Source organism: Notolabrus celidotus, chromosome 21, assembly GCF_009762535.1.
Source record: "Notolabrus celidotus isolate fNotCel1 chromosome 21, fNotCel1.pri, whole genome shotgun sequence".
NCBI lineage: Eukaryota > Metazoa > Chordata > Actinopteri > Labriformes > Labridae > Notolabrus > Notolabrus celidotus.
The window spans coordinates 6,295,731-6,367,819 of record NC_048292.1 but is presented as its reverse complement, the minus strand read 5'-3'; the positions used below and the strand labels follow the sequence as shown (position 1 = coordinate 6,367,819).

General features: G+C 41.0%; 2 long non-coding RNA genes across 2 annotated transcripts; both read right to left on the bottom strand.

Moving 5' to 3' along the window:
- Positions 1-29,944: 29,944 nt before the first annotated feature.
- Positions 29,945-31,749, bottom strand: LOC117805256. The gene is made up of 2 exons (XR_004629388.1): positions 31,469-31,749; positions 29,945-30,138 (listed from the first exon to the last, which is right to left on the bottom strand). It is a non-coding gene; the product is annotated as an uncharacterized LOC117805256 (long non-coding RNA).
- A 22,531-nt stretch (positions 31,750-54,280) lies between these two features.
- On the bottom strand, positions 54,281-58,837 carry LOC117805240. Its single transcript, XR_004629383.1, has 4 exons — positions 58,628-58,837; positions 57,665-57,824; positions 57,215-57,336; positions 54,281-54,678 (listed from the first exon to the last, which is right to left on the bottom strand). It is a non-coding gene; the product is annotated as an uncharacterized LOC117805240 (long non-coding RNA).
- Between the last annotated feature and the right edge of the window lie 13,252 nt (positions 58,838-72,089).

Sequence of the window (72,089 nt, the reverse complement as noted above, 5' to 3'; positions counted from 1 at the left end):
ACTGTGTTGGAGTTGGAAAAAGGGTTTGCCTGTTTCCTGCGTATCTACAAACAGGCAAAGAAATAGAGCTGAAGCAATAGCCCAGTCATTGGGCTCATGGCTACAATCAATCAATCAATCTTTATTTGTATCTCGCCAAATCACAACAAACGTTATCTCAAGACGCTTTTAAAAACATAGGAGGTCTAGACCATTCTATGTCAAATTATGAACAGAGACCCAACTTCAAGACAGGGTAAGACTCAGTCTGATTGTCGCATTGCACATCGCAATATTTAGCTCATTACAGTGGTGAGGAAAAACTTCATTTAACAGGCAGAAACCTTGAGCAGAACCAGACTCATGTTAGACACATATCTGTTTGGAAAGAGGGATAGAGGAGAATAAGAGACAGAGGGAGCGGTGATAGTGATGAGACTATTAGTAGAAGCTGTTGCCGCTGGAGTCCAGCACGTCCGTATCAGCTGGAGTCCGGAACGTTCACAGCAGGAGGACGTCTACGGCAGCTCAGAGGAACCTATGAGACAAGGGAGCTCAGGGACTCCAGAAAGGTCTATGGTTAGTAACTCTCAATGGGACAGGTAGAGCTAAAGTAAGTGATGGAGGGGTTGGGGGGAAGGGGGTGAGATAGGATCCCAGTGTGCCAGTGCGCCAGTTCTAAGCCTATAGCAGCATAACTAAGAGCTGGTCCAAGCCTGAGCCAGCTCTAACTATAAGCTTTATCAAGAAGGAAAGTTTGAAGCCTACTCTTAAAAGTACAGAGGGTGTCTGCCTCTCTACCCTGACTGGTAGATGATTCCAAAGGAGAGGGGCCTGATAACTGAAGGCTCTACCTCCCATACTACTTTTAGAGACAACACATCCACCTGTCAATATAGCCCCTAAGAATGCAGAACTGTAATCCTTAATATGATGTAAATGCCTAGAGAAATGAGCTGTAAAGACCCAAACTGTTTTTTGTACCAGGCTGTAAACATGTTTATATCTGCTGTAAAGTTGGACACTTTAACATGGGGCTCTATGGGATTTGACTCACTTTAGGGGGCAGCCTCTAGTGGACACTCTAGGAACTGCAGTTTTTGGGGCTTCCACATTGCCCTCAGTTTTTTTTATCACCAGAGGTTGCAGCTTCACATAAAAACATGAAAGCAGCAATGTGACATCACATTTCTCCATCTTCTGCTCCATAGTGACACTGTTGGCTCGGCAGGTCCTGCTTCACCGTCTGTAAACCTGCTTGATGTCATTCAGTCTCACACAGTTAATAAAGTATTATTGCTTATTGAAATGACTGTATTAAACGGATGCATATTAGCCTGCAGAGACTTTAGGTTGATTCAGTCGATCACACACGGTGCAGGTGAGTCAGTCTGACTCTCAGCAACATGACGTCGCCCCCCGAGACAGACCACACAGGCTGAGAGACGGTTAAAGAGAGCAGAGAAGAAGAAGAATGTCAGACATCTTTCATCCACTGATGGAAAATCAGGTCAGTCAGAGGAAGAGTGTTAGAAAATAAAAAGTATGAAGGAGACTCTCAGAGCAGACTGCAGTCCATCCCAGGGGATATACAGTGTGAGTGAGTGAGTGTGTGTGTGTGTGTGTGTGTGTGTGCGTGCCTTGGTGTGAGTCAGTTAAGATGTCATTCAGACGAATCAGAAGAAGAAAAACCAGACAGACTATTTCTAATGAAAACACCCAAAAACTGGCAACTAAAGTTTTATTCTAACAGTAAAACTAGACTCTACTGCACACTACATACCTTTTATTTAATGATTTACTTATTCTGCCGCCATGTTTAATGCCGTAAAAGCAGGAATGTCTGCATTTATATATAAAAGAATGCAGGATTTTGACCGTTTTCTACCCATCAAAGCTGCTTCATACCACATAAAACAATTGTCTAGCCTTTGGGAAACCTCAAAAATAGTTCAAGTCTAAAAGAGTATTAAATAACTTCACTAGTATGAGACATTAGCATGTGGAGATAAAAAACTCCAAGGAAAGAAGCTCATCACCTCGGTTTGCAGGCGAAAGTCAAAATCTGTTAGCATGACACAATCAACTGTTAGCTTTAGCTTGGTCTGTGTCACAACCCGGCTCTGATTGTGACAGTTTTCATGAGCTGTGACTGAGAGTAGCAGAATCTAAGTTTGTTTGCATAATGATTATATTGCCTGGGACTTGTACTCTCTTTTAGTACTATAATGTGATCTGTGTGTCAGATCTGTTTGATCTGTCCCTTCTTTTTGGTTTACCAGACAAATCCATCCATAAACTTCAACTGGTTCAAAAGTCCACTGCCTGCATCATCACAAGAACCCTCTCCACCAGCCACATCACACCTGTCCTGCAGCAGCTCCACTGGCTTACCATCCAATACCGTATCACTTTCAAGTTTCTGTTCCTCACCTACAAGGCCATCAACAACTTAGCTCCTCTGTACCTCATTGAGCTCCTCCATACCAAAACACCCACCCTACCGTAGTCTGAGGTCCTCCTCTTCCATCCAACTCACCCTCCCACCCGCTCGCTTCACCACCATGGGGTTGAGAGCCTTCAGCCGCTCGGCCTTTGCCTCTGGACTTATACAATTCTACCCCTCCCACCACCTTCAAATCCCGCCTCAAAACTCACCTTTCCACCAAGAATACTCACTCTAATCTGTCTCTTTGGGACTGGAAGACTTCCCCTCCCCCCTTTCATTTTTCTAGTATTGTATTCTTTATTCTAATGTATGTATTTATTTACTGTTGAGTGTTGCTTTTATTATTGCTATGTTGTAAGGTGACCTTGAGTGTCCAGAAAGGCGCCTATAAATAAAATGAATTATTATTATTATTAGAATGATAATAAAATCTGAGAACTGTTCGCCTTAGCCTTTGTCTTTTGCAATAATAGCATGATCAAGGACCTGTCATGGGGCCTGTTAGCTTAAAGCAAAGTCTGGTAGCATGATATAGAGACACAAAATGTCTTAGCTTTAGCCAAAATGTCTTGATGTGTTAGCTTGTCTGTTAGAATGACATCATGACCTGGCCCCTGTTAGCTTCAGCCTCTGTCTGTAAGCATGGAAAATCAACCTAGGATCTGTTAGCTTTAGTCCAGTCTGCTTGCATACCATACCCATGACCGTGTTAAAGTGAGCCTCAGTAAGTTAGCATGATTATCCAACACAGAACCTGCAAGCTTTAACTATATGTGTTAGCATTCTAGGAAAAGCAGTAACCTGTACACTGCATCTGCAGACTGTTAGCATCTCAAATGTTTCCTTTATAAGAAACAGACTAAGATTCAGCTTTCATCGAGGAGTGTAGGGTTAATGTCTGGTCAACTGTTTGCTTATAAACACATAATGGCGCTGATGTTGTCATGTCTTGAAGTTGGAGAAGAAGCTGCTTTTATTGACTCGTGTGTGAAATCAGAGACTCATTGTTCTCTTGTACATTGTGTCCTCATCCATTGGATTGTAAATATATCCCTGTTATTGTGAACTAGATGTGAAACATGAAATTTCAACATTGATGGATTAGCTAATTCGGTTTTGTGTTTGTTGATACATGATTAAATCAGAACATTTAGCAGTCCTGCTCATGACAGATGTCCTCAGTTCAAACCCAAACTCTTGATCCTTTCATCACGCTGTGTGAGAACCAGTAGAAAGAAGCTCTGTGTTGTTTGAAACAGTCTTTTAAAGTCTCATCTTTGAAGCAGATGTGACCCTGCAAACATTGAACACTTTTCCATCCTTTTCCACCTGAATGTTCCCCTGAGGTAAACGCAGCTCTGGGGGATATTGAGGTGTATGGAAAAGAACATTCTTGGTAATCACAAACTGAAAAGGTGTTGGAGCAAAAGCCGCTGCAGTGGCATTGTGGGTAACCCAGGTTTATTTAGACTGGGTTTGCAGGCCATTACATACCAACAGAGCCTCCTGGCGTGGACGCTTTCATCCGGGACCGCCAGGCTGCACTCCACATTGATTTTAATGTTTTATTCAACACTGGGTACATTAGCTGTTTGATCATAACTTTAAACCACTATAACAGATAATTGTGCTGTTCTCCTGAGGACTGTGTTACGTTGGATAGGATAGTTTGAAGCTGACAGCTGCTTGTTAAGTCTCATGATGAGGATGTTTGGTGGGAAAAATGAAGATATACTGAATATTTTCAAAGACTGGAAGAGGCTCAGGGACTGAAAGCATGTGTCTTGTACTGATGCAGTGTATTAATGGATCCCAGTGGAGAGAACATAATGCAGTCTACTTCTATAATGTCTTTCTAGAGGCTTTAATGTGATACAGTTCTAGGGTGTACCTCTCCTGCCCAAATTTCACCAAATCAGTGTCCTGTCTGTGTCCGATCCGGTCCAGCATGGCACTGGATCTGCTAGGTTTCTATTCAATGTGTTAACTTCCACTCGATCTGCTCTGTTGCGTTCCGGCTCTGTCTCTTATCCGGCAGGTCAGAGCCCTCCAGATCAGATAAGCAAGACTTCAATTTTTGTCAGATGCTGGAACATGATGCATCAATCTCAACAGAGCAGATGGAGCTGGACAGGAAGTCAGGCACCAAAACAAAAAATAAACATCCGGTTAATTTTCAGAATAATAATCTAGTTTGTATTTCACTTAACTAAAATGACGAACCATCATAATAAGCGGAGCAAGGCCTGGAGTCAACAGGCCAGAGGTTTTCAGAAGACGATAAAGACAACATGGATGAGGAGAGGAGTTACAACCTTGGTCACATGACTCCAGCTGACCGGCGGTCCTGGTGGGTGTTGACAGACGGGAGAGCACAGAGCCAGACCACAGCGGATCGGAGACGGAACAGACACAGATCTGGTGGAAGTCCAATGTAATAGAAAACGCTTGATGTGGTGTTGTAGAGTGGATCAGTGGTTGTCCTTGAAAAACAAACAAACAAGATGATGATATTCTCTTCTATTGGAGAAAATGAAACACAGTGCTCCCTCAGGTGCCCTCTGAGTTTGCAGAAGACTAATGCAGTGCACCAACAGAAAAAAACTGTAGTGCCCTTTAGGTGCTATACCACTGGAGAAAATGCACTGGAGATAATGCTATGCTAAGCCTTCTTAGATAAATGCATGAAGAGAAAATGCACTCATAAGTAACCTCCTATTGGGGAATGTTCAATGCAACAATATCTTTGGTAGATTGTGTTTTGTGTTGAAAACAAGGTTGAAAAAATATATAGGAGAAAAATCAATGATTTTAGGGGTTAAATGTTTAAAGTGCATAATGTGTTTGCACCTGTTATTTCACCTCTTTTAAAGGAGGAATGCAGTCTAACTGACTAATGGTGAGTTTTCTTTTACTTTTAAAGGAGAGGTGTGACATCCACCTGGATATACATCTGAGCTCTGTGGAGCCTTTCAAGTTTATGATTACTCCCACAATATCCTTCAAATTAGCAGTCAAAGAAAAATTACCATTGTAACATAATATAGGAATGAAACATCAAGTTTGGAATGATTCAAACCTTGACATCTTTGGACTTATTTAAAAACAATGAGAGTAGAATAAAATGTGGCAGCTGCAGCCGGTCTTTTGAAGTAGTGGAAATAATACTCAGCGGTGCATTTACATCTTCCACGGCCGGTCGATTGTTTGTCTTTTCGTCGCATTAATCCAGAGCCTTTCTTCATCTCTGATCCTTACAACAACACTGGCTCTGAGAACTAATAAATGGAAGGGTTTGATTTCCGTCGGTGCTGCCAAACACCACAGGCTCACCTTCACGGTGCAGGGGTCACGACGGAGCGCCCGGGCCCCTGAAGGCTGAGGGTCCGAGCCGGGAGCCTGGGGAATGTTTACCCACTGGGCGTTCCCTTATTGATCTTATATATCGGCTCCGGGCGGGGAACCATAACAGATAAGCACAGGGCGAGTGTTAAAACAGGGATCATGCTGCTCGCTCGCTCTTCTTTTATTTCTAAACCGCGAGTCGGTGGGAAACTCATTTTTCACCCTCTGAAGTCATGCTGCTTATTCTTCAAATATTTATGAATGAGTCATCACTCATAACAAACAAATAAAACGGCCAAACCTACACAAGAGCGGATTCTGACCTATTTCCCATTAGAGATGAAACCCTGGGGATGATTACTCGACTGTACTGCAGTTATTTGGAAGAATTTAAGGCTGTTATGCCTCTATGATTGTATGCATTGATGTTTATAAAGACTGTCATAGGGTCAAATGAAGAATTTAAACCCTGACTGCATTACTTATAATTTAAGATTAGCATCACCATCCACCTTTACTGTTCGCCTGCAGAGGGGTGTCCAGATTATTTGACTAGGGTGGCACAACTTGGGCTCTGGCTTGTGCAAGGTGTGCTCACACACACAAATGAAAGCATTGATTTACTATCTCTGTCTCGCCTGATAATGTCTACCTCAACTAGCAACTTTAAAGCTAGGGTGGGTAGTCACGGAAAACTAGCATGAATTTGAATGTAGCATTTCCTCAGGACTCCGTCTAACCCCTCCCCTCCTCCCTCGGAGCTCCTCCAAAACGACGCCCCCCCCCCCCCCGCTCACATGCACGAGTGCCACTGACTTGCGACCATATGATGGCGACTGATTCACAACCGGTCGTCACCAAAACATTCTCATAGTGAAAGTTAAAAACACAAACAAACATGGCTGCTGTTAGTACTCACAACTAGGGTCAAAAGCATTATCCAGTTGTACTGGTGACACGATATCAGGAGAAAAGTTATAACACATATATAACACTGTAACAGCTCTACTGTTTGTTAAACATGTTCAGTGTAGATGTTCTTAATTCCTACAGTGTTGACAGTCAGTGAAGGCATCAGGAGAGGTGTAGCATATGCAAGCTGGAGAGAGGAGAGACAAGAAAAGTTCTTCATTCATTCAAACATTGATTGTTGCTTTGTTGGTTGGCATTACCACGGCTCACAGTGACCGGTTATTAAAGATCAACGTGTTCACGAATTGGCTCGTCATCCCTACAGCGTCCGGATGCTACAATACATATACATTTTCTGTAGGACTTACTGAATGTCATTCATTCTTTTGCTTGTCAGAGACCCGTGGTGAGAGCTTTGATCTGGACTACAGTCCTGAGCAAAGCACCTAATCGGGTTAGAGGGGACAGGCCCGAGGTCGAGCGAGAGGGGCAGTCAGTAGAGGCAGGGGAAGTAGAGGCAGGAGACGGGGACGAGGAGTACAAGCCGGGGAAATGTACGCGCAGGAGGCGGGCAGAACGGCAGGACGGGATTTGATTGGTTTAAAATTTTGAACCCTAAAGGCAGGGATTGGTTGGTGTTTTGCCAGGTTAACTCCGGCTGTAGATAACAGCTTTTTCCCGCTCTTTTTTAAGAACACATTACATATTGATTGCCATCAGGACATAAAGATCATTTTAACCAGTATAACAAAAAGTGTATCTAAATCTGATTACCAACCCCAGCTTTAAAGTATTATACAGATTGGGGGTGGTTTCACTTTTCTGAATCAAGGATCTTAGGATGTGTGAAAAAGGGAAGATGTCTCCCCCATTTTTCATCCTCACTACACAGTGTTACTTTCAAATTATGCTTCATGTTTTCAAAGCATTTCTGAACATTCGCATCAGTCACGACCCTGAGAACACAGAGGCGATTGGTTGTTTAATGGGCAGGTCCATCAAACATGACCTCACGGCTGAGCCAAGGATTTCAGAGACGTTTCTCTGAATCCATGAAATCGTCTTTCAGTCCGAAGCCAAAATGTGTGCTTTGTGTTAAAAGGAAGGACTAAAATCCTCTATCCTCCTCTCCGAGAGACGTTCCCACGCGCCATAACTTGTCGAACGTCAACAAGATTTCATGAGCAGCTGGAGAGAAATCAGAAAAACAAACGTTCATCTCCATCTTTCCTGAGGAGATTTTTCCTCAAACAGGTGGAGCGCTATCACTCTCCCATCTCTCTGAAAACCTTCCTGCCGGCCTGTTTGCCTTTCATTGAAGCAGCTTTGTTTTTTTCCAGAGGAACGTCAACATAGTTTCACACTCTGGCATCAGCACCATTACATAACGTTTTCCTGTGAAAGGAACCATGAGAACGGACGCTGCAAACACAAACATGTAAATCAAACTCATTTATTTGTTTGTCATTGAGTCCCGACAGCTCATCAATAACATCCTCATTTGGTTCCAATATTCCACAAAATGACAATAACAAGTTGACAATAAAATAAATCACCACCCCTGAGGAAAAAGAATGTCAGCATGACCCCCACGCCCAAAACTATTCATAAATATTTGAGTTTTTACTCATTTTAAGATTAATTAAACGGGCTGTGGAGGGTTTTATGTTGCGTTGTGAGGCAGAAAAAACATCTGAAAGTGCCAGAGAAAGGAAAGATGAACCTGAAAAGAAGATGAAATGATGAAATAGCTAAGAGAATGTGAGTTTTAGCTGGACAGATATCTCCTGAGCTGCTTGAGAAAGAAATACAATGCAGGAGTGACAAAACTGCAGTTCCCGGAGTGTCCACTAGAGGCTGTGTCCAAAGGTTAGTCAGTCCCAATAGAGCCTCATGTTAAAATGTCAAACCTTGAGGCAGAATTTTCTATATTTTGAAATATTATTAATAACTTGTTTTCATCATATTAATTGAGTATTGAGTATATGTGAATAAGAATGTGAGAAAAGCAAATGAAGTCTAGAAATTTGTCCCCGTAAATATCAGACAAACAATCTGTATCGCTGTGCTCTTTATTGGACTAACAGACCGTCCAAGAAGTCTGAAAACATGTATCAAAGATGTTGAACTTAGGAATGAAGACCTTCCAGTCCTGATCCAGTCTGTGTCCTCCAACTCAAAGATATTTGAAGGGACACAGTTTTCCTTTTTTAAAGTCTAGACTTCAGGTTTTCCAGCATAACATAAACACGTCCATTTAGACACAAGAAGAATGAAAAACACTCCTCCTTTCGTCTATCTCACATCTGTAGACTGTTTTGTTTAAAGTGAACATCTGAAAGGTTTTTTGGTTTTCAGAGGGGGACGGAAACTTTGGTGGTTTTTCAGCTGATGAATGAAGTTGAGTTAGTGTCAGATACATCTTTATTTGTTGATGACATCCTGAAATGCAACCAGAAGTAAACGTCCATTTTTTTCTCCCCCCTTTCTTGAAAGGTGCACCATGCCTCTCTTAATGGGAAGACGCGCTCACTGATTCTGCTGCGGTGCGATCACTGCAGGTGTCTCATTAACTTGAAAATATCTGCAACCCACCTGCTTTTTATCAGAACTTTAACTAACCAGTCCTGATCCTGGACTGGAGTACTACAACTCTGGACTTGGGAGGATTTACCTGCTGACATGTCGACCTAAAGTATGCAGTTTATTTCCTTCTCCTGCAGTATTTTCTCCCTGTGGTATTCCCTCCACCACAGAGAACAGGTTCTCCATCTTCATCCACATCTGCTGAAAACTGATAAATACCGCTCACACCGTCTCCTGTCTGAAGAATTTTCCGGTCTATACGGGCGTCCTGAGCTGCTTTCCAGAGAATCCGTTTATTTGGAAAAGTCACATCAGGAAGTGAGAGTCCAAACAAAGTCCAGTGATTGTAAATCTAAATGTGGCTCCATCCTGCAGCTCTGTGGGCTACCTGCCCCGTCCGACCAGACGGAGGCGTGGGTGGAGGTCCGTGTCAGACGGAGGTCTACTTAAGGTCAAAAACAGACTCTTCAAAGCTCTCAGACACACAAGATGGTGTGTCACTGTTTATTATGCCACCCAGAAGACACATACACACACTCAAACACACACATGCTGCAGACCAGTTGTGGAAAAAGTACTCGGATTATTGACTTAAGTAAGAGCAGAAATACCACAGTTTCCACATTTAGCATTTTCTAATTAGCACCAACTCATAGCAGATACAGGTGTTTTAAGCCTGTTCTCCATTAGTGTCCAGAAGGGGGCGGCTCCACAGGTTTTGAAGAAGTTTGTTCAGAAATCTATCAGAAAATGGTTCTACTTCTCAGGTGAGTTATTCCTTCAGTAAACATTTTCCTAACAAATTAATAGTCACAATCTCTAGTTTCAAGTCTTCTTCAATACAGCATGATATTCAATTTTTAAATGATGGTCCCGTTTAAAGTCAAAGAGACCAGGAAGCAGGGGAGGATTTAGACTGGGGATACCTGCAGTGGCGGTTCTAGATCAATTGTACTGGGGGGGCCAGGCTGGGGCCAAGGGTGTTGTCAGAGGGACACATTCAACCCTGGCAAAAGAGACTGAGAAGGGTGAGGACCGGCTGAGACCAAACTGGCAAAACATCAGTGCATCCCTATATACTAGACATATATGCTACTGTGTGCTAGATCGACATGCAGACTGACAGCAGCTGTTTGGCTGTTTACACTCAACATGAGTCCCTTAGCGCTCTAAGGGACTGGAACCAAGTGCCACACGCATGTGTTGCACCTGTAACATTGGCGCGATACCAAAGCTTTTATTTAATGTGCAATATTATTTTGTGTGGAAGGGGGGGGCCACAGGGGGGGTCCAGGTTCAGTTTTACAGGGGCACTGGCCCCCGTAGGCCCCTCCCCAGAACCGCCACTGGATACCTGGAATTGAAAAGTGGCCACTTGAAAAATGTCTTATTAAATGTTAGAATGTTCTAAAATACACCCTGAGGAGTCCATGATTCATTTCTTCAACAGGTACATTTTGTTCAGAGCCTTTAATTGGTTAGTCAAAGACGGCTTCCCAATTAGGAGACCAATTATCGTGAATTAAAGATGAACTAGTACAGTTGTCCATGTTCTGGTTCAAAAATAATCCAAGGTGTCTTCTGCGGTTACACACTATTTATCCCATAGTGCAATGTAATAATGATATAGAGTAGCAGCTAACAAAGGTGACCTTTGATATGCTTATGGATATTGATAAAAGCAGCGTAGTGAAAGCCAGAGAGAACAATGTGTGACTTTTTTGTTAAAGTTTCATCTGGTGATATCTGTTACTGCTGATTTAAAAAGGTCAGTGTAAGAGCCCTGGAGGTCACCGACTACCTCCATCTGAAACAAAACACACAGCCTTAACAGACCTTAATAAAACACCGTCTTTGTCAATCGTCCTGAAAAGCAGTTCATATTTAGGGTGAAGATAATCATGATTTCCCTGAGGATGAATTAGACGTTCTTATGGACTTAAAAGTGGATTTAACATAAGAAGTTAGAAATTAAATTGACTTTAATTGAACACTATCTTTGTCAAACACCTTGGAAAACTGGTCAATTTTTGAGATAAAGATTATCAGTAACACTTTATATTAACTACACACTTTTAAGCATTAATTAAGACCAGCAGCACCTTAAAACACAGAAGTCACAGATATTGATTCAACAGAATAAGGAAACAGACACAACACATGGACTTAAACTTGTTTTTATTAAAAGGAAACAACCTCTGTATAAAACCACGTTTATCAAAATAACTCTTCATATGAACTTTAAATACTCTGCAACTGAAAAAGAAAATCTCTCAAACTTAAAGTGCTCACAGTGGAAAAACTCAAATAAAATATGACATATACAATATATAAAAAGACACAGTAACATTTAAACTCTGGCTGTATAAAACCATTTGTAAACTCAAGTTAAAACGCAGCTGCAAAACTGAACAATGACTTGGATTCTGTGTTTTAAGGTGCTGCTGGTCTTCAATTTCATTAATGAATGCTTTGTAAAGCATAAAAAGTCCTCACTTTAGATCAGCTCAAAAAAACATGAACAAGCATCTTATAAGTCCTTTGTGACTACCTTAATTAATCATAATTTGCTATGTAATAAGGTGTTCACTAACCCTTACTAAATGTTAGAATCATAACCTGTAAATGTGTTTATAACTGCTTTATAACCATAATAGCTCATTTGTATTTGGTGAATCCATCATATATAAAGTATGAAAAAAGAGTTAGTTTACACATTATAGAGTCATATTCATGAATAATAAAACATTTATAACTGTGTTTGTACATGATATATAAATGAGTATTAATGTATGAACAATGCATTACAGATGATGAGTTAAGCATTAACTAATGCTTAATTAATGCTTCAAAGTGTGTAGTTAATATAAAGTGTTACCAGATTATCATGGACTGTTTACAGTAGATTTAAACAAGAAAAAGGATATTTCATGGACCTTAACTGAGCGCCTTACTATTCAAAAGCCCATAAACCAGTAAATAATTGAGATAAGGATATCATGATCCCCTGAGGATTGTCCGGGAGTTTTTATTGGCCGTTTAAAGTGGATTTAACATGAGAAATAAGCAAGGTTTAAGTCATTTCATGCTGCAGAGTAGACAGGAAATGAGACAGCGAGGTCCTGTTAGTGATATTTTCCTGCTGTACTTTTTAAAAACGTCACGTCCACTCGTTGGTCGCCTTGGGTTACTTTGAGAATCTGCAGAAAGTTTCCTGCTCTGATGACGTAGTGACCTTTTCATTGTGTCTCGCGTTAACGTCACAGCAGACGGAAATGAGCCGACGTGCAGCAGAACAAGGGCTCTAACATTTGCTTTTGGCAACAGCTGGCATTCGGCTGCAGTTTGAGTGACATCCTGAGAGTCCTGAACGCGACACAGAAACCTGAGTGATGAATTCAGACATGACACGGAGAAAAACTTTAGTACACAGATCGGATGTTTGGATTCAAAGAACAGATTCTTTCTGTCATTTCTGTTAAAAACACAAAAGAAGTGAAGAAAAGCTTTAATGTTACACAGACTGAGTTTTATGGTAATGTTATGAGGGCTGAGTTTAGTTTTATTTACACTCAGTTTGACATGTTGAGGATGGAAAAGTTTCAGCTGCTGTTTCCACAAAGCTGAGGTAGAGGGTTTTAATCTTTGCTGCTTCTGAAAAATGAATCTCATTTAATTGAATTCTTTCTGTGGATTAAATAAACGACTCTGGAGTATTTCCACAGAGTGTTTAGACAGGTGTAGGTCATAAAGATTATCACAAAGCTTGAAATATGTCCAGGAAAAAACTCACAACTTCTGAGATTATGTCATATGTCATATGAAATTATATAGAAATCACTTGAAATACTTTGATACTCTCATATATTGCCTCCTCAAACGTCACTCCCCATCTCGCCGCCTCAGATCTTTAGATGCCAATCTCCTGTCCCCTATCACCAAGTCCAGAGCCTTTGCCACCGCTGCCCCAAATCTCTGGAACTCTCTCCCCCCACACAGCCGCAACTCTGACTCACTTCAATCATTCAAAAACCACCTCAAGACCTACCTGTTCAAAAAAGCATACAACACAGACCTCTAACCCCTGCCCCACCTCTGTCTTTGTTCTGTTTTATTTACCTGTTTTATTTTTTTGTTTTATTTATGTAAAGCGACTTTGAGTATTAAGAAAAGCGCTATATAAATCCTATGAATTATTATTATTATTTTTATTATGAAGTCATAATTTCACGAGTATAAAATGCATGAAAGCTTCAACACAGTTAATTAAATACCATAGTCCTTAATGGTTATTTAATCAATGCATCAGTGCAGAATTAATGAAAGAGGTTACTGTTTAACTTAGTAGTATTTACTTTCAGTTGAAATAAGGTGTTAAGAGAATTTTCCCATTAAAATGAACTCATGATAATGACATTAGAACTGTAAAAGATGGCCTTCAGCACATTTCTGCAGTCTTGCATCAAATAATCAAACAGTTAATCCACTGTATGCAAAATATTGCATCCAAGACTACACAGTGTTATATTTTTAGGGATGGCATGGTTTAAGGTCGTGAGGTGGTGGGCCCAAAGTGATATTTTTTCATGGGGATCAAAATCCCTGGTGGCACCCCTGGATGTGCTTACACTGTGTTCCAAATGATTATGCAGGTAACCTTTTCTTGAGCTTTTCTACAACTCAAAGAGCAGCTTTGGAAAGCCATGCAAGGTGCAGCACACAGTGGCTGTTTCCGAAACGGCCTGCTACATACTACTTACTAATGTAGTTGGCAGTAGGTATTACCTACTACATAGTGCTTTTGAATTTAGTATGTAGTATGACTGTTCTGTTCAATCTGTGTTGCAGTATGCTGGACCAGACGTCACTGGATTTCCGGATTCGGAAAGCGGAAGTAAACGGCGAAGCCGATAGAGAAACTGCTTCTTTAACATCCACTTATGATTTAAAAAGTCAGGAAGTGGTTTATATGTAATTCAATAACCTTCACAGCACCCAAAAACAGATTTTCTCCCGTCAAGAAAGAAGGAAAAAGAAAAAGCGTAACGAGCGCTGTGCATTGTGGGAAACAGTACGCGAGGCAGACTGGTCCGATGCATACTGTGAAAATGTCCATAATCAGTAGACATCCGGGGAGTTTTGGCATACTGCAGATTTTGCTATTGTTCACTTACTACTTACTACATACTGAATTCTGGCCAAATCAGTACGTACTGCTAGTATAGTAGGCGGTTTCGGAAACAGCCAGTGTCATCAGAAACTAAATCAGTTTACCAGTGACCTCTGACCCTCACTGAAAGAAAAGATGGTTATATTTGGCATTAGAGAAACACTTTAGATTTGAATTTTTAAAAGACATTAACAGTTTAATTTTGTATACAAATGTAAAGAAAACTGTTGTTTTTTGTTGAAGTTTGAATACAGTTGTAGTAAATATTATTATTTTCAATCAATAGAAAGTTTAAATCTTCTGTGAGGAACTTTTGATTTATATCAATTTTGGGGCCCCATTGTGGACAAAGTGATATCTCTTATCTCTTCTTCTGTTCATGCAAAAGTAGTGTCTTCAACAAAAACCCCACCCTGCTGTCTTTCAACAGCCAGATTTATCACTCAGTGTGATTATTTGCCATGAAAACAGCCGAAAAAGGGTGTTTCTAAAGCCAAATGTCAATCATGTGGTCTGACACCTACCCCCTCTGAGTGGTTTAAGGCATTAAAAATGACAGAGAAGGTATCAGTGTTGTTGTTTCTGGTTTTGTTTGCTTTTGAAGGTCATAAAGAGGCGTCAGTGTTGGTTTCAGTCGGTTTCTTGGCTGGTGAAGAACTCCTCATAGTGCCTTTAAAATGGTGCTAAGTTTGAAATTTTCACAAGTTTTATTCTCTTATCATTCTTAGCATCATTTTAACCACACATTGGAAGAAATATATTCACTATCTGACTTCTTAACCAATTTGAAAACGACTGTAAACATAGTTTTTAAAATATTCACAAAAATGCAACTTGCATAATAATTTGGAACACAGTGTATACTGCCATGCATTAACAGGGAAAAAAATACTCCTTCATAGGATTATTTCTGCTCGAGCACTGACATTTTGCACATTAGAACATTATATGAGTAACTATGGTGGCTTACTTTCCACCACTGCAGACCAGTTTTCCTCTCAGCCACTAACAAAGTTAAAAATGTCTCTTCTTGTTTGTTTTTAAACCAGGAGAAGATGTCTGCATCTTTTTTCTACATTATGGGAATTCCTTGCATGTTTCGAGCATTCTTGTCCCTCATCAGCCTCCGTCTGTGTTCCTGTAACTCTCCCCGCCTCATTAAAAACTTCAAACGTCTCACAGACTGAGGAGGAGCAGGACACACACTCACACATTCCTGCACACACACTTTCTATTTTTAGGATTTTTTTTAACCTCATGAGATGTTAAAAGTTAAAGGGTCACCCTCCTTCCCCTCTCTGCTGCCCAGATGTGTTTCCCATCCAGAGTCCAAACAGATGTTCTATTTAAAGACGTGTCTTCACCTCACACACCTGTTTGTTTGAGCAGCGCCTCAGAGGATCTCGGCCAATAATGAAAAATATCCTTCAGCTTAATGGAACCTCTGTGGGGTTAGTATAAACCGTGCAGGCAGCGTCTGCCTGATAAATACCTGGATGAATGAAGGATGTTATTGTCGTCTTATTTCAGTGATTTGAACAGCTTAACTCTTAATACAGCTTTAATTTAATCACAGTTTTAGTCAGGATTAATCTGAGTTTATGTTTCTCTGCAGCAACTGATCTTTGTTCAAGACATCCACTCTCAGGAATTTAAGGATGATGTGAAGGCCACAAGTGTCTTGAGGGAGGGGTTGTACACCATGTCAGGCATTATGTCGACTTTTCCTTGATGTTCATCTTTTTTTTTCTTTTGCTTGCTTTTCATTCTCTGTCTTTTTTCTCAAGGACACTCACGGCTGGTGCATTTTCCTCCAGGAGGGAGCTATGACACAATCCAAAATGTACAAATCCCATTTAAGGTGAAACAACATATATGTACTAAATTAAATGAAATAAAAGGCATATATCTGTATTTGCTAAGCTAAATAAATATACCATTTTTAATCTGCACACTTGATTGTTCATTTTTTAGATTAAGTCGGTCACATCTATCTGAATTCATGCTTGGTCTAATCCTGATGTTTGAATAAAGAGGAAGGAGAAGCAAAGCAACAAAGAACTAACATGGGAGGATGTAGGGAGGATGAAAAATGAGAGACAGCATTAGTATTAGCATTAAATGATGCCCAGCTGTTTAGGTACACGCTCTGTAACTCAGCTTCTCCTGCAAAGATGTCCTCTCAAATATTAATATTCTATACTTCTCCTACAAAGATCTCCTCTCAAACATTTTTATTGTATGCTTCTCCTGCAAATATGTCCTTTAAAATTGCATTATTTTGTGCTTCTCTTACAAAGATCTTGTCTCAAACAGCATCATTAACAGCTTGTTCTGCAAAGATCTCCTCTCAAATTTGTTTATTTATGCTTCTCCTGCAAAGATGTCCTCTCAAATGTTAAGTTTGTTGTGCTTCTCCTACGAAGGTCCTGTCTCAAACAGTATCACTACCTGCTTTTTCTGCAAAGATCTCCTCTCAAACAGCATTATTTTATACTTCTCCTACAAAGATTTCCTCTAAAACAACTGTATTGTATGCTTCTCCTGCAAAGACATTCTCTGAAATGGCATTATTTTGTGCTTCTCCTGCCAAGATCCTCCTCAAACTATATTATTTTGTGCTTCTCCTGCAAAGATCTCTTCACGAACTGCATTATTCTATGCTTCTCCACCAGCCGCCACTGGTGAATGTTGAGTTATAAGTCAAACTCACATCTGAAAAACATATAATACAGTAAGAAGGTATGAAGTAAACTCTATAAAATAAATGGCTGACATCTCAAGTGCAGTGGTCTTCAGGGCAGCCTGTTTAGGCTGTACACTTGAACACCTTTCCTAATTCTTATGAGAGAAGGGAGAAAACAGAGAAAGGAGTCTGTAGGTATTACAAAGAACACATATCAGGCAGAACCAGGGTGAAAGCCTGTTTGGGGTAGAGCTCACCTCTGCAAGGTTAGGCTGTGGGCTTTATTTCCCCCTACTCCCCTGATTTGATGAGGAAAGAGAGGAGAGAAACTGGACAATTCAAAGAAGAAAGAGTTTAGGTCAAAGCTGTATATTTGGAGCATTTGGAGAGGAAATAGTCTGTTATAGAAGATTCACAATATATATCTCATGAAAGTGTTTGCAGCTGTAATAAAGAAACGCTAGAGGTAGAGGATTTGTAAGTTTATTGCCTTTTGAAATGTGTCAGAAGAAAACACTGTAGTCTCCTGTAATGAAAGTATTCAGCATCTGTTGTGATTACCGCAGTGTTTTAGTGAATGACCGTGAGAAAAGAGGAAGTGTGATTTGTCTCCTGCAGCTCTGCTTGTATTGTTCGCAGCGTTTCATCGTCTCATTTAAACTCCAGTAGTCTTTTAAAAACCACGAGTGTAAACACACTTAGCCCCGCGGCCGGCCACAAAAGCCCGCTGTTCACCCCCGTCTGACCAACAAGCAGCCGTCATGTTCAGAAAATAATCCTGCGGTCCAAAACTCACAGCCGACCACACCGCTGAAATAAATCTCCATTTCCCCCGGCCACTTTCTTCATTATGTAATAAATCACCAATCACAGAGTCAAAGTGAGGCACACAGAATGGTTTTCTGGTCTGTCAGAGATGTGATCATGATGCTAACATGTGCATCGTTCAGGGGAGGTCTCACTACGATCATTATTCCCGCGCTCAGCACACCCACGTCAGATTTAATGGAGCTGTCAGAGGAGCTGAGGTGTGGTCAGCAGCCATTTTCCAAATAATTACCCTCCACAACAGAGGCCGTATTGTGTCGAGCCTCTAAAACTAGGTGAAGTACAGGGGGAAGTACGCAGAGCACGACTCACTGTAACTCTGCATGTTTGTGAATGTGTGTGAGGACCAGAGAGTGTTTATACTGAGAGAGAGAGGAGGAGAAAGATCTGTCTGAACATGCAGAAAACTTTAACCTCAACTCATTCACACTAAGAGGAGACACACACACATCCGGAGAATACTGAAGCAATCACAGATGAGCCACAAATCAGAGGCAAAAAAAAGTGTCATAAAGAACAATAAAACAGAAAAGAGGAGATTTAACTGCACAGGAACTCTTTTAGATCTTTGACTATCACAGAATCAGGATGTACATACAAAGAAAATTAGCATTTTGATAAGAAAAAGACAAACAATCAAAGCATTAAGACAACAAACACAAAATAATCTCCACAACAGTAACACAATACCTGATTTCCCTTGTTTTTGTTAAAGCTGGGGTTGGTAATCAGATTTAGATACACTTTTTGTCATACTGGTTAAAATGATCTTTATGTCCTGATGGCAATCATTACATGATGTGTTCCTAAAAAAGAGTGAAAAAAAGCTACTATCTACAGCCGGAGTAAACTTGGGAAAACACCAACCAATCAATGTTTTTTGGCTCCCCAAATTTTAAACCAATCAAATCCTGTCCTGCCGTTCTGCCCTCCTCCTGCGCGTACATTTCCCCGGCGTGCACTCCTCTGAGTCCCCGTCTCCTGCCTCTACTTCCCCTGACTCTACTGACTGCCCCTCTCGCTCGTCCTCGGGCCTGTCCCCTCTGACCAGATGAAGTGCTTTGCTCAGGACTGTAGTCCGGATCAGAGTCTAAAAAGCTCTCACCAACAAGCAGAATAATTAATGACGTTCAGTAAGTCCTACAGAAAATATAGATTTATTGTAGCGTCCGTCCGGACGCTGTAGGGATGACGAGCCGATTGGTGAACACGTTGATCTTTAATAACCGGTCACTGTCGGCCGTGATCACGCCAACCAACAAAACAACAATCAATGTTTGAATGAATGAAAAACTTCTCCTCTCCTCTCTCCCACGCTACACCTCTCCTGATGCCTTCACTGACCGTCAACACTGTAGGAATTAAGAACATCTACACTGAACAGGTTTAACAAACAGTAGAGCTGTTACAGTATTATATATGTGTTATAACTTTTCTCCTGATATCGTGTCACCGGTACAACTGGATAATGCTAGCATGATAGTTGTGAGTACTAACAGCAGCCATGTTTGTTTGTGTTTTTAACTTTCACTATGAGAATGTTTTGGTGAGGACCAGTTTTGAATCAGTCACGATCATATGGTCGAGAATCAGCGGCGCTCATGCATGTGAGCGGGGGGGGGGGGTCGTTTTGGAGGAGCTCCGAGGGAGGAGGGGAGGGGTTAGACGGTGTCCTGAGGAAAAGCTACATTCAAATTCATGCTAGTTTTCCGAGACTACCAACCCTAGCTTTAAGTCAGAGCTCATTTTTGTTACTGTATATAGTTATGAAATATGTTTATAGCCAACTTTAAAGGTTTAAAATTACAAAATTAAAAGTGTTAAAAACAGGACAAATAAAATGAAATAAAATAATACAAAAATGTCCTAAATATTGTTTTTATGTGGGGCAGAAAGTTAAAAAATAAACCAGATAAATGATCAAAAAATGTTAAATAAATTTGAGAAAAAACTTTAAAATAATTATAATTATATATATAGCTGTGCTCATAAGTTTACATACCCTGGCAGAATTAATGATTTTGTTTTTGGGCCATTTTTCAGAGAATATGAATGATAAGAGAAAAACTTTTTTACTCTTTTTATATCATAAAAACAACAGAAACTACCCAAGAAACCACAAATTCTGCCAGGGTATGTAAACTTATGAGCACAACTGTATATCTGATCAAGTGCTTAGTGTAGTGGACAAAGTCAAATATCTGGGGCACAATATCAGAAATGACTTATGAGATGATGAGGATCTGCAGGGACAGTGCTGTAAACTTTATGCACAGGCTAATATGCTGGCACGTAAGTTTCCAATGTGCACAGATAATGTTAAAACAAAGCTTTTTAGAGCTTCCTCTTTATACTTCCCATTTGTGGTGCAGTTACAGTAGAGCTAAAATGAAAAAGCTTCAAGTAGCATAAAATTAAGCATATCCCATTTTCCTTAAACTACAAAGATGGACCAGTGCAAGAACCCCCTCCATCCACCACATCACTCCTGTCCTCCAACAGCGCCACTGGCTCCCTGTTCAGTTCCGTATTCAATTCAAAGTCCTTCTGTTGACATTCAAGACCATCCACAACCTCGTCCCCGCATATCTGTCCGACCTCCTCCATGTTCCCACTCCCTCCCGCTCCCTCAGATCCTCTTCCTCCATACACCTGTTTGTCCCCTCTGCCCGTCTCACCACTATGGGGAGCCGAGCATTCAGCCGCTCTGCTCCCCGTCTCTGGAACTCATTGGGACCTCAACTCAGAAACACAGATTCTTTCCCCCATTTCAAATCACAACTCAAAACATATCTGTTCAAAACCGCCTACTCCGTCTGACTCCAATTGCACTGTCATTTTGTTATTGTTTCTATTTTTTCTTACCCCTTGTTAGTTTATATTGTTTTCATTTTTGACTCAGATTTTGTTTCCTTTAATGTAAATTCGTGTATGTATATATTTATATCTGTGCGGTGTCCTTGAGTGCCGAGAAAGGCGCCTTTAAATAAAATGTATTATTATTATTATTATTATTAAGTTTTCTGCTTGTATCAAACAATGTCCCTACGTTTCATGCTGTACTGAGAAATTTGATGCATAAATTTATGTGTCAATTAGCTGATACAGAAAATGAAATTTTAAGGGAGCTCACTCAGCCCACATTAAGTGATGCAAGGTATTTTTCTTGCTTTTGGAAACATTGGAACAAAAGCCTTTTTATGCTCTAATCAAAATGAATGTTTAAACTGTGGTCATATGATCTCTTTATTTCTTGCTGGACATGTATTTTACTTATTTTTAGTCTTTTATATTACTCTTGTGCTGATATGGACCTATGGGTCTGAAAATAAAGTCTATCTATCTATCTATCTATCTATCTATCTATCTATCTATCTATCTATCTATCTATCTATCTATCTATCTATCTATCTATCTATCTATCAATCAATCAATCAATCAATCAATCAATCAATCAATCAATCAATCTATCTATCTATCTATCTATCTATCTATCTATCTATCTATCTATCTATCTATCTATCTATCTATCTATCAATCTATCTATCTATCTATCTATCTATCTATCTATCATCATGCAAAGAAAAAAAAAGAAAGTAAGTCATTTTAAGATGATATTCAGATTCAAATTTAATTAAAAAATCAGCTAAAAATAAAAAAAATCTATGAAATAAAAAAAAATATATATAAGAAAATTGGAAAGAAAACCTTCTAAATGAATAAATATCTAAAGTCAGTGTTAATGCTGAATGTATTTTGTTGTTTTGAGGCATTAATAAATCATATGTTAATAATATATAAGATAATAAAACAGTCACTAATCTGTATTTCATCCACTGCTGCTGTTTGGTCCTTCCTCCATCAGGGGGCGCTGTGTTGAGGTGAGCCTGAGCTCCTGGCCCCTGAAATGAAAATTACATAATTCCTGGAAAGTTTTGTTCAGTGTTGGTGTGGAAAAATTAATGGAGGCTCCCTCAGTGAGGAGTTATTTTAAGACTCAATCAGAGACGAGGTGTGTGTTTTTTTTCTGACTGATACAAACATTTTTCCTCTGGACAGACGCAGAATAAATTGAATTATTCAGGAGGAAATACTTTCAAGGACTCTTTTCAAGGACTCTTCCAAATCTGTGAAATTAAAGAAGAGAGTTTGTGTCTGCCAGACTGTCGGATTTTTACAGTCGACTGGACGACGTTCAGGAGAGAAAACACCCGCTGTGTGTGTGAGTTAATGCTCTGAGCTGAACTGAAGGAGTAAATACAAAGTACACACACACACACATACACACTCACACACACACACTGTATGTAGAGGACGTGCTCTCTACTTTATTTTGACACATATTAAGAACCTGATACAGCCTGTGTTTTACTTCTGAAGTCAGCAACTTAAAAACCTCCACAAAACCTGGCAGCAGTGATTTCAAGAGCTGCAGACTTTTTTCTTTACAGTTTATAAAGAAGGGATCATCTGTCACATGTTCATCTGTTTGTTTTCTTACATGGAAATAGATCAGAATTTCTCCTTAGTGGACTCGCATATTTATTTTTAAAGGAGAAGATTGTGCAAATACAGACTTCCATCTTCAGAGGATAAAAGCACAAAATCAGTTTGATTTTATATGCACGTTCCTTAACGTACCGGTGTGGAATGGCCCATTTTGCCGTAGCGTTAGCCGCATGCACGATTGCAAATAATTGGCCAATTAACTAATTGACTATATAGAATATGGACGTAGTATCCGTGACGTCACGCATCTGTTTCTGAAGCGTTGTTTTGAGGCCAATCGACAGCGGCAGCCATATTGCTGCTGTCGGGCGATTGTGACGTAAAGAGGCGGGCTTTGAGCCTCCTAGCCAACAGCTACAGTGTTCCCACCTGTCAATCAAGTCACCTGTGCCTCTCATTGGAAGACTCATAATCTTTATATCTTTGAAATTGCAGTGTTAGAAAAAAATTCACCGCCCTACAGTGTGTGCCAATCAAGAAATGAACTATCCAGACTACACTGGTCTTTTGTATCAGGCTGTAAACATGTTTATTTCTGCTGTAAAGATCGTCTCTTTTGAATTGGTGTGTATGTGGTTTCCGGTACTTCCGGAGCCTCAAGCGGATCCTCGATGAACTGCAGTTTTTAGCACTTCCGCATTGGACTCATATTTTTTGACCGGAGGTTGCCGCTTGTGCGAAACGTCATATGTTGAGGGAACCTCCTGGAAAACCCTTATCCAACAAATTCGAATTGCGCATGCCTACTATGCATAAACAACAATAAACATGGCGAGCGGTACCGGTGTGACTGAGAGAAGATCAAGAAAAAACTATTTTTCAGTGGAAGAAGAAATGGACATTTTATTACAAGAATGTAGAATAATAAGAATATAGAACAGCTATTATCAGCAAGTCAATCGTCAAAGACAACAAACAAGGAGAAAGGGAAAGTTTGGCTTAAGATCTTGAACCGGGTAAATGCGTGTGGTGTTTCTGAACGCTAGTGTTGTAGTACTCGAGGCCGTTTCTTTCAGGTCTCGGTCTCGTCTCGGAATCGAAAGCATTTTTACTCGGTCTTGTCTCAGTCTTGGACTGGGTGGACTCCGTATTTTATATCAAGACCGGTCGAGACCACCACTGATGCAAGAGAAAAAACTAAACTTAAGGAGTCAAAAGAAAGGCAATAAAGACAAAACCAAACCTTGTTTATTGCTGTCAGTAGTTTTCAAAGCAAACTTCAATAAAAGAAACAGAAGTCTTTTATTTTGTTAACTCTCATGAGGATTTTCAATGATAGATATGGCCTTGGTCTTGTCTCGGTCTTGCCCTGCCTTGGTCTTGGTCTTGATCCCTAAATGTCTTGGTCTTGTCTTGGTCTCGGTACACTCTGGTCTTGGACATGTCTTGGTCTCGGTTAATGTGGTCTTGACTACAACACTACTGAGCGCACAGTAGAAGACCTAAAAAATAAAATATAAGCAACATGAAAGCGGTTTTGAGCAACAAGCATCACCACCAATGTGGTCCAGGTGGAGGACCACCTGTCCCCCCCATTGAAGGATGAGGACTTGTTAACAGAGTTGTTTGGGAAGGATTCACTTCACGGTATTGCTGGTAGGTTACCTAAGACTTGCGTTGCGTCTCCGAAATCTAAATTTGCTCTATATTTTGACATCGTCATACCTTTCCAAAGGATCTGTTCGATCAGTAAATTTGCGTTGTCTTCGCATATTTCATCTTAAACAGTAACGTATAAGTACGATGTCCTCCATCCTTTAAACAGCTTGACAGGTGCAGTAATCCTGCCGTGAGCACCTGTAATGGTGGGGTCTAACGCAGTTAAATTTAATGCTTTGTTAGGGTGTTAACTTGGCTCATGCATACCGCTAATTCATTCTTTTTTTTTCTCACCATAAGTACAAACGGCCTGTTTTCATCGTTAATGGTATACGGGTCATGATGTTTCAGAGAAGCTGATTTAATAACCTTATTGTAGGATACATAGTATAACTTAACTGTCCATTCGGTGTTCTTGTACTAGAGTTCAGGACTGATTTTCAGAGATCAAGAAGCAGCAGCAGAAGAAGACGACTCAAGGACCAGCTAGCCAGCTAGTCTAATGCAGCTGTGTGTAGCTTCGACTGCAGCACAGATCATGTTGTTGGAGATGATGGATCAAAGCAAGATAGTCTGTGCCCATAAAAAGTGACCTCACTAGTTTTGCAGGTTTTTGAATTTCAGGTGTTTGTGGACAACATTTCAGTACGACAACTCACGTTCACTTAAGATAAAGTTTATTGCAGCATACAGTATTGTGTTTGGCGTATGGGCTCCGAACCTCATTACTCAGCATACATTATTTAAATGCATACATTTAGGAGCAATGAGATAGGACTAACCCCCCTCGGAGCCCGCAGGTGGATGGCGGGGAGGAGGTGGGTACAAAGTTTGCACACAGCACTGAGCAGGACAGCAGGAGCACTTGCAAAGCAGAGGCAGAGACAGAGACGGGGAGACTTGCAGCTTAAATAGACTGCCAAATGAGGATGTTGAGATCAGCTGATAGGGAGGATGATGACGTGTCAGTATGACTGAGCGCAGCTCGAGTTGTCTGCCTGAACTAGCTTGCAGGCGGCGCTCCATTACACAGAATCACGTGTAGACGAAGAACCATAGTATAATTAGGTTTAGGTGTCAAAACAGCATAACTTTCATGTTATGTCAACTGTGAACAACTATCTCATCACAGCATCTAAAAAATCAAACAGCAGTGCAATCTGATATGCAGTCTTTTTATCTAGCTCTTCTAATTTTCACAGCGATGTTAAAGAACAGCACTGGATGCATCCAGATGTAAATGTGACCTCAGATCAGCCTGCAGCAGCACAAACAAAGCTGCACTCATTCATGTCAATGTTCCAGCTGAGCGCTGTTTGCTCCTGAACTCGTGTTATTAAACAAACATCCATTTGATCACATCGAGCCGCTGCGGTGTCCCCGTCAGACACCCAAAACACGCATTACAGCATGCAGGGGGAATTCTGGGGATTGGTTAAGAGAGGGGGGGGCGGCAGTGGGATAGGTATGAGAGGTGTGATGTGTTCAGACCACACAGAGCCGTCACACTCATGCTGCATAACGCCGAAGTTTCCTCTTGTAAATATTTGAGTGTCGCTATCTGCAGCTGGTTTGTGTGTGTGTGTGTGTGCGTGTGTGTGTGTGTGTGTGTGTGAGAGAGAGAGAGAGAAAGAGAGCGCCTCTGGCATGCTTTAATTACACTGTTACCAGTAAAGAGGATTTCTTTCATGTGGTGCATACCTGTCTGCAGGTATTTCTGCAGGGGGAGGGGGTCGTCTTTCTGAGCCTGCCTCAGCATTATGTACAGGAAGTATTTAGATCCTTAAGTACTCAGTCTACACTGTAAAAGGAATGAGTCCCCTGCAGCGGTTACTTCATTCTTCAAAGATTATATTTTCATTTTTCACACAGTGACACAAAAGCAGGATTTTTGGAAATTATTCTGACCTAAATTTCAAAGATCCCAGATGGTCCGTATCCATGGAATGATGTGTTGTGTGTTGTTTGTTTGGGTTGTTGGAGTTGTGTTGCTGTGGGGTCGTGGTGTGCGGTTACATATTTATTTGTCTGTGGAAATATTGATCGATGAACATCTCTCAGTCGGGGATTTCTTCCACATTGGCACTGATTCACTCTGCTTTATGGCTGTAGTTGTTTTTTTTCTGTATCACTCGTTTTTGTTGTGGTTCTTGTAAGCTATCAAAAGTTTGTTGCTAGTAACCTCATCTCTATTTACAGAGTCTACATACAAATGTAGAATCTGTAGGTGGTGCTTGGATTTCAGTTTTTAGAAGTGCAGGTATCAGGTATCAGCAGGCTTTGGTGTATGCATGAAAACCAGTGGAGAGCAAAAGCAGGAGGAACACAATCCACTGTAATGACACCCGGACTCCCATCAGCAGTGATCTGACAATGATTTATTTCTCTCTATAAACAGATATCTGTATGGCTAACAATCAGCTCTAACTACTGACACAAATCTGCATGATGCTGTGTCACTAAAGCCAATCAGCGTTTAGATTTCCTGACTTCCCTGAATGCATCAGAAATGAGGGATCTGACCTCCATTAAAGCTGGGGTTGGTAGTCAGATTTAGATACACTTTTTTGTCATACTGGTTAAAATGATCTTTGTGTCCCGATGGCGATCAATACATAATGTGTTCTTAAAAAATAGTGAAAAAGAGCTGCTATCTACAGCCAGAGTAAACCTGGGAAAACACCAACCAATCACCGCCAGGGTCCAATTTATGAAACCAATCGAATCCCATCCTGCCGTTCTGCCCGCCTCCTGCCTCTGCTTCCCCTGTCTCTAATTACTGCCCCTCTCGCTCAACCTCGGGCCTGTCCCCTCTGACCCGATGAGATGCTTTGCTCAGGACTGTAGTCCGGATCCGAGTCTAAAAAGCTCTCACGACGGGGGCTCTGACAAGCAAAAGAATTGATGACATTCAGTAAGTCCTACAGAAAATGTATATGTATTGTAGACCAGCTGATTCGGGAACACGTTGAGTTTTAATAACCGGTCACTGTCGGCCATAACCAAGCCAACCCACAAAGCAACAATCAATGTTTGAATGAATGAAAAACTTCTCCTGCCTGTCTCTCCTCTCTCCCGCTCACTGTGAGTTGTGAGTACTAACAATAGCGCTCTTGCATCGTTTTGGAGGAGTCCCGAGGGGATTAGGGGGGAGGGGTTAGACGGAGTATTGAGGAAATGCTACATTCAAATTCCTGCTAGTTTTCCATGACTACCAACCCGAGCTTTAAGTAGCGTATCGGACTGTAAGTAATGCAGTACATAGATTGAAGTTGCATATCCTTAACCTGGCTGTATGATAAAAAACAGAGAAGTTGGGTGACGTTTTCAAAGATATAGCGTAGATGAAATAAGATGAAAAATGTGGACTCCATCCATTATCTTGACCGCTTATCCCAATGGGGGTCACGGGGGGGCTGGAGCCTATCCCAGCTGGCTTCGGGCGGAAGGCAGGGTACACCCTGGACAGGTTGCCAACCTATCACAGGGCTAACACAGAGAGACAGACAACCATTCACGCACACACTCACACACAAACAAGAAGGTCTCAAAATCTTACATTGAATCAGAATCAGGAGTAGAATAAAAACTTTTCTCAGGCTTGTTTGAATGAAGACAGACGCTCGGTCACTCCTACTTTAGATTTCAGTTCCCCACCTTCAAAGAGAAGTTTGTCGTATTAAGTTGAGTGTCTCTCTTCTCTGTGTCTGTCAGTCTGGGAGTGATGAATTATGGGGGATAAGTGGAGGCAGACAGTGACTGACCACAGGCTCGGCGCCGCAGACCAAAATGACAGAGGTCATAAAAAACCAATATGTCAGGAAATAAAAACTGACGCTCTCTGAGGACTTTATGTGTGTTTCAGAGTCAGAATTTACTGTTACTGCTGAAACTTTTACACAACAGACACAAAAGGAGCTGAAACAGCTGCTGGAGGCTAAACTGGGCTGAAAAGAAAGGACACAGGAGGGGATGAGAGACTCTCTGTCTCCAAGCAACCGCACATGTATGGAGTGCATGATGAAGAGAGGTGAGTCAGAAGGTGACTTCCTGTCCATCCTGCCCTCAGGCAGTGATGACGACACGCCACATGATGACACAGAAATGTGTCAATAGGTTTACCTCAGTGCAGTATGGGAAACCCTACAGACAGTGTGACTAAACATGAGGAGTTCTTCTTCTGTGGTTTATTTTATGGGTCCCAGCAGGGTGGTGGAATGTCTTACTGTGAGTGAGAGGAGGAACTGAAGTTTTCGTTGTTGTTTCTACTACAAGCTAAGCATACAGGTGCAGCTAATCAGACTGATGTCAGCGGGCAACCAGTATGTTTGAGAGTGTGAATCACCACAGACCTGAGGATGAAAGTAAATCCAAGAAGTTAACTACAGCGCTTGTTAAGTTGATGGCAATGACTGAAGGGCTGCAGGGAGACTCCGGTCTAAAGGAGGTCCTCAGGGTGGCCTGATTTGACCAGTCTTCAGTCTTTGAAGCTGTCTCTTACTTCAAAGGCTATGTTCACACTGCAGGCAAAAGTGGCCCAAATCAGATTTTTTAGAGGCAGTGTGAAAACTCAAATCTGGTCCAAATCTAATTTTTTCAAATCAGATTTAGACCACTTCCATATGTGGTCCTGAATCAGATACAGATCTGATTATTTTCCATGCAACCTCAGTGTGAACGGCTAAGGCGGAGTTGATGCGCATTTGATACTTTCACGTCACTTTATAGCGACACACGTCACAATTCAGCACGGCGGTAGCCTTGCAAAAATGAAGGATAGCAACGATGGAGCGCCTCAATTGAGTGTCCTGCCGAAGGAGTCTTGGGGAGAACTGCTGACAGATGTTATTTAAAGTTGCCCTCGATATCTGGAAGTTTTGAATGAACTCTGTCTCTGTGAAACTATTAATGTTGCAGACCCACCACTCCTGAATCCATGTCTGCATCCACATAGACCTTTCAATCGGATTTGTGGCCACAGCTCTGCAAAAAGCAGAAACAAGTAATTTGGCTCTCTTTTTCTTCTTTCTTTCTTTATACTTTACCTCCTCCACACCTGGTCATTCATTCTGCAGCTCCCACTTCACAAAAACTTTGTAACAAAGGTGAAAATGCTGACTTCCACCATGTTTACGTTTGTGAAACAGCTGCATGTGACGTCATTGTTACTGTTCTTTTGTGCATGTGGGGCAGATTGGAGCTGCAAACAGTTCACACTGGTATCAGATACAGGTCACATTATAGATGGTGATGTGAACAGGCAAACAAAATATCGGATCTGAGTAAAAAATTGGAATTGAGCATTAAGTCTTGCAGTCTTATTTGAATAATAAATCTAGGAGTCAAGACCATTAAGTGTGTTTCATTCATTCCTTCATTTGATTGACAAATTAAGCTACGGGTATGAATTCCTTTACATGTTTAATATGGAATTATAAACTGATTTAAAGTGCAACATAATGGCATTTTCAACATGCCATTTCAATAAGCTTTTGAAATTCTATGATTAATCACAGTTGAATAAAGTCATCACTTGACAGCCCTGACATTGTGTGGTTGTCCAAAACAAAATAAACAGATCTCCTGGTAACATGATAAAGACAAGTTTGGACTGTTTTCAGTCGTGTATCAGAGCTCCTTTCTGCCGTGCTGTGCTGTGATTGGCTCTCAGATGCACCTGGCAGCGCGTGTGTGTGTGTTCACAGTGTGAAGTGTGGCTTTTGAGTGTGTGTGAAGAGAAACCACCCACACTCAGTGATGCTCGGAGAGCCAACAGAAAAAAGTCTCAGCTCCGAGCTGATGTTAAACTCTGACTGATTCTCTCTGAATCTCAACAAACTGCTCAACTTCTCGGTACCACTTAAAATAATGTGGATTCATGTGGATTAGGAGTCTTTTATTATTTATTCCTCATATAATAACAATAAAAAGTGAAATTTGAAAATATATTGAGAATAAAGTCTGAGTATTTTGAGGAAAAGTATAGAAGTGATGTCATCATTTGATTCTTCCTGCAGGCAGCACTTTGGCTTTCAGCACCACCAGGTGCACCCCGTTAGCAATCAGTGGATTCACCTGGACAGAAGAGGAAGAGGGACCAACAGAGCGAGGGAGACAAACAGCTTAACATCATGAGGGGAAGTTTGTTACTTGAATGGTGTTAGAGCTCTCTTTTTTTAATTCAATAAGAAGAATATTTAAAATATGAAGTTGTTACATGAGAGGAAAGCATAATTAAATAAATTCCCTAAAAAGAGATCATGAGAAAAATGTAATTGTTCGATTTAAATAAATGCAATTATCAAATGATTTAGAGCAAATATAAGAAGGGCAGTATTTATTTGACTACAGTTGAAACGTGAGAAAAGAATATAACATTTTGAGACAGAATTAGCACATTTTAAAATTGGTCATAATGATGAAAATGAATTAATTTGTGAAAATTTCACCAGTTTAGTTGTGATTTTGTGTGAAAATAATCACAACTAATTAAGAGAAAAATCTGAGTAATACAAAAGCAGAAAATTCATTAAAACATATATTTCAATAATATTTTTTAAATTTTTGAAATTACCTGAAAGAAATGTAACTTCAAAGAAAAACTTTTTTTTCTTCACAAATAAGAAATATGAAGAAAAAAAATGACAGCAATGTTTAATGATTTTCTTTTTATCCCAACTGCTTTGTTTGTGCATTTTTAAACTTGTAATATTTTTTCAATATTTTGACATAAGTTGCTAATTCATAGTTTACATTATTTTTACATTTTCAAGCAGGAAATAAAAGTGTAGTTGTGTTTTATTTCACATTTTTTTCATTTTCTGTATTTATTTTTTAACGTGTGTTTAACTCATTACTACCAAGTTTGTAGAGACCAAATCAGGCATTCCAAAATCCTTTTTTTTTCTCTCTCTTTTTATTTGGAATGGCACAGTATACAATACAATTTCTTTGGCATTTAACACCTCAGAATCACAGTCTTTCTTTAGTCCACTTCAAATATTTTCCATTGTATAATCACCCCCTTCCCTGCGGATTGGGAAAGGTGATCGTATATAGTCCGACTGTTTTTTGTCTATGTTGCCTTTCCAAGGTTTTTTTGTTCTTAAGTCATTCTGTTGCAATAACATATAAACAAAAGAACAGGGGAGCTTCCTCTTGTGATTATCAAAAATAAAACAACATGAATTAATACAAAATCCAGTTTTATCACCTTTATCGTAACTTTAATATAATTTTAGTATCATGAATTTATTTTCTTCATCAGTTAAAACCATTAAATATAAACAGAGGTCTGGTGTGAGCTCTGTTTTTTGTACATTTCAAAGAGGATGTGGGTCATTTGAGGACCTAACCTCGCCCTGTGATAAAAATATTTCAGTATATCAGGTATGTGTTAACCTACCTGTGATCACCTGTACTGTGATGTCATCAGGACCCCTCCCTGTTCTGTTCCTTGGATCCATTAACGTCATTACATCCACTGGGTGTTTGCTAAGCTCCATTAGACATGTTTACCAATGAAGACCATCCTCTCTGAGTGTTTAACTTTAACATTAAATATCATTAAGTGTTCGCCTGCAGGACGTGTCAGCTCCCTGTCATTATGAGAACATCGTCGGCCAATCAGACGCTCCCCTCGACATCAAACACTTTCACCTGACAGCTCATAATTACCTGAACAGAGCGGCACTGTGATTCAAGGTGTGTCCCCCCTGAACAAAAGGAGTTTTCATTCAGGCTGACGAGCAGGTATGAATCAAACTTAATTATCACCTGCTCAGGGGAGGCTGCAGAGTTTATGTTGATTCCTCCAAATCCAGTAAAGACCAGGATAGACCCATAATGTTAGCTTAAACTGTCTAGCGTCCAGGTCAAAGACTGGAAGTTAGATAAGAAGTCAACACAGACACCATTATGTCACCCATTGTCATTTATTTATGTGTTTGTTTGTCGATTTGGGGAAAGAAGTGACCATATTTTAAAAATGGTGGCTCTGGAGAGGCAGAATTATCAAAGCCTAACAGCCGATGCCTGTGGCTAATTATTAGCTGAGTAATGAGCTGTCTTGTGGCAGCGTTTTTCACGGAATTCTATTCTATTTGTGGTGGAAGCTGACAGGAGTCTTTTATTTATTTCCAACACCACAAACATGGCCCAAAGGTTCGGTTCAGTGAGTGAATTGGTTGTTGTGACACCTAGCAGCGATATGATACGTAAACAATCATTGTTTATATGATGTGAACAGGTGAGTAATATAAAAACTCAACCCTGTACAGTTGTCATGAATAGAGAAATGATCAACAGAGAACAACACTGTATTTTGTACCAGGCTGTAAACATGTTTATTTCTGCTGTAAAGTTGGATATTTTAACATGACTCACTTTTGAGACAGCATCTAGTGGACACGAGAGGATTTGTAGTTTTTGGGACTTCCACATTGGCACCATTTCTTAGCTATGCTTTAAAGGTGACATATCACGCTTTTTTCATCAATATATATTGGCCTAAGAGGTCCCCAAAACATGTCTTTAAAGTTTGTGCTCAAAAAAACACTTTGAAATCAGATTTTGGTCTGCCTGAAAAGCCCTCTTCTTCAGTCCTCCTCAGAACACTCTGTTTTCTCTCTGACCACGCCCCCTCAGGAAGTGGATGTGCGTCGGCTCTCCAGCACGTTGATCTAATGTTTACATGTTGGCTGAATATACACGGCTGCTCAGAGATCACGGAGGAGAGGCGCCTGTAGCAGGACCTTTCTGAAGGATTGGTCACAGATTTTGTGTTTCTTGTTGTTTTATTTATCAGTATGTTGACGTGTGTCTTGGTACACAGCGACGAACATGTAGCTATGTGGCTATGCTAACTAGCGCTAGCACTTATCCATGATAAATAAAAATCATCCACTAGATCTTCAAATCTGTAGACGTGGGGAGTAAAACCGACCTTTGTGTTTATTAAGACAGCCTACAATTAGCATGCCTCCCTCCTAAGCTCCTTGTTAGCACACATTTGTGCAGGTAATGAAAAATGGGGGAGGGATTCAGTATTATTTTATACAGTCTATGGGCTGAACAAGCTCCGAGCTCTGACTCCGTGACAGACCGGATATTGTTGTTACATAACAAAAACAGGGAAGTCTGAAACGGCTCGTTTCACACACATTTCCAGAAAGGTGTGTGAAATCAGAACAGGGGCAGAATGGATTTTTTTCATTCTCGGGGGGGTTTGTAGACATGCCAGGGAAACATATTTCAGGTAGAGAACCATTAAAAAGTCCATTTTGCATGATATGTCACCTTTAAGAACAACTTCATGAGGCTTAAAAAAAATAACTTAAAGCTAGGGTTGGTAGCCACGGAAAACTAGCATGAATTTGAATGTAGCATTTCCTCAGGACTCCTTCTAACCCCTCCCCCTCTTCCCTTGGAGCTCCTCCAAAACGACGCCCCAGCTCACATGCATGAGCGCCACTGCTTCCCTACCATATGATGGTGACTGATTCAAAACCGGTCCTCAGCACATCGTTTGTTTTGCACTACGTCAACTAATGTCTCACTCAACAGTAAGAAAACACCAAAACATTATCATAGTGAAAGTTAAAAACACAAACAAACATGAAATGGACGCGCAGGAGGCGAGCAGAACGGCAGGACAGGATTAGATTGGTTTCATAATTTGGCTCCTGATGGCAGGGATTGGTTGGTGTTTTCCCAGGTTTACTCCGGCTGTAGATAGCAGCTCTTTTTCACTATTTTTTAAGAACACATTCTGTATTGATTGCCATCGGGACATAAAGATCATTTTAACCAGTATGACAAAAAGTTTATCTAAATCTGACTACCAACCACAGCTTTAAAGGGCATTTATGACTCCTTATAGCACTCTTAAAATAATGTTTGCGCTGCTTATTGAATCAAATATTTTTGTGGAGCGTTGTTGTTTGTACGATAGAGAGGTACATTCGTCTTTATCATCAATGTTTCAAATGTAACAGACGTACTAAAACACACAGACCTGAATTTTCTTTCTTACCAGGCTGTAAACATGTTTATTTCTGCTGTAAAGTTAAACATTTTAACATAGGCCTCTATGGGGATTAACTCACTTTAGGTAACAGCCTCTAGTGGACACTCAGAGAATTGCAGTTTGTGCATCCCCTACTTAAAGTGTATATGAAACTCCTTTTAAAACATACCTTATAACTGCATAAAATAATGTAATTAACATCATTTTGAAATAGATGGAAAATACACAAACCTCCAGACATTTCCCAGATAATTCAGTGACCTCATTTCACAGCTACTTGTCTGAAAAAGTCAGTCAATGATGACACTCACCTTCACTTTCTTAGCTGGGCTTACCTTCCTGGGTGGCAGAAAAGTTTTAGAGGATTGAAGCTGCAATTTAAAGCTTTGGGATGAATTTTAGTTCACATTGCAGCTCGTTTCATAAGCCAGCATAAGGCTTGCATTCCTTTCCTCTGAATTAAAAGAAAAAAGAAGGAAATGTCTTCCTGATTACTATTTTTGATGTTAACAGTAATCGTCATTGTCAGCTCTGAATTTCTGAAAGACTTGAAACGGTTTCGTCTGCAGCCACATGTTGCACATTCAGTCAGCAACCCCCCCAGAGTTGGCATCTTTTTACTGTTCTACATTTCAAAAGGCTCAAATTATTCACCTTAGGAAACTGCACAGATTCCAGTGGATCCAACAGTGCAAGATAAGCAAATATACCTGGCCTCCCTGCAGCTCGAGTCCTCTGGGTTCGAGGTGATTCAGAAAGAGTGAGGCCTGCTGGGGGGAACAGGAAGTGAAGCTGGAGCCAATGGAGCGCTGATTTACAAGCTGATGAGTCGAAGAGTCTCCTCTGGGACCGAGAGCTCTCCAAGACTGAGAGGATTAGTTTCTTTTAGGAGTACTCTCTATAATTAGGCCTGAATCTGTACTCTGGCTGCTCGGCATACTGGGAGAGGTAATTTACTGATGTGTGTGTGTGTGTGTGTGTTGGTATAAATTCTCCTAAGGTGTCCGGTAAAACAGCTCTGAAGGAGCCAGAGCTGAGAAACCTGGAAAAGAGTTGTGTTGTCTGGCAGAGTCTGTTAGGTAACCACTGGGATTACACAATAATAGCGACAGCATTATAGCTGTGTATATAGATTCTTTTTTTTAAAGGGACAAGTCACTCCAAAACAAGTTGAAACCAAAACTTTTTACATAATATAATCCTGCAAAGTACATGTGGTTAACACCCAGCACTAAGCACAGAGCATTATGATATACTGGCCTGTGCATTTAACACTTCATCCAAACCAAATGCAGTTATGTAAAAACACAGACACACATATTTCAAACTAAAATGACACACAGTGATGGAGCAGGGAGAACATTGTATGGCCTTTTGTGAACTGACAACTTTAGAACTTGCAAAATTTGATGGACACTTCATCCGGTGATACAAAAACTAGCACATACACTATATGTCGATGCAACAGCTGCTTTTTTGCTGCACAGGCTAAAAGTTTTTCCTTGTTTCTGGTCTTTGCTCGCTTCTGTTTCTAGTCCTTGAGCTAAGCTAGGTTACAAGCTTCCTGGGTTAACATCATAGACTGTATAAATAATGGACGTAGTATTCATGACGTCACCCATCTGCTCCTGAGCGCTGTTTCTGCTGAAGCCAATTGTCGGCAGGAGACATATTGGAAATGCTGAACTCATGCAAAGGAGTGTGACGTAAAGAGACAGGGTTTGAGCCTCCTGGCCAACAGCTGTGTTACAGCCATAGACTGTATAAAATAATGGACGTAGTATCCGTGACGTCACCCATCTGTTTCTGAAGCGCTGTTTTGAAGTCACTCGTCGGCAGCAGCCATATTACTGCTGTTGAGCTATTGTGACGTAAAGAGGCGGGCTTTGAGCCTCCTAGCCAACAGCTACAGTGTTCGTGCCTGTCGATCAAGTCAGCTGAGCCTCTCATTGGAAGACTCGTAATGTCAATATCTTCAAAATTGCCGCATTAGAAAAAAATTCATCCCCCATTTAGTGTGTGCCGATCTAGAAATGAGCTATCCAGAATACACTCGTCTTTTGTAGCAGGCTGTAAACATGTTTATTTCTGCTGTAAAGATCGGCTTTTTTTGTGTGTATGTGGGTTCTGGTACTTCTGGAACCAGCCTCAAGCGGATCCTCGATGAACTGCAGTTTTTAGCACTTCCACATTGGACTCATAATTTTAGACCGGAGGTTGCCGCTTGGTTCCTGCCTGTCAATCAAGTCAGTCATGTCCTTATTGGGACAAAAACTTGTAATCTTAATATCTTCTGATCCATCGCATTAGAAAAAAATTCAGCCCCTGTACAGAGTGTGCCGATAGAGAAATGCGCGACATAGATCCAAGCCGTTTTTTGTACCAGGCTGTAAACATGTTTATTAATGCTGTATCTGACTCTGGGTGAGTATACAAAGAGCACATTTTTTCATATTGCTGAAATGTTCCTTTAAACATCAACTTAAAATCCACAACTGTTATATACTGAAGGATCAACACAGGACAAACTATAACACTTCATTACAAACCATGTGAATTAGTCAGTATGGGAAAGTGTGTTCTTGAGCACCAGAGAACATCTACTTCTAATAAATCCTCCAATCAGAACGCCCCCTCAGTCTGCCAGAGGCATTCATTCACATTAAGAGTCCGATTGTGAAACTCCTCTGAAATCATCACACAACGCTTTGCATATTAACGCTGATCCCAAACCAAATGTTGCACATGCAGAGCAGACTGAGGCTGATTGTTGTGTGAATGTGGGTTGTGTGTACGCTCTCTGTGTGGTCTGTGACTCCTCTTGTTTTGTGGTGTTTCTTCTCAGACTGTTGTTACCATTGCAGCTGAATCATGTTGTCTCTTTGTGTGTTTGCTTTGGACTCGCTTTCATGAATATTTAAGCCTCTTTTACGGTTCACTGACTTGTTCGGTTTGATTCACTGATGGAGAATGTGTTGAACATGGACAGAGGGTTTAACTTAAACCTGGTACACAGACATAGACCAGGTGAGGGAAGGAAACAAGGGCCTGATTTATACAGAGATACATGCATTCCAATATAACTCTTATCATTTCATATCTGACATTATCTCTGCGAGCAGCAGCACTAAGTAGGTCAACAACCTTTCCATTTATATAGTATCATATATCATTACTTTGTGTCATATTGTATTATATCAAATCATTTTGTGATGGTCTTAATGTGGCTGCTGAAATTAAGGTCTGAGTCTATGATTACACCAAGGTTTCTGGCTTGGTTTGAACATTTCATCTGTGCAGATTAGAGCTGAGCAGTAACCTTTAACCTTTCTTCCTCGACTCCAAAAACAATCATTTCAGTTTTTTCTTTGTTTAACTGAAGAAAGTTCTGTCTCGTCCAGTCATTGATTTGTTCAATGCATTTACTCAGTGTTTGTATGGGACTATAATCCCCTGGTGATATGGTGATGTAAATGTGTGTGTCATCTGCATAGCTATGGTATTTTATTTGGTTGTTTCTTATTATCTGACCTAAGGGGAGCATGTAGATGTTGAATAGCAGAGGCCCCAGAATGGATCCCTGAGGTACTCCACATACAATTTTCATCCGCTCAGATGTGTATATACCAATAGACACAAAATAGTCCCAGTCATTTAAATAGGACTTAAGCCAATTTAGATTGCATGTGCAATCTGCATCAGTGCACTAAGATGCTGAGTGCTTAGCGACAGAGTTAAGGCTGCATTCCACCTTTTGGCTGTCTTTAAATATTACACATTTCTTTAGTGAAATTTACTCAGATTTAGTAGCAGCAAATTCTTCCCAGTCCCTTTGTGATTCCACCCCTCAGGGTATAATGTGCGTTCTGTGGAGCAGCAGCGACAGGATCCTGCTGTCAGGATTTCACTACATCATCTCTTTGGCCTGCAGAGCTTCTAATGACACTGAAGGATGGTGTGGAAACTCCCAGCACAGACTGAACTTAATACGTCTAAAAACAGCTCTCTGTTTGGACACAAATAGACGGCGAGAATCACCCCGAACAAGTCCAAAGAAAATATTGATAAAGTCCCTCATGAAAAGTTTACACTTCATCAGAGGGTGAATTCCCAAACCACAAACTTCTCATGTAATCAAAATAAAGATCCACCCTGTTTGTCGCTACCTGAACACAGAAAACACACGCTTTCTGTCTGCAGACAATCGGCGAGGTTCAAAAACCTCCGCCCTTGACTGAAGCTTTATTAACAAGGCTTAGAAAAACAAACCGACTGTTGTGTTTGGGTCAGAGCTTTGGAGACAGAGAAACTCTCATCCATTACTTAAAGAGAAAGTAGAAACAGCACAGTGGAAAATTACTCCTGAAAGAATTACTTTTATTGTAAAAGTAGAGGCAGGGTAATGATCTCAAATATGCAAAAGAGTAAGGGTCTAGTTTTATTCTAAACACAGATTAATGATCTCTGACTCACAAACAGCTGGATTCAAAATGATGTTTTTAGAGAGCCTGTTATGTAATTGTTGTTTAAATCGACAGTGTTATAATGAGCTCCAGTCAGCCTGTTTTCTCTTTTCAGAGACCTCATTCAGGTTTCTGATGAGTCATCCTGAAGATGTTCATTATTTAAAAAAAAATGAGGACGACGTCATTTTAATGAGGTGCAGGGTTAGAGCAGCAGGAAGGAGCTCAGACAGATAATAAACTCTACAAGTCATGCATGATGTTACGGGAACAAATAAGGTTTAAGTTTGGTCAGAGGTGAACTAACAAGAACCGGATTGTCTCTGAATCTCCACAAAACAGAAACACACATTTAATATTTTATCCCTGTCTTTTTCTGCCTTTGCACCTGCAAACCTCTGACATCTTTCTCTTCTTATTGGTGGAAAATGTGTCAATCTTTCAGCAGTTTTCAGGAGAACGCAGTCAGGGCTAAAGCTTCAATGACTCAGGGACTACGAATGTAAACTAGCCTTTTGGCTAATTCTGGCATATTTACAGAAGTGTTAATTAATATGCATGGTTCTTTTAAATAACAAATAAATAAATGAGCAGTTGGGTTTTTTTGGGGGGGGGGTTAAGTTATATTTTTGGGCTTTTGGCCTTTATTTGATTGGACAGCTGAAGAGAGACAGGAAATATGGGGAGTAGAGAGCGGGGGAAGACATGCAGGAGATGTTTGTGGCTGGGAATCCAACCGACAACCCCTGCAACGAGGACTGTAGCTTCTGTATGTGGGGCGCTTAGACCGCTAGGCCACCATGGCCAAGGCCAGGGCATGTCTTACGCCAATATCTACCCCACACATTTCCTGTCTCTCTTCAGCTGTCCTTCAATAAAGGCAAAAAAGCCCCAAAACATCCATCTATCCATTATCTTGACCGCTAATCCTGTTAGGGGTCACGGGGGGCTGGAGCCAATACCAGCTGACTTCGAGCGGAAGGCAGGGTACACCCTGGACAGGTCGCCAACATATCACAGGGCAAAAATGAAGAGAGACAACCATTCACTTACACACTCACACCTACGGGCAATTGAGAGTGATCAATCAACCTGGTGAGCATGTTTTGGACTGTGGGAGGAAGCTGGAGTACCTGGAGAGAACTCACACATGCACAGGGAGAACATGCAAGCCGGGGATTTGAACCAGGAACCTTCTAGCTGTGAAGCAACAGCGCTACCCACTGCACCACCGTGCAGCCCCAAAACATTACTTAAGAAAATTAAAAATTAAAAAATTGACCATTCTTAAAGGAAACTTTATATAAACATGATCCAGAAATGCAAGCGGCTTCTCTGGGAGACAGAGTGGTCAACTGTCCTGTGGTCTGACAAATCAAAGTTTAACATCATTTTTGGAAATCATGGATGCTCTGTGCTCCGCTCTAAAGAGGGTAGGGACCACCAGGCTTGTTAAAACACAGTTCATAATTCAGCATCAAGGGAGGAATGGGGATGCATAAGTGTCCATGGTATGGAAAGGCACCATTAATGCTGAATGATATGAACACGTTTTACAGCTACTATGCTGCCATCCACTAGCAGTGCCTTTTTCAGGGTAGACCATATTTCAGCAAGACGGTGCCAAACCACATTCTGCACATATTACAGCAGCATGGCTGTGTAGTAGAAGAGTTTGGGTGCTAAACTTGGCAAGCCCAAACTGGGATTTGCATCTTGGTATCAAAGTGCTAATCTTAGTACCCTGTTAGGGTTAAACATCAGTGCATCTATTTCAACCTTACATAACTTTCCTGGCAGCATTAATCTTCCATACATGCGGTAACCTGAGGGGATTGAATTAAGATTGCAGAGGATCTTCACTCTGCAGCTTCTAATGTGATGTAAGAACACAGGAACGATCTTTAAACTGGGAATAATTGATGTTTGTGGGATGAATTTCCATGCATTAAGAGGACTGTAGATTTTATAACCCTGAGCTCTGCTGTGGTTTGGTTTGTAATTCCATCCTGTGGGCTGTCGTGTCATCAGAGCCCTGTTCTTAAGTGCTAAGTAGACAAAACATTTTAAGTCAAATTACTCTCCTTACACTCATAAAAGAGGAGCGAGACGCTGCCACGCCTCTTCACAAAAACACAATCAGGCTTCAGGGCGAAAAAACAGCTCATAAAAAAAAAAAACAGGAAAAAACACAAACAACATGAAGGAATAAATTTGTCGGCATTCAGGCTGACTTTTATTTGCTGTTAAAGTGTTTTATCTTCAGTAAACGTCTGAACTCATGTGGGTCCTGGAGGCTGAAATGTGCATCACACCCCACAACAGAAAGGTCAGTCACATAAAATATCAATGAAACAGAAAAATCAGCACATGAGCTCATTGTTCACAGAAGTTCTTCCTTTTTCTGGCTTATTTTTAGGGAAACACCAAAGAACATTCAGGGATGGGGCCATGACTTTGAGTGACCCTGAAGGGCAAAACACAACCTGACTCCCAGACCTGAAGATATCCTAATATGTAGGCTTCACCATAGGAGCAGGCTGCAATTTATGCGTATCCTTTGTTGAAATATTCCTATATTATTTCAGCTGCTTCTTCCATTCCTTCCAACTCAGTTTAAAATTCTTACAGGGACTCATTTGAGTAGGAGTGGGCAGGCTGGGGGACACATTCAACCCTGACAAAAGAGACTGAGAAGGATGAGGACCGGCTGAGAACAAACTGGCAAAACATCAGCGCATCCCTATATACTAGACATATACACTACAGTGTACTATATCAAAACGCAGACTGACAGCAGCTGTTTTTTATTGTATAATATTTGTTTGGTGTGGAGGGGGGGCCACAGGGGGGGGTCCAGGTTCAGTTTTACAGGGGCACTGGCCCCTGTTGGCCCCTCTCCAGAACCGCCACTGCTGAGTACTAGTAACAGAAACAGGATGTTGTTGTGTTTCATGAAATGGTTTTGTGTTAAGCTCTTTAGACTCCACCATACATGGAGGTGTTTTGGTTTAGAGAGAGAGGCTGTGAACCATAGACATATAAAGAGTAGACGCCGCATTGGCTGCTGGGGTGCAAGAAATACGGCCGCCATCTTGGTCCGGTCATCCTACCCATGATCCTACCTGTAAACGTAGAAACTGAAGCAGCAGAGACTTCAAGAGGCAAAATACCTATCATACATCACATATATCACATATCAGAATCTTCTATTACTGTTAAGCCCACTATGAATATTAAAATACGCCGAACCATGTGTCCTGTATCATACCTACTGTATCAAACCCTGCATGAAAATCAGTTTAGTATTCAGCGAGTTATGATTGATTAAATGCGCTGACAGATTACACTGAGTGGAGCGGGTGACCGGTCCAAGATGGCGGCCCCACGGCTCGTCAGCGCCAATAGGTAGTAGCAGTCGATGCGGCGTCTACTCTTTATATGTCTATCGTGTGAACAACAAGTGAAAAGACACTCCTGGTTCTTTTTGCAGGTGCTGCAAAAAAGATATGTTGAAATTAGGGATGTCAACAATTAATCCAGTATCGATTAATTGATTGTTAAGAACTTACTCGAACACATTTTTTGTGTTTTGATTTTATATCACGTGGAACAAACATCATGTGGTCTCATATTATGTTCAGCTGTCAGGGAGGTGTTTTTAAGTTTAAAGCATGTTTCGATGTGAATCAGCTGACTGAAGGTGTTGCGCACAGTGAGGACGTTCAGCTGGGGGGCTGCGGCTGAGTGACAGGTCTCCATGAGCGCTTTTTTTCTCCGCCACCGGACTGATTATGACCCTGTTGCACTCCTGGCTGACACCTGATCACGTTCACATGCTTATTTTTTCTCAATAAGAACGAGTAGACAGAAAACTACACACTGTCTAAATTATGTTTCTGTTCAGTTCTCTTGTTGAAGTCTGAGCCTTCACTTTTATGACTGCATGTCCGTGGAGATTATGAGCCTGCTCCACACGTTCATATTCAGCGTGTTTAAAGTTTTGAACACCTCAATATAATCCGTAGATACTCAATACTGTCAGTTATAAACACTGTGTCATGAAGGAAGATTTGATTCAGGGAAGAAAAAAACGTTTTGCATTCTTTTTGACATGAAAACGTTCACTTTTTTTTTTTTTTAACGATTAATTGATGGTTAACATTTCCCATCATGGAAAATACTTCAAATTTTCATCCCTAGTTAAAATGCATCCTCTCATCTCTAAAAGTAGATCACAGCGTGATGAGACATGTCCTTATCAGATGACAAATAATAAAAACATCAGGGTTCATATATTTAACTTAAAGGCTCAGAACTAAGTATTATATACCAGCTCTTTTGATCAGATGTTTTGAGTAATTTCTTTCCCTTACTTTGGTCTAAATGGGCCTCCATTCCTCATGAGTTTTCATGAGACTTCAATTTGAATTCTTTCCTCATGGCCCACATTTCATGTAATTTTCTTTTTCTGGCACAAATGGGCTTCCATAGCTGTTTTATTTACATCCCTCATATAAGTTTATTTGTGTGGTTTAAAGAGCTCCCTAAGTATCTTATTTTTCACTTATTTACTTTAAACTTGAGCTCTGACTGTGTGTGTGTGTTTACGTCTGTACACTTCAAGCTGTATAATTCTGACTACAAACACACACTTGTGGTTTGTAATCCTGTTGACCACAGACTTTTTTCGGACCCACACGCTCATGGCAGCCGTCCAGGCCCAGCTCAGCCCGGCTCGGCTCACTGGGAGCTCTGGGACTTTGGAAGGAGTTTCCCAGCGACATGCGTCAGCTAGTGGGGAACATTTTGAAGGAACACGCCCTTCTGCAGCGCCGGTTGCATCACGGCTGCTGTCAACATCAAACGAGACGCCGCCTGCAGCAGGGATGCAGGCGTGGGCGCAGGCGGGCGGTCGGCGCTGCATGACACATCCAGACTATCCTCCAAACACGCTCCAGCACCGGAAATAACACGATGCACGCCGCAAGCTGCTCCACAGGCCACAAACCAAACAAAGCTTTTTACATTTCTTACGCATTGTTTGAGCCAAGAGGAAAGAGTGAAAGCTGCAGAAATGTTAGCTGTATATTTAGCTCGAAGCATTAAATATAGACGCACGGCTGGCTGTGATCTTTCTCTTTACTCACAGGAACACCAAAATAAAAGCCTGTGCGTCAGCGGCAGAGGAAACCCTGCAGCTACAGAGGCCCACACAGGAAAGAGTCACCGTGCTCACCTCTGCAATCCCTAAAAACACAACATGAGGCCGCTGCACTTTCCCACAGCCAGCCCCGACAGCAGCCGTGTGGTGGCTGATGGGATACCTGGCTGCAGCCGCTCTGCAGGAGGCGAGCTGCTCAGAGGTAATGTGCATTCCTGCGAGCTGAGCGCAGAGCGTCGCTTTGAAGAGGCTCAAACCACAACAGAGCAGACCTCAGGGTTTAAACCAATCAGGCCTTCACGGGGGGAAAAGAGCCCAGATCTCCCTGCAGAGAACACAGAAACACCTCCTGAAACGCTCACTGCGATTATCCAGTGTGGTCCCCTGGACTGTAATGAAGTACACAGGCACACAGAATGCAGAATAATGAACCGTTTATGCATTTTGTTCCACTGGTTCTTGAAAATAGGATACAGGAAGAGAATAAAGACCAGCAAAGGGTGAGGAATTCTACTTTTAAAGTCGCATTCAGACCAAAAATGAGAGAAATGTCTGCCTTAGTGTGCTTGCAAATACCCGATAAGTGGGTTTAATTGTGTTTATTACCCTGCTTTCTTACTAATCACATAGCTGTGTTAGATACTTGATTCTGATTGGTCAAAACCCCTTCTGCTTGACAAACGTTCAGGCACTTTTCACTTCTGCTTGTTCACAACAAAGCAAATATTTTGGTTTTGTGCTAAAAAAGTAAACACCCATTAGCAATTTAATTCTGTAGGCTAAACAACATGGAGGATATGTTCAATACATACCCTGACAGAGTGAGACAAAACCCTGACTCGTGGCAAAATGGTCTTCTCCAGCATGAATGGATTATATTTGGCATAACGGACAGCTGATTTAAGAATGGGATACGCATTGATAAAAAAAATAGTCCCTCTGATTCCACGGTTTGCAGCGCTGCAGTGACTTTCTCGATAAGGTCACATCAAATTTAAATTTTGCAATTAGCTTTTCAAGGTGGAATGATTCTTGTTGTGGCTAAATCCTGGTCTTTTTGCAACTTTTCAGAAAACGTTCTGTATCTTATCGAGACTCTCATTCCACCCAGTGATTTAATCCATATGTACGGAGCAAGCGGCAACCTCCGGTCTCAAAGTATGAAGCTCATGTGGAAGTGTTATAAACTGCAATTCATCAATAATCCGCTTGAGGCTGGCTGCAGAAACACCGGAAACCACATACGCACCAATTCAAAAAAGACGATCCTTGCAGCATTAATAAACATGTTTACAGCCTGGTTTAAAAAAACGCTTGGGTCTACGCCACTAATTTCTCTATCAGCACACACTGTACGGGGGGGGAGGATTTTTTTCTAACACTCATTTGGATGAGTTCAGCATTTCCAATATGGCTCCCACAGACGATTGGCTTAAAAACAGCGCTCAGGAACAGATGGGTGACGTCACGGATACTACGTCCATACAGTCTATGGCAGGGGTTCCCAAACTTTTCAGCCCGTGACCCCCAAAATATAGGTGCCAAAGACTTGTGACCCCCACTGTCCCTCGAAGTTGTTAAATGTTGCTTCATACTTCATACTTCAAAATTAGTTTACCTACATAATTAACTGTTAGCTAACACTAACCCTAACTTTAGGAGTCATCTGGCAACAAAGAAAGGCAGAAAACTAATGAAATGTACTTATTTGCAGGGTTTTATTTAAAATGTAACTACTATTGTCTTTATTTTTACAATAATGGGTAAATTTAGATTACTGAAAAAAAAATCTGGAAGATATCTCACGACCCTCCATTGGTGTCTAGTGACCCCTCAGGAGGTCCTGACCCACACTTTGAGGACCCCTGGTCTATGGTACGGAGACGTGGATGTCTCTTTAAGACTGTGGCTCACACCTGGCATAAAATGTCCAGGTGTGCGTGATCTCACTGATTAACATTGATTGGAACAGTTTCACGAGTAGTCTCTAAAAGGTTACTTGGGTATTTTTATGTCACTGTTACTGGTATTTTTACTTACAGAAACACTTCAGCACTTTTCTCTCTACTGTCCTCTCGTCTCCTGTCCAGGATGAAGGCGCCATATCAGATTTAAACTTCAGTCCTTCATCCGATGAAACATGTTGAGCAACTTCCCTGGACTTTCTGAGCTGTAGCAACTTGAAAGAGAAAAAACAGATCCAGGGATTTATTTCACAAGACAGCTCTGCATGAGTTCACTGTCTGACCTAAACTGCAGCATTAAGCTCAACCAGTCCACATTTAACTATTAAACCCGGAAAAATGAGAGTGGTGTTGTATAATTGGAGGGAGCTCCACGCTGCCAAACATGTCAACACTCCTGTTAAAGTTCCAGATGTCTGAGCTTTGATCCACATTTACGTGCCTTACCTTCCCTGATTGTCTCAGAGGCCGGAGACGAAGTTTTCCTGCCTGCCGGCCTGAATCGTCTTCATCCAGAACTGAGCATCATCATCATCCCTCCTCTCTGTCTTCTTATTTACTGCAAAACTGAGACTCTATTAACCCAGAGGTGAGACAATTAAACATTTAAAGTGAGCATTTCAGCAATTTACATGTATTAGTTACAGTTGCTTTGAATTGCCATTGTGTATATTAACATAACGCAAAACTAGTCCTTCCCTGTGTGGAACCCAGCCCCTGAATTTTTCCTGAGTATGAGGCAGATGTGACTTGAGAAGGGGCAACGTGGAAGTCACCATATAAGGTTTACAACGCATCTCAGATGGCGAGTGAAACCGAGTCTGACACTGTGATGCCAGATTTTATACTTTTTATTAATGCTAAACCAAGAGGCAACCTACGGCCGCGAGAATTGAAGCCAATCAAAAGTGTTAAAAACTGCAGTTTCTCGAGTGTCCACTTGAGGCTGGCTCAGGACGTACCGGAAACCACATACACACCAATTCAAAAAAGCTGATCTTTACAGCAGAAATAAATACGTTTACAGCCTGGTGCAAAAAATGAGTGTAGTCTGACTAGCTAATTTCTCAATCGGCACACACTGTACGGGGGGTGATTTTTTTTCACAACACTGCAGTTTCAAAGATATTCAGATTACGAGTTTTTCATTATGAGAGGCACAGCTGACTTGACTGACAGGCGGGAACTCTGCAGCTGTTGGCGAAGACGCACAAAGCCCGCCTCTTTACCTTAGAAAGGTACTTTATTAATCCCCAGGGGGGAAATTCAATTTTTTCACTCGTGCTATTTTTGGGCATGCTACACGTACAGTTTTTTGGTATATACATACAATCATGCACACACATGCAGTGAACATGCTTAGGGAGAGATGTCAGAGTGAGGATACTGCCATCAACCAGCTCACCCCGAGCAGTTGGGGGTTCGGTGCCTTGCTCAGGGGAACCTCGGCAGTGCTCAGGCAAGTGAACCAGCACCTCTCCAGCCACCAGTCCAATTGCCAAACTTCGTCCATACTGGGACTCGAACCAGCGACCCTTCGGTTCCCAAGCCAAGTCTCTATGGACTGAGCTACTGCCGCCCCCACCTCACACTAGCTCAACAGTAGCTAGGTTGAGTTTCGCATTTCCAATATGGCTGCCACCGTCGATTGGCTTCAAAACAGCGCTTCAAAAACAGATGGGTGACGCCACGGATGCTATGACTAAGTTTTACCGGGGGCTGGCGGGGAAAAGTCCAGGTAAAGTCTGCCACTGCAAAAATTTCAGGAACATTGAGGATTTAGTGAATGTGTGAAGACAGGCTCTGTTGGCTGCCTCTAACAGTCTGTGGACTTTAGCTAATGTTAGCTTAGACATGAAGTCTGCAACCATCAAAACACCGCAGGGATCAACCGGAACATAAAAAATGTATTTGGTAAACTGGCTTGCTTGCTGTTTGCAACTCTATCAGCTAACGTTTCAGAGCAACAAACTTCACATTAAAACAGAGTAGCAAAGTTATAGCTAGCTAGCTAACCTAAACTGGCTTTTAGTTAATTAGCTGGCCATTTTAACAATAATCCAAACAGCTAACGTAGGTCGATGTTACAGACAATGTCATTTTGAGCTTACAAAAAAGATGAAGCTTAAAAAAGGAAATGATGATGTGACGCTAGCTGGTAACATTCAGTCTTTTCAATGTCATGTGAATGTTTTGGTCGACTCTTAGTTGCACTCTTGGATTGCATGCTGCAGGATGTTGACTGTAGATAGGCTAACAGCGAGGTGTGGCATGATTGCTGATGTCAGCATCTGCAGAGTCACAGTAAGTGTGTGAACATGCATTCAAAGTTAGCGAAGGCGGTAACCAGGAACACTAAGAAAATACTCAGGTTAGCATGCTGTTATAAGTATTACATTTGGTATTAGGAGTAAAAAAAAAAGTTAAGGTTTCAGATGAAGCTGAACATTTTGACCTGTATGTGGTTTTAATGGTTAAACAGATTCAGCTCCACCACAGACTCTTAAAACATATGTCCTGGTGACTAATGGACATTTAGATCTGTCACTCTGGAGCACATTTGACCCAAATTACTCATCTCAAGCGTCTCTTGAGGGTAAAACTGAGGCGAGCCAGATAAAGACATGTGATTCAATCCTCAATGCTGTGAAGAGTTCCAGGAGAAAGTGTGATTGTGAATGTATAGAGGCACAATAAAGGATAAACAAATCATCTTTTTCTTCTTTCATAAGTGTGTTTATGGTGACGCTTTGTAAAGAATTCAAAGTGACACTCTTTTCATTGCTTGGGATTGGCTGGGTTTTGAGTGTCTGGGCGTCACCCCTGCCTTCATCTTCCTCATCAAACACAGAGACAGAGACAGAGAGCCCCCCCCCCCACCCCTTCAAAGTGCTCTTACTTCGTCATTTTCATTTGCCATCCCAATTTGTTTTGAGGCTGCTAAGGCATGTCTTTGGTTTGCCTCAGTGAAGCTGTTAACACGTAGCAGATTTTTACACGCTGCCATTAAAAGCCACACTCTTTAAAAAAGGCCCATTTTTATTTTTAGCATGTCTCTGCTGAAAAAGAAAAAGGAAAAGTGGCTTTGGATTCGGCTGAAAGCTTCAGAGGGACTGCCAAAGGTCCGCTGAAACTTTTATAGCTGAGCAGCCAAATCCTGCACTTAAGCAGGACAATCCCCCATTATGAGGCAGTCTTTAATACCGTCAGGCTCTGCACAGATGCCCACCCACCTTCCACCAATTACTCCCCCAACCTCCAAACCTTCCAGCTTTCTACTGAGACAATGTAATTATGAGAAAATGCTGCTAAAACTTAAAACAGACTGAGTTTTTTCATCATCTGGCAGAGCTCCGAGGCCCCTCCATCCACCCACCATCCAACCACCACCAAAAAACCCCCCGAACCTCCACCCAGCACCATCATCTGACACCCAGACTCTGATCCAGTGTCTTTGGAGCAGCGACAGTCTAATATGTGGTCAGGGTGACCACAGAGTGTGTGAACTGACATATTCTTGTGTTTAACATCTGACACCAGAAGATAAACAGGCGAGAACCGCGACTGAACTTTCCAAATAAACGAGTCCCCAGTGAGCCGTTTGACTCTCTTTGTCATCGATCTAAAAATGTCAAAGCTTTTGTTGAAGTCCTCTGTGGTGTTTTAAATTTTACATGGATAAACATTTGGGAAAATCCAAAAAGGGATTGCATATATTCACAGAAGTAAGACGCATATTAAATATATTTTATGACACGAGTAAAGATTTAACAGGCATGTACCATTAGAACCTTTATATTAAACATACCTTCTTTACAGTCTGCATTTATGTAACTTTATATCATCATACTGTTGGTCGGACGCCCAGAAATAGAGATGTCTTAAACCTGCATTTTTCCAAATGTCCAGCAGGGGGCGACTTCACTGGTACACAGTCTGATTGTGTAGAAGTCTATGAGAAAATGCTCCTACTTCTCTGTTGATTTATTCCCTCAGGAACATTATCATAATGAGTTCATGGCCCTAACCTCTAGTCTCATGTCTTCGATGCTCCCATCCAGTGTAAAACACAGGCCTAAGCAAAAAATGAGGTGTAGGTGGAATTTATTTGTGTGCGGCCTCCCAAAGTGCAGTGCAAAATATTTACAAAAAATGGAAATAATGTTTAAAAAATTTACAAAAAACTCCAGCAAGGCAAGAGTTCCATAATAACTCTTAAATTATCATAAGAAAGAAAAACAGTATTACTGAAAACACAGCTGAGTAGTTACCTTTGGTGCAACAAAAGCAAGACTGGCTAGACGGCAAGGAAAGGTGATTCTTGGGCCTGGTTGGATAGTTCAGGGTTTGTTCACCCTTTTCTATCCATAGATGGATCTCAGCTGTTGTGGAAGGAGGTGAATGGAGGCAAAGGACTGGCTAAAGTCCCACTGGGCGTCAATAACTACATAACTTAAACCAAAAGTGTTCTTCTTAATTTGAATCTATCTAAACCAAAGCGCATTTAACACAGTTTTTTTTGTTGCAGTTTTTGCATTTTATTGAAACCCAAACCACATTTTCCAGAAATGAATAACAATCACACAAAAAGATTCAATTGCAGGAACCATGTGACCACTCTTGGCTGCCGTAGAGCCTATTTACTGTGCGGAAATGATGCGTTCTGTGTCCTCGTTCCAAAACACGAGCGGGACATGGCGGAGCACGTATGCAACGCACCTTTGCAGGTAAGCGGACCGGACTCTTGCAAATGTACTATGCACCCATGTTTGTTCTAAAAAAAGAGGAGAGGGATAGTGGTATATTTACCAGGTGACGGAGAGGGAAAGTTAGGTGTGTGTGTCTGTGTTTGTGTGCGTGCGTGTGTGTGCATGTGTGTGCATGTGTGTCCCTGCGTGCCACTCCGTCACTCACGCACACACATGTACTGTTGGAAAAAATAACGTGTGTAAAAAGAAATGTGTATTATCGCCAAAACTAAACACATATTTTCCTCCAAGTTTTCTAAGATGTCAATTTTAATAATAATTTAGAGAAGGAAATTGCTGGTTACCCAATTGTAGCATTATAAAGCAGCAAGTCAGGTATGTGAGCCAATTGAAAGCACATAGTTACTTTAAACCTTTGCTTCAATCCATCATGCTGTCAAAATTGGTTCCATAGAGCTGTGTGATAAGATATAAGAGTATTGCATGTTACAATTTAGAGGTGCAATGGTGCACAAAGAAGAAGGGTGGCTGTTGCTCAGTGGTGGAGTCTGTTGTTTCTCAATCAAAAGGTTGGGGGTTTGATCCCAGATCCTGCTGATGTTAAGCGTAAAATCACTTTGAGTGGTCTGAAGACTAAAACACACTCCAGACCAGAAATAAAAAAAACAGCATGTACCTCAGTTTTGAAGTCATGGTTAATTTTTTTTTGTATGAGTAGCATAATCGCATTTATTTCTCTTTATTAGGAACTTGAAGGACTTCCTTTTCCTCATTGTCTGACGCACAGCATCGACAGTTCAGGCATCAGTTCCTGTCCTCTGGTTCGTTCGGGAACTTGGACTTCAGGTACTTTTCATTCTGCATACACATCCACTCTGCACCCTACTGAAAGTCCTGCACCAAAACAGTTCTGTACAAAACATTTATTTTTACCTCCCAGTACAAATCCATGAACCAAAACAATGATCATGGCCCCTTCTTCTTCTTCTTCTTCTACTTTTTGATGATCACACCGCTGCTTGTTTTACACATTGTGGAAATGAAGCTGCTGCCTGTACAGTGTGTTCTCCTTCCACTACACAGCCTGATGATGAACATTAAAGTTGTTGAGCTTAAAGAGTTTGCAGCTAACCTTCTGACCAATAGCGAAACACCATCCAGGTATTTACAGTGCAGGTCCATCTCCCTGTAAATTGAACTGTGAGCAGGCTGATTTAATCACAAATGCAGCTGTTCAGTTGGATAGAACAAATTGAGACAAAGCAAAGATTTCCACAGCCGTCATTTTATATCTCAGAACATAAACTGATCATAAAATTGACAAAGCAAACAGTAACTCTGATTATTTGATGAATGTGGAAGAGTAAAAGGGAGAATAGTTTCCTCTGAGAAAGACAGTAAAATCTCTAAACTGTCTTGAAGTACAGTAGATGAGTGTTTCCTGTCTGTGGTATCCACCTGGATCCATGAGCTGAATTCTGAGTTTGACCATGAAAGTACTTTTTGGGAGGATAAATGTCTGCACAGAGTAATATTTATAGCAGTGTTCCTGTTTAAAACTAAAATGATAATACAGCACACATTGATTCCCACAGTGTCCGGAGACAATAGACCATTTATTGATGAGAAAACCATAAACAAGCAGCCTGTCTGTAAAAATACTTTGAGCCTGGATCGCAGCGCTTTGAGTGAGTCATGGAAAGTATGGATGGGAAAAATAACACACAACAAAGGGCTAATTCACAATAGAAAGCAGACAAAAAAAAAGGGAAAAATGCTGAGAAAACGCACAACAGATGGAGGCTGTAATCAATACTGCAGACCAGCTTCACATCTGCATCTGCCTGCAGGGAAAGGAAGCATCTTTCCATCTGTAAGGAAAACCAGAGATCAACACTTTGAGGGTCCATTCATGGGAGAGGTCGACTTGTTTGCTGATAACATAATGACTTATAACTACCGTAAATAAATACATTCACTGTAGAGTTCTCTGTAGGAAAAAAAAGGAAGATGCTGTGAAAGTTTCAGCTTTCTCTAAAACAGCGCGGGCAGTACCAGCTAAAAAGATTTAAATTAGAGTGTGTCATGGGTCCAATATTACAGAGCCAATCCGAAACAGAGCTGGGGAAAATCTACTCCAACCTGGCATAGATTAAGATCTGATTTGAAAAGGGACCCAAGGACTGTCAAACCCAGTCTGAGACAAACCTGAGGATAATTAGGTCACTACAAAGCTCAGCCCTGCTGGTTTTTTGTACCTAAAACTCTATTTCTGACTAAAGTGTAAGGCAATGACTGATACATGAAATGGAGAGTAATGAATGAAAGTATTTCTACTAATGTTTGTATAGTTTCCAATCTTTTTAACAAATGATTACCCTTTTAGTAAGCACTGAATTATGTGAAATGAATATTGTACATACCCAAATTATGTATGATATTAATTGTAACTGTCTTTAAAAAAAGACAGATTGATTCTGTGCTAACGGTAAACATAAGATAATATTATGTAATATTGTACGTTTTTTTTAAATTTCATAAGAAAGACAAGGTGTTTGTGGAGAGTGTGTAGCCAGGGCGTAAAAAATAACTTTTTACCTCATCTGCCATTGGCTAGTGACATCCAAAAATGTACCGCCAAAAATATTTTTCACCGGCCAAATTAAAAAATCCACTCCTGTGTGTTTGTGCTTGGCTTTTATTCTTTTGCAGTCCCTCCAGGAAGTTGCGATTTCGCTATCGCAACTATCAACGCAAATTCAACCAATCAGCGCGATTTTTTCGCGGCCCTGCAATTTTTTACAATCACCACAACTTTCCGGCAAATTTGACCAATTACCTCAATCTCAGCCCCTGCACGTCATCGGTTTTGTCATCAATTTGACTTCCTTGGAACATAAGTAAGTCCTCACTTGATCGGCACTTTTCAACAACAAAACACGCACAGAGAACGGGTGAAAAGAGAGGACAGCAGGCAGGACAAGTGACCATGACAACTTTGTTATTTATAGATTGAGGGGCTCAGTGTTCGCTTGGTCTCTACCTGCAGCAGGTGTGCTTTATGAACCAGCTCTCCTCACCTCCATGCATCTGTCTCATCTTCATTGATGATTTTTACCCCCCGGTGTGCGTTAGTGACAAAGACACAACCGGGGGATGTCTGTTTACTATTTGATGTTTGACGTTGTTGCCGTGGTTACCGTAAAAAGCTCTGCATCTACAGCTTGATTTAATCCAGTCCTCAAAACGCTCTTCCCGCCGTGCTTCTTCAAGCAAAGGGAATGGATAGAACTCCAGTAGCTGACGTCACGATGTACCAAACCCCAACACAAGAACAGCGCGCCACAAGGGTCAAAGTAGCCTGACAGTCGGCAGGAATGGGCGAAAGTATGAAAACAAAACCTCACAAATACAACATTTTCAATCGGCCACTGGCGGGTGTGTGTTTTTGCTTTACACGCCAAACACATTTTTTACCAATCTGCCATTGGTGCTTGGTGGGAGTTAATTTTACGCCAGCACAGAATCACACACAGGACAAGAGAGTGAGTTTTAATTTCATTAGAAGTTTTTGTTCATGATAGCTTTTTTCTTCTGGGGGGAAAGGTCTTGTTGACTCTCCTTAGCAATGGCATCATTTAGAAACAGTAGTAGCAGTCGTTAGCTATAGGTGCAGTGTTTTTTTTTTTAATTTAAAGGCTGTTTTTCAGTGAATGCATATCTGAAAGTTATATAGACACAAACATCCTTCCAACTTTTGTGACTTATCGTGGACCATTTTTCTCTCATGGAGGTGTCTTGGTTGCAACTACTCTTTCTATGACCATGGCTTCCAGTCTTATTTTATAAAAAAGGACAGTTTAGTTTCAAAAAGAGTCAAATTTCAAACGACAGGTTGGAAACACTTTATCTGAGTTTCTCCAAACCACTGTACTCAGGGGTTAATCTGAAAGCGAGTGCTGAAGTGAGTCTTTTCAGCAGCGTCACCACATTCCCCGATCTCAGTCATTAACCTCGAGTTTAATGTGATTATTACAGACAGGAAATCTGCACTTTTAAAACCCTGGAATTATCCTTTAAGCTTGATTTGAGTCCAGGGAGCTTGAATACCTGCAGTGGGCTGCAGGTTTAGTTTGAATCATCACTGCCCTCCTCTCTTCACGGACTGACTCCCTCTCCTCCGTCTTTGTGTTCTCTGGTGTCCGAGCGACAGATGGAGAAACGCTGAACACGCTTCCTTCCTCCTCTTTCCTCCAGAGAAGGTCCTTCAGAGCTCTCACCGCCGTCCCTCCAGATATTTAAAAACAATTTACAACCACACAGTCACAACAAGGAAATGTGTAACATATCTATTACACAGCACGCACAGAGTGTTATTCCCATTATGACTTTGTTTTCTGCAGCCAGCAGTGCCCCAAAGAAGGAGAGCTGCTAACAGCAAACACTACAAGAATTAAAACCAACACAGATCAATTTATTCTTCATGTGTCTTAAATTTATATTCTCTTCAACCGACTCGAGTCCCTGCACTCAGCCTGAGTAAGAATCCATATTGTTATTCTGGACAGACGAAACATAACGACAGTTAAATTAATACACAGGGGGAAAGTGCTGGAACATTCTGCTGAAAATCTAATTAAGAAACTATCAGAGGACGTAAATCCTGTAAATCAACCCTTTATGGTTAGAAAAAAACCTCCAGACTGTGCAGTTTGAAACAAAGACAGATTTCCTTAACGTCAGCGTCAGGGAAAATCAGCGTCAGCTTTAAAAGAAAATCTGAGCTACAACAAAGTTTTTGAATCAGTTCACTGTTAGCGTTCAGTTAAACACAGTCTTCATGAATAGAGAAATGAGCTATGAATACCCAAGGCTGTAGAGTTGGACAATTTAACATTAGGCCCTATGGGGACTGACTCACTTTTGGAGGCAGCCTCTAGTGGACACTCCAGGAACTGCAGTTTTTGGACTGTACATACGCTTCGTTTCTCAGCTCTGCTTTAGGTTCAGCCACACAGAGATTTAAGAATGACTGTGGATGCACATTTATGGCTTCTTTAACCCTCCTGTTATGTTCTGGGTCAGATTGACCCATTTCAAGTTAAAGAATAAAAAAATAATTGAAAGGGGTTTTTTTTGTATGAAACTTCTTCTGCTTGGCTTAATTAGCGTAATCAACATATAAAATAAAAATGTTTAATTTAACAAATTTGCAACCCCCCTGCATGTGTATATTACATAGATACTGTCCATGGGTCAACTTGACCCGGCAGACAAAGTGGAGGGTAAAAGGAGTCAGAAGTGTCAAATACTAATTGTTTCTTTGCAACAGTGTGACATATTTCACCACGATCACGAAAACACACACGTGAAAAAAGAGTGAGTTATCCTCATTGAACCTTGATCTATGAGAATTAAAGAACACCAATGCACTAAATATTGATTTAAACGGTGAGTAATGGAGTTTATAATGAGATTTTAAAAATGTTATGGGATTTTTTGGGTTCTGACACTTTTGGATAATTAAATATGCCCGGGTCAAGTTGACCCAGGAACAATATTGCTGTTCCTGAGAAATGAACATAACAGGAGGGTTAAATACACCTTAAATGATTGTGTGCTAGTCTGAATAATTTCTATAAGAACTTGTTGAGTTTTTTTGTATCTTAGAAAATATAAAAAGGTCTTCATCACAACTGTTACTGACAAAATACACTATAGAAACCAAAACAGTTTTTTTCACCATGCTATAAACATGTTTATTTCTGCTGTAGAGTTGGACATTTTAATATGGGGCTCTATGGAGGCTGACTTACTTTGGAGGCAGCCTCTAGTGGACACCTGAGGAACTGCAGTTTTGGGGACTTCTGCATTACCTTCTTTTTTTCAGTTGCTGCTTGTGCTAAACCAGAGATATCGTCCTTTCTTATGTAACACATTTTTTTTTATTTTGTTAAACCTGACACCTGCATTACCCACAATGCATCCTGATCCCTGACAATGTGGAAGGGGATTCAGCATGTTACACTAGCAGCAGCTTTTGTATTCTTGGATTGCTAGCCAAACTTCACTCAAGCTACTGTTTTAGTGTTGCTGCTTTTTGCAGATTAAAAAAAACAAATCAGATGATATAAAGAACTTTTTCTTTGGCTTTAAAAGTATATACAAACTTTTACAGTTTTGGTGTAATGTGCAAGTTTTAGTGCAAATAATCAATCCAGCCACCCTGTGCAAGGAATATGTTGTTTCGAGTTGTATTTTTTCACTTTTGCAAGACAGAGGGGTTCTGCTGCTTACTCAGCAATATTTTATACGCTACAGAAAATGACAGAAAAACTATTCCAGTGTTTATGCTCTTTGTTTTCCTTTTCTGCCTTTACTCTGCTGTTATTGAACCGTCTCTGAGGCCTCTCCTCAGCCGACTGGTGGATACTACTGTCGGTTAGCGGCTCATAGGAATGAGACCTTCTCTGTATAAGTTGAGAGTCCCCTCAGGATGTTTAGTTCAGGTGAGGACGCAGATGCGGACTCGGCTGCTGATGATTTTTACTTGAAATGTAAACATGGCAAAAACAAACCTGCTCTGTTTACGACACGCTCAGATGAGAAACAGCGATAAATACTCAGTGTGTGTCACCGCGTGCTGACTGGACTATAAAATACTTTTCCAAACTGTGACATTTACCTTCAGAGTCTGCAGACCTGCTGGCTTTGAAATAAGCACATACTGCTGCTTTTAGTAAGACTGATTGCTACACTTGATATTTTACAGTCATCTAAATAGTCCACATAGTTCTGCCTGGGCTGCAAACTTCTTCACCTACTTCAGAGACTTCTCTTTTTGGCCCAAGTTTCACCTCCTGCAGATGTTTGTGAGAACTTCTTGGCAAATAGTCGGACAATAGGGACGATTTTTCACACCTTGATCCTCAAAAGCAGAATGTGTCTGCGGTTGAAGAAGATTTAAAAGTGTGTTAACGTTCCTCTCAGGTCCTCAGAGGCCTCACGTTTTAAAATACAAACTGAGAGAAATCATAAATAATCTGCTGTCTGATGTAGCGAGGAGGAAAAAGGAGGACAGATCATCAGTAAATCCTCTAAGCTTCTTTCTTCAAGGAGAAAAACTGACACAGAACTTCCATTACCGAGCTGGCAGATAAATCGGCCAATGAAGAAGGAAATGAGACTAATTATTTCCTGAGTGGGAGTCAAACTTTCTCTCTGAGCGTCTCTGAGAGGCTGCAGGTCTGAAGGCTCTCTGCACAAACACCCACCTGAGCTGAGATTCTACCTGCAGACAGACAGACAGACTCCTGCGTCTCTGCTGAGTGAAGGATTCAGTGTCCCGAAGGTCTGTTCAGTCATCTTCCCTTTGAGGAGACCGCATCCAGATCCTGCAGAACCCAAACTCTCCTCGCTTCAAAAAGTAGAGTCCTGCAAAATGTTTAAAAAGAGAGAGTTGCCAAATTTCAGGAGTTCTTTATTGTGAAGAAGAAGAGTTCAAAGCTCTGGCTGAGGGATCAGAAAACAAGGATGCAGGAAAGGAAAAGGGAATAAAAATTAGTGTGTGGGGAAAAGAGAAAAAGGAGAAGAAGAAAGGAAGGGAAAGGGAAAAATGTCAAATTAATTATGTGGAAAAAACTGAGAGAAACTGGAGTAGGGAAGGAAACAAGGAAAGGTAAGAAGGATAAAGAATCATCAGAAAAGGGAGGAGGGAGTAGGGGAAAAGGTGAAAAAGAAAAGGAATGGAAAGAGAAGAAGTAAACAACAATATATCAATGAATTCAATAAAAAAAAGAGGAGAGGGAAATGAAAAAAGGGATTTGAGAAAGAGGGGAAAAAGATGAAGTGAAGATTAAGAGAATAAGGTTAAAGGATGGAATGAAAGGAAGTGAATTAGGACAGAATGATGGACATAGAGGAAAGGAAACAAGGATGTAAAGGTAAAAAGGAAAGAGAAGGATGCAAGAAGGAAAACTAAGATGAGGGATGAAGGAGGAAGGAAAAGAGAAAGAAAGCAAGGATGGGCAGAGGGAGGAAAGAAGAAATCAAGGGGAAGTAGTTATAGGAAAGGGAAGAAAAGATGGAGCAGTTACCAACTAAAATAAAAGAGGAGAGAGGGGGGACAAGGTGGAAGAAAAGAGAGAAGGAAGCAAGGACTGAAATAGAGGAAAAGAAAGAGAAAGGTGACGAAGATTAAAGGAAGGACAGAAGAAAACAGAAGAGAAGGGTCTGACCTCTTCTGGGCTCTGCAGGTCAAATCTTTGTTCCTATAAATAAAGTTTTCAGGATAATTTTTAAAAACATTTTATTTTTGCACTGAATTAAAGTGGCAGCGCGTTGGTAAAGTGGTTAGTGCTGTTGCTTCAGATCAAAAAAGGTTCCTGGTTCAAATCCCCAGACAGGCTGGTGCCTTTCTGTGTGGAGTTTGCATGTTGACCCTCTTGTACCCTGCCCTAGTCTTCTACTGCAGGGTTGATTACTGGACGGGCTGCAGGTGTGCAGCTTGGAACAGGTGTAACAGATTAGCAGCAATCAGGAGGGAGGAGGCCACGCCTGCACTTTGACACATGGGCAGACAGGAGAGGACAGGGAGGACAGATACACAACAGACAACACATCAGACTTTAATGCAGCAATGCCCAGAGCTTCTCTATTCCCTCCTCCACAGCTGATTTTTTTTCCCTGCATGCATTGCTCTCATCGTGGGGATTTCTCTGTTTCTGGCTGCAGACGCCGCCTGTCAACACGCCTCGTCAACAACACTCCGTTTCCATAGAGATGGCCCAGTATGGAAGAAAAAGAAAGTGTAGCCGAGTAGGGTCGAATGTGGTTTATTTCTCCTGCGGGGTCGATTGGTTTGAACAGAGGAGCGAGGTCAGAGCGGCTGATACTTTAAACATGTCACAGAGAGTTAGACTGATTAAACAGAGTCTGAGTTCAAATAAATACAACACATCGCTCTGTCTCTCATGGAAACACCATCAGAGTAATCTCATCAGGCTGAGGAGGGAGTTTACGCTATCCAGGAATCTCAACCAGAATGAAAGATCCACATTCTGAAACCCACTTTCTCTCCCTCCTGGATCAGGTACTGCAGCTCACTTTACTCCTGGTGTTTTGTATAAAAACTGGCCCCAATATGACGGTGCATTAGGGCCACATTATGGAAGAAAATAATTGAGATCCTTTTTGCATCAGCACCACAATGTCATCAGAATCAGGTTTCTGAATAGACTGTGCGAGACACTGAGTCTACATGCACGCCACTGTTATAGCCTCAGCTGTTGAGTTCAAACTTAGCAAAATGATCCACATTCCTCCTTTTAGTGCAGACGACTGCTCTTCTAATTTCCCACAATATGTTGCTTAAGCCTACATAGAGTCGTGACTTCTGAACTGAAACTTCTTTCTCACATATCTTCAACTTTGACCAAATTACAATTTCAACGACATGTTGGCATGTAGTTAGCAGGACCTGGGATTGAACTCCCAACCTTCTGATCAAGCCACAGCCGCCTCAGAGACCCTCTTGTTCATGCCCTGACTCACAAGTTTGCATACTTTTTATTTTTGTGAGTGACGTCCAACATTCAAAACTTTATTTCAATTACGCATTTGACCTCCTTGCTGTTAAAGGTCAACAGAGTCCACGTATTGAAGATAAGCTGGAAGATTAGGGTCTTGAAGCCTGTGTTTTAATATAAATGGTGACCCTGCTAGTTAGTGTCTTAAAGCTGGTGTTTTGCTATAAATGGTGACCCTGCTAGTTAGTGTCTTGAAGCTGGTGTTTTGCTGTAAATGGTGACCTTGTTAGTCAGTTTCTTAAAGCTGGTGTTTTGCTGTAAATGGTGACCTTGTTAGTCAGTTTCTTAAAGCTGGTGTTTTGCTATAAATGGTGACCCTGCTAGTTAGTGTCTTGAAGCTGGTGTTCTGCTGTAAATGGTGACCTTGCTAGTTAGTGTCTTAAAGCCGGTGTGTTGCTATAAGGTGTGACACTGCTAGTCAGTTTCTAAAGCCAGTGTTTTGCTGTAAATGGTGACCCTGCTAGTAAGTGTCTTTAACCGGTGTTTTGCTGTAAATTGTAACCATGCTCGTTAGTTAGTGTCTTGAAGCCGGTGTTTTGCTGTAAATGGTGACCCTGCTAGTTAGTGTCTTAAAACCGGTGTGTTGCTATAAGATGTGACCCTGTTAGTTAGAGTCTTGAAGCCGATGTTTTGCTATAAATCGTTAACCTTCTAGTTAGAGTCTTGATGTCGGTGTTTTGCTGTAAATGGTGACCCTGCTAGTTAGTGTCTTGAAGCGGTTGTTCTGCTATAAGTTGTGACCCTGCTAGTTAGTGTCTTGAAACCAGTGTTCTGCTGTAAATGGAGACCCTGCTAGTCAGTTCTTGACATATTTGATGAGTATATTTTGAGACCCTCTTGTTCATGCCCTGACTCACAAGTTTGCATACTTTTTATTTTTGTGAGTGACGTCCAACATTTAAAAATTAATTTCAATTACGCATTTGACCTCCTTGCTGTTAAAGGTCAACAGAGTCCACGTATTGAAGATAAGCTGGAAGATTAGGGTCTTGAAGCCTGTGTTTTAATATAAATGGTGACCCTGCTAGTTAGTGTCATAAAGCTGGTGTTTTGCTATAACTGGTGACCCTGCTAGTTAGTGTCTTAAAGCTGGTGTTTTGCTATAACTGGTGACCCTGCTAGTTAGTGTCTTAAAGCTGGTGTTTTGCTATAAATGGTGACCCTGCTAGTTAGTGTCTTGAAGCTGGTGTTTTGCTATAAATGGTGACCCTGCTAGTTAGTGTCTTGAAGCTGGTGTTTTGCTGTAAATGGTGACCTTGCTAGTTAGTGTCTTAAAGCCGGTGTGTTGCTATAAATGGTGACCCTGCTAGTTAGTGTCTTAAAGCCAGTGTTTTGCTGTAAATGGTGACCCTGCTAGTCAGTGTCTTAAAGCCAGTGTTTTGCTGTAAAGGGTGACCCTGCTTGTAAGTGTCTTGAAGCCGGTGTTTTGCTGTAAATGGTGACCATGCTCGTTAGTTAGAGTCTTGAAGCCGATGTTTTGCTGTAAATCGTTAACCTTCTAGTTAGAGTCTTGATCTCGGTGTTTTGCTGTAAATGGTGACCCTGCTAGTTAGTGTCTTGAAGCCAGTGTTCTGCTGTAAATGGAGACCCTGCTAGTCAGTTCTTGACATATTTGATGAGTATATTTTGAAATTATTATAAAAATAAATATTAGTATGATAAGTTGCCAGATTACAGGGTTACTCTTTACACCAATACATCGGCTTCTCACTACGCAAAGTGCGACCAGTACTCATGGTATTCATTTACCTATGCAATTAGAAAATAAGGCTGTGATGTAATGACGTAAGGACAGACACATGATACCGTATTACATCCCCCCAAAAATGTGACAGTGTTCTTTTCTTTCATCACGAGCCATAGGCGTGAAAACTGCCTCAATGTCCTAGGTCCCTTCTTGCAGGGACTTGCACAATGCACGCCCTTCACAGTGGAGTGTCTTAAAAACAGCACCGTCTGAATCAGCTCTGTTATCAGCAGAGTTAGTTCGTTAGTCTTGTAAATCTCTGCTTGTCTTTGTGAAGTGGTCGGCTCGACTGCTGCTGGATTTAATTTCAATGAAAACATCTATAAACTCTCTGTCAATGAAATCTGGGAAATGAGAGTTCTGTGTGGCCTCGATTGTCACTTCACTTTATTATCTGTTTGTCTCTTTGAACGCTTCTGAAAGAGAAAACTTTAAAATATGAGACGAGAGGGAGTTACTGAGGGTTTGAGGGGTTAACGTTCAGGGGGATGTGGGTGTAAAACATTAGTGGAACCAGACTCATGGTTCCAGATGAAACTTAATTTAAACCAAATTACAGGAGGTGGTTTGTAATGGACAACACATTCACCCAGAAGAACACTTAAAGAAGACCAGACCTCTCTTCTTAACTGTTTGGACTCAGGTTTGTACCCAAACTGTACTCACATATCAGACTCAAACACACTAGGAGTAAATAAAGAAAGAAGACTGTTGTTCTCTGTGTCTTACAACATTACAGAGAGGTTTCCTACTGAGATGGACCTTTTTGTAAAAGACGAAGATGTTTTGGAAGCAGAAACAGCTGTTACATCACTCTCTACAAACACACCAGACTACATTGAAAAAAACAGCAATACTACCTTACACAGGATGTAGGAGCTGTTGTCTGCTGCTGCTCTGATTGGCTAGTTAGACTGGTTTATTTTTTGGTGTTTAAAAGGGATTGTTAAGATCCAACAAAAAATTTGTGCAACATAAAATGAAACCTGATTGTTGGAAGTGGTAGACCAGAAATTGTTGTATTTATCAGTGTAGTCTGGTATGTTTGTAGAGTGTGATGTAACCGCTGTCTGTGGTTACAGAGCATCTCTTTCTCTTTAACAAATAGCTCTCTCTCTCTGCAGGGAGCCTTTATGTAATGTTGCCAGACATTTAGAATTACACTCGGAGTCTGTCAGAACAAAACAAGAAGTTTTAGTGGACAGACTTTGATCTATCAAAGATTATGTAACAGCCATCAATGCCTGTTTCACTGCTGCAGGATGAACTCATCTACTGGAGCATTTCCAAAACTCCTTTGTCATGTTAAAATATGGCCAAGGCAGGGGCGTTTCTACGGGGTGACCAGGGCCCCGCTTAAAATCTGATTAGCCACCCCAAAAACCCTTAAAGATGATTGGGTATTTGCCTTGGCAGAAGCAGAAATGACATGTAATCAGATTACTTCCCTAAAGAAATCTGGTCTTCTTCCACTCTCCCTTCTTCAACCTTGTAGTATTCCCTGCTTGAACTGTCAGTTTTCCCTGCCTAAGTGTTGATCTCTGCTTGCACTAGACTTGAACCCAGAACCTTCTAATTGAAAGGTAGCATCTCTATCCATCACACCACAAAGCTGCTTATCAGGACTTGCTTTTTTAAGTCCTTTCATTCAACCCTTACTAGTTTAAAAGCACAGCTCAATCCACAGTGTCAGGAAGGTGATTCCTTATCAATTCACACTGGGATTTGAACCTAGAACCATTGGGTTGAAAGGTGGTAGTCCTATACACTACACCACACTACAGGGCTGCTTGGCAGTGCTTGCTTTTTTAGGTCTGTTCATTCCATCCTTTCAATATAGAAGATCAAAAGCAAAGGTCAAACTTTACTGTGAGGAAAGCGTTTCATTCCCATCTCCCATCAAAAGTCCATGTCTGGGACTCAAACCAAAAACCATTTAATTGAAAGGCAGCAATCATAACCACTACACCACATGGCTGCTTGGACATGATGCTTTTTGGGTGTTTTTTTTTAATTCAACCATTTTGATATAGTAGTTCAACTGCAATGTGAGGAAAGCATGTTAATACCATCTGACACTGAATGTTATTGTTTGGGATTTGAACCCAGTATTAATATTTGAAAGGTGGCAGTCGTATCCATCACACCATTGGGCTGCTTGGACGTACTTGCTTCTTTAAGATCATTTCATTTCACCATTTGTTTTTTGGTGGTTCAAAAGCACAGTTGGAGTTTGCTTTCCTCAAACTACAGTGTGAGGGAAGCACATCAAAGCCAACTCACAGCACATTTCTTAGGATTAGCTTTCCCATTCCTCCTTCCTCGCTTCGCCCACTCTCCCAAATTAACTTGTCAACTATGGTCTGGCTCCAAAAGAAAAAAAATGTGAATTTAAGGGTTCAGAAAATGAAGGGGTGATGTCAGCGAGGGTAATTTTATACAGTTCTGTGCAAAAGTTGTAAAATTTTAATTAAGACGTTGAAAAAGTTTCTGGAACTCGGCAATGGCTTAAAACTTGAAAGGTGTATGTGATTTGTTCAGGTTCAAGTTTGGAGTACTAACAAATATTCTTTCACAAGTATACATTCACGATGGCTGCAAGGTGGTGTAGTGGTTACTGCTGTTGCCTCTCAGCAAGAAGGTTCCTGGTTCAAATCCTAAGTTCGGACAGGTGTCTTTCTATGTGGATTTTGCATGTTCTTCCTGTGCATTCCTAGGTTCTCTCTGGGAACTCTGACTTCCTCCCACAATCCTAAAGCATGCTTTTCATGTTAATCAGCCTTTCTTAATTGCCTGTAGCTGTCAGTGTGTATGAATGGTGGTTTGTCTACACATGTTAGGCCTGTGATGGACTGGCGACCTTCCTCTCGCCCAATGAAAGCTGAGATTCAGCCCCACGTGAACTAGAAGCGTTAAAAATAATGGATGTATGAATTCTGAGCGGGCTGTGGGAGCTTTTGAACGCTGATATAAAACCCAGTGAAGTTGTTGTGTGGCAGCTCTGAAGTGACTAATGTCTTCCATGGAGGAGGAATTATCACCCTGATCCTCTTTGTCTCGTTGGTTTATGGCGGGGGTGCAGCTCTGTTGTTTTTTAAACGCCGTCCTGCACCGCCGAAGTCGACGCCACCACACCGCTGTCTGCCAGGGGCTTTCAGACGCTCGCCTCGCCTGCTCCCTCTCCTTTTACAGTGCGGTCTAGTTACTCGATCCAAGTCTCAGGAACAAGACAAGAGCTAATAAGTGTGGGCTGCACAGGAGCACCTACTGTACGTTTACAGCTTCTGTACCACATCCAGATGTTTGGTGAAGTCTGGATAAATATAGACTCTGTCACACGGCTACATTCTGTAAACATTTTCCTTACCATAATTTGAATTTTATTATAAACTCTCAGTCTAACAGGCCCGTGAAAAAGCCGCCGTGTTCATCTATAAACAAGAGAACATGACTCGAGTGCTTTCAGCTCAGCGGGCAGACAGAGGTTTGTTAATGTGTCCCACAGAGAGGACAAGTACTCTGATCCTTCTGTAAAACACTGCTGTACATGTAGGAACTTGTGACCCTTGAATTCATTAAGCCTCAGATCAATAACTTGGTCTTATATCCCCAAAAAACCTAGGGACTTGCCTTGAGATCAGTTTCACAGGGAAAAGAAGAAAAGATAATGTTGTGATCTTATATGAGTTAAAACAGATTTTCTGAGGGAAATTATGGACAGAAAGTAGACAATAACAACTTTTGATGCAAAATGCAGTCTCAGTAACGAGCAAGTCATACTAAAGTCAGCTAAAGTATGTCTTACCACAGCTCTATTTGGTCTATCTAGTTTGGAAACACCTTCTCATTCAAGGGTTTGGATTTATTTGAATTATTTTAAACACTGTAGATTAATTCTGAAGACATCAAAACTATGAAAGAACATATATGGAATTATTTAATTCACAAAAAAGTGTTAAACAAATCAGAATATGTTTTATATTTTAGATTCTGTAAAGTAGCCCCCCTTTTTCCTTCATGACAGCTTTGCACACTCTTGGTATTCTCTCAGTCTGCTTCATGAAGTGGTCTCCTGGAATGGTTTCTAATTAACATGAGCCTTGTCAAGAGTTCATTTGTAGAATGACTCGCCTTCTTAAAGGTGACATATCATGCAAAATATGTCGCTATCTGTGAGCAGCCGTGTATATTCAGCCAACATGTAAACATTAGATCAACGTGCTGGAGAGCCGAGGCCACATCCACTTCCTGAGGGGGCGTGGTCAGAGAGAAAACAGTGTTCTGAGGAGGGCTGAAGAAGAGGGTTTTTCAGGCAGACCAAAATCTGATTTGAAAGTGTTTTTTTGAGCATAAACTTTAAAGACATGTTTTGGGGACCTCTTAGACCAATATATATTCATGAAAAAAGCGTGATATGTCACCTTTAATGTTACAATGTTATTTGGGCAGACACTTTTATCCAAAGCGACGTACATACGAGAACAAGAACAACACAAGCAAAGATCTAGACAAGAGGAAACAAGATCAGTAAGAGTAACAAAGTGCTTCAAGTCCATTTGGGCGCAGGTACTGCCAAGCAGTGTAAAGGCAATGCACAAAAGTAAATAAGGATTTTTTTTTTGTAAAATATGGAACATCGACAATGAAGCAACCAAACAATTTAAGACCTTCCATTATTATCATCAACAATTAACTTTTCATCACCACAATAATGACCAAAGTACCAAGTGCTGGGTCACTCCAGAGCTGAACACAGAGTCCAAGAGTGGAGCAGGACAGTGCGAGTCAATTGTAGCTGGAAGACATGATCTGCCACTGGGGACAACAGTGGAGAACAGTCTAGCTAAGTCCATAGTGCTTCCTAAAGAGCTGGGTCTTTAGCTGTCTTTTGAAAGTAGAGAGGGACTCTGCAGATCGAATGGAGTTGGCCAATTCATTCCACCATTTAGGGGCAACAGAAGTGAAGAGTCCAGCTAGTGATTTTGAGGCCTTATGTGCTTGAAGCACTAAGCTCTTTTACTGATCCATACCAGATCGCTTGGTGGAAACAAGATATAATGAACATTATAATGAACCTTGTCAAGAGTTCATTTGTAGAATGACTTGCCTTCTTAATGTGTTTGAGGCCATCAGTTGTGTTGTTCAGAGGTAGGGTTAGTACACAATGGCTAGCCCTATTTGACTACTGTTGTAATCCAGATTATGGCAAAACCAGATTATTTCATAGTTTTGACGTCTTCAGTATTAATCTACAATGTTGAAAATAATTAAAATGAATTAAATCCATTGAATGAGAAGGTGTGTCCAAACTTTTGACTGGTAGTTTATTCTGCACACTTTGTGTGTAAATATCTTCTTGTTTCTTGGTGACTAAGTGTCACTTCAGATTGTTTTTGACCCAGTTTGAACCACCAAACCAAACTGATACCCATCAAATATATGCACTGCAGTTAATATGAAGTATTTCCTCTGAATTGCCTCTAAAATATGGAAATACTGTAAACGTTTCTGAGGAGCAGCTCTGGAGTGAATTTTCTTTACGACTGTGTCTTTTTCTCCACATTTACACATTTTCCTATGGAGATATGAGGTCAGGCGGGATGATGAGGACTTCTTCTTTTATCGCTTCTGGACTCATCAAGCATTCCTCCTCCTCACTTTTAAGAGCTGTCTGACTTTTACGGCTTGAAGTCGAGCGGACGGACTCCAGCAGCAGCAGGTTTCTGCGGCGGCGAGTGGAAAGAAAGGAGAGGCGAGGGAGGTCACATTATTAAAACCGACTCCACTACTGCTTATTATCTTCTGTCAGTGTTTTTCAAGAGGTGTGGACATGGGAGGATTTACGAGCTCTGTTTTTAATAGACTGTTCCTCTTAGACTCAAACAAATGCCTCTCATTATGTCTGCAGTAATGGCTGGTGGCAGCGCTCTGATCCACGACTGCAGACCATTAACATGCTGCTGTGGGAGTGTTAATCTCTCGCACTTTCAGACGCGTTCCCCAAAGCCTGACCAAGACCAGAACCACTCCAGTTCTCCTTCTCTGAGACGTTAGATTTCCAGGGTAACCTCCTCACCTGGCCTTCACATCCAGATGGAGAAGCTTTCGGGGGGTAAAGTAAATACAAAAATGAGCTCACAACCGGGAAAAAATGTAGGAAATCTCCAAGCTCCAAGGCCCAACATGAGGAGAGAGCCTGCAGGCTGGATGCCATGTTTGGAATAAGTGAGAGAAAAATGGAAGTCTTTTTGAAGGGACAAGGTTAAAAGAATCATTTTGGTTTAGTTTCCATAATCATAAATTTGGAATATGTAAAGGTCTCTTTTTAAAGGAGAATATTAGCCAAACTGTGATGGGAAAGTTGGCGCTGAAACCATCTCTGAAGCTGGTGAACGCAGCTTTAGTGTTTCTTAACACAGAAATGCATTATGGTGTTGGATAAAGTACCTGGATGTTCTTCAGGTTGTTTTAATAAAAGAACTGAAAGGTAATAAAATCATACACAGAGATGATTTTTTTGTTTCTTAGTGATCATTGATTCATAGGATTCTACAGATTTCTGATCAGTGCCCAAACTGATCATCACCATCAGAACGTAACGCTGACATTTTTCATTTATCGCTCTAGTCCTAATAATAATAATTAATAAACAGGATTTATATAGCGCTTTTCTTAATTCTCAAAGTTGCTTTACATGAATTAAAATAAAGTAAAAATAAAACAGGTAAATAAAACAAAACAAAGACAGAGATTGGGCAATGTTACAATGTCATTTAGCAGACGCTTTTATCCAAAGCGACGTACATACGAGAACAAGAACAACACAAGCAAAGATCTAGACAAGAGGAAACAAGATCAGTAAGAGTAACAAAGTGCTTCAAGTCAATTTGGGTGCAGGTACTGCCAAGCAGTGTAAAGGCAATGCACAAAAATAAGTAAGGAATTTTTTTTTTTTTTTTTTTTTTTCCCGAAATAAGGAACATCTACAATGAAGCAACCAACCAATTTAAGACCTTCCATTATCATCATCAACAATTAACATCACCACAATAATGACCAAAGTACCAAGTGCTGGGTCCCTCAAGAGCTGAACACCGATTCCAAGAGTAGAGCAGGACAGTCTGAGTCAATCGTAGCTGGAAGACATGATCTGCCACTGGGGACAACAGTGGAGAACAGTCTAGCTAAGTGCATAGTGCTTCCTAAAGAGCTGGGTCTTTAGCTGTCTTTTGAAAGTAGAGAGGGACTCTGCAGATCGAATGGAGTTGGCAAATTCATTCCACCATTTAGGGGCAACAGAAGAGAAGAGTCGAGCTAGTGATTTTGAGGGCAGGGGTAGAGGTCATGTGTTGTATGCTTTTTTGAACAGGTAGGTCTTGAGGTGTAGCCTGTTCTCGAGGGTTTGGATTTTGGTCTGAGAAGTCTTCTGGTTTCTTTGAGTCTGAGTTGTATTGACCAATCAGCAGATACCAGCAGGCTTTGGTATCTGCATGAAAAACAGTCTGTATGGAGAGCAAAAGCAGGCAGAACACAATCCACCTTAATGACATCCCGGATCCCATTAGCAATGATCTGAGGATGACTTTCTCTCTATAAACAGGTATCTGCATGAAGAGCAGCTAACAGTCTGTTATGGATCAATACATTACACTGAGACACAGATCTGTTTGATGCTGTGTCCCAAAGACAATCAGCGTTTAGATTTCCTGACTTCCCTGAATGCATCAGAAATAAAGGATCTGTGCTCCATTCAACAAACAAAAACACCTGACAGAGCTTGACTGTTTACTTTTTGCTAATGTGCATCATGATGTTGTTATTTCAGCAAATTTAAGACCCTTTAATTACAAGAAAATCAGTTTATTTTTCAGGTTCATCGGCTGGAGTAAGCCAGAGTGCAGCCTCTGTGCTGTTTACTATTTACAGTGAAACTGAGACTCATCAGAAACAGATTAATGGTTGCCCTTCTGAGTGATGCAATGAACCAAGAAATGACAGTGTTGATTCAGCACATATATCTGGATGGGTGAATTCAGTTTTCTTTTAATTGTAGCATATGGTCACTTCTCGCGCTGCTAATTGGACTTCAAACAATGCAGAGCACAGAAAAGGAAGTCTATAGAGAAGCAGTTTATCACTAATTGATGGCTGCACTGAAATGCCAAAAAAGTTGGCCATCGTTCCAAAAATAAACCAAATTCTGGTCCTGTAATTACATACTCTTTTTATTCTTTTACATTCTTCTTTTTATTGTGGGGCACTTTGAAGCTTTAATTTGAAAATCCTGAATCTCTGCCCGGCTCTCCTCCCCAGCTCCGGTGTGTTTTCTTGCATAGTTTCCATCGTTGACTCTGATTCAGTATCTGCCTTCATTCAGGACTCCGTCAATGAGCTGATTGACTGTTCCTATATTGAATATTAGTCATTGTGCAAACACTATTTACGACTCCTGGAACCTGCAGCTAAGAAAACACAGGTTTCTTAAACCCACAAATCCAGGTGAATCAGTCCCACTTTATTCAGCCATTACATCACACCTTCTCAACACAAACTCTCAAATGGGCCTGAACAGAAGTGCAGACAAATTAGCTTAAATATGAAGTGCGGTGAAGAGAAGGAGCCATGATACCCGGCTTAATTAGAACCTCAAATCCTCCAAATTTTGAGCTTTTATTTTGACACACAGAAAGGAAAACTCTCAAAGGTCAGAGCAATTATAGCACAAATGAATGAGAGCAGTGTAGCTATGGCATGGAGTTCAAACGGGGCTCGCAGTCGGCTGCAGGGGTGGTCAGGCTGCTTGGCACGGCCGGCGATGACGTGACACGTCAAATAAATGTCCACACACAAACCTCGGTGCTGCAAGAAAAATGCACTTAAAGAAGTCGAGTCTTTGCTCTCTGTCTCGCTGCGTTTTGGCTGTTCAGGGTGTAAAAGTGTCACAGGTTCTAATTGTCTGACTGTCAGGGTGCTTAGCAGCCAGAAGGTGGTGAAATCAATATAATCCTGAGGAAAGACTGACTTCAAACGGACTGCAGAGCGACAAAATGAGGTATGAAGGCAGGAAAATATGGATACAGTCAGTGTCCTGAGTTCACTTCCAGGAGAAAACCAGATCCTTTATGGGAGACTTTTTGTGTCATACAGTTTTTTTTTTTTTTCTACTACAGAAACTAGAACGAAGCTTTCTAAACAAAACTCTCAACTTCATGGATTTATTCATCGGAGACAGATCACCTACTACTCACTACTCTCTGAGAGACTGTACTGACCCTTTGTCAAACTAACACAGGGCTCACTCACAGGTGTGAGTCTCAGTTACATGCGTGATGTCACGTAAAACGTCACATGGAAAGCATCACCAGTACTTATATACACAATTCAACCAACGTAACAAGCCCACTCATAATGACCCAAACCAGACCATGTACTCTGACAGTTTCACAGCGTTAATCAAAGGTGTGAGGATGTGTTTCTGCCATTGGCGAAGGTGCTAAATTTAAAAACTCATGAGTGTGTGTGTCGTATCAGAGCATGGTCGTTTTGGTTGGAGGACTTTTTGGTTTTGTAACAGTTGCAGATGCATTCATAACAGGATGGTCTGATGGCCAGTACTTCTAGCTCAGAGGGTTTTTTTTCTGCTTCTTTGAGGTATGCAGTTTTCTGTATTTGTCTTGGTTCATTGTTACAATATTCAAATGGATTGATTTATTGTCCTGTCTGTTTTTATTTAAGATATTGTGGCGTTGGTTTACGGACAGTACCACACCTCTCTCAGTAATTCTATCACCAGTGTCTCATTAGTCCTTTCACCTGTGCCTCCCTGATGCTATCACCCTTGCGCATGCATATGAGCCCACCTCCACCCTTCACCCATCCCCTGTTCGTCTCAGTTCTCAAGAAACCCTTCTTCTCCTATGTCCTCTCTTTTTATTTAGAACCAGTGGGGATGCTGATTCAAGCAGGTGCATCAAGACCAAGGATGGGGATCAAAAGCTGGTTTGATTTAGGACCTGATATTTTCTAAACCTGAAAATCATCAGGTTATTGATGCTGCTATCAAGTCTCATGGTTCCCAGCACGTAAGAACAAAAAACTCCTTATGAATTCAGTTGCTGCTGCTGCTGCTGTAAGACACTCATCCTCCTCCTCCTTGGTAATCACGTCCAAACTTTGTAAGAACTCACCATAAATTAAAAACAGTAATCCTATGTTTGAATCCATGTTGGAATCAGCTGGATAAAAGCTAGATAACTTACTAAACAAGGTGACATCAGGTTAGAATCTGTTGTGTTCAAAATGGGGTCGGTTAAATCATGGGTTCTCAAACTGTTTAAAATATAGGTGCCAAAGACTATATATTTA